General features: G+C 35.3%; 1 long non-coding RNA gene across 1 annotated transcript; it reads left to right on the top strand.

The window, feature by feature from the left end:
* Nucleotides 1-43887: 43887 nt before the first annotated feature.
* LOC142225575 (uncharacterized) lies at nucleotides 43888-44312 on the top strand. The gene is made up of 3 exons (XR_012719330.1): nucleotides 43888-43929; nucleotides 43989-44112; nucleotides 44175-44312. It is a non-coding gene; the product is annotated as an uncharacterized LOC142225575 (long non-coding RNA).
* The last annotated feature ends 27777 nt before the right edge of the window (nucleotides 44313-72089 follow it).

Genomic DNA, 72089 nt, shown 5'->3' with positions numbered 1-72089 from the left:
GCAATAACACAAGTTTACACTGAAAATGTACATTTGATGAGAAGTGACTTTTCTTATGTATTTTGATCTGCTGAATTCGAAAAAATGTTAAAAAATTTTGTATGGAACGGTTTTTGAGATATCCCGTTATTTTTAGTTTTTCGCTCTTTTTTTACTAAACAAATTACATCTCAAGTTAGAAATGTCCGATTATATCGTTGTTTGTACTTAAACGAAAGGTATTGAGATGACGAATAATCGTGTATAAGGATCTGTGACAAGTTATGTAGTAATAAGACCAACTAGAAGAAAAACGACCAAAAAATGCCAAAGTTATAAAAATGCATTTTTGTGTGGGTGAGTTGCTCATATTTGCATGATTTGACATCGGATTAGTTTACTCAATTGCTTATAAATTTGTCAGGGTATATAAGATTCGGCCTGGCCGAACCGACCTGGAGACAATGTTTTATACTTTTACAAAATCACTAGAATTAAAATTTAAATCGGCTTACGCGCTGGGACGAAACATAATGTTAGTAAAAATATGGGAAATACAGCATTTATGATTTATCGCGCGATTCATGGTATTGGATATATAAGACCAATTGAGTAATTTTTACAATTGTTTCTACTTAACAGTTACGATATTGGCTAGATCTCGCCAAGATATGTGGATTTGAGTTTTGATATGTTATTTGGCCAAGTCGGGCGTTATTTCCACAAGTGGGAGCCTTTTTAATTCTCACTGCTCTATGGAAAGTCTGGCATACAGTGTGTACGATATGACTACGATACGGGGAATTCATCACTGAATTTTGTATAAAATGTGGGTATTTTTGCCATACACAAAAAATAAGCAGTTTTATAACAAGAATGAAGTACCTTCTGCGAAAACTGAACTAAATTGTACTCCACATTTTGATATAACCACAAAGCGTTGTTAAAATTAGGAAATTTTGATGTCCTGTTGTGCTTTTTAACTGCATTTTACGAAATTACATAAAAGGAAAACTTATCTAAAAGTAAAAAAAGAAAATCATTGGCGCCAAATCATGACCATTATACCCATATAGTAGTTCATTCTTACTAATTATGGGAATCGTATGAAAATGTTCTTTTGCCTTAGTTCGTGACACGCGTGATTCACGTGTGAATTTCGAACTATATTCTATTCATGAATTTTGTTACCTTTGCTCATTCCCGGTTGTAAAATGTCGTGAGTCTCGTGAATTGTAGTGAATCGTGCGTGAACGTAAGTCTTTAAAAGTATTTCGGGCGTGAACGTGCGAGTTACATATGCAAACCCCCAGACCTACATAAAAAATGAGTTACCCGATAAAATTGATGAATTGCTTAAAGAAATTCAAAAGCCAGACAGTAACCCAATACCGTATCCGGTATTGGGCAAACCATAATATTTCCATTTAATTCAAATAATAAGCAGAATTTATATTTAAGTCAAACGTTAGCATAGTAAGCAAAATTGTAAAATTAAGAAGTAAGCTCATTTAATGAAAACAAATAAAGAATGAGTCTGATCTGGGCATTTGATCGAAACACAACGTATACCTTTATTTAATTTTTTAAAAAACCCCGGAACTCGGTAAAACACAAAATTGGCGCAGTCGGTAGGATCCTTAATAAAACGTATTTAAGGATCCAGTGATACGAATCGGGTTAATAAAAAAAAAATAAATAAGTGAAAAAAAAAAATATATAAAACTTTTTACAGTGAACTCTAAAAAATAATTAAAGTGGACACCACTCAAAAAGAAGTGCAGTGAACATTTATAATTAAGAGAACACTAAAAAGAAAATAAAGAAAGAAAGCTTTTTACAGTGAACTCTACTAAATAATTAAAGTGAACACCACTCGAAAAAGAAGTGCAGTGAACATTTATAATTAAAGAGAACGCTAAAAAGAAAATAAAATTGGTGAAATGAAAACTTAAGAATATCAACTGAAGCCACAGAAGAAAAAGATCTCTGTGCAGTACCACCAAAGAAACTAAAGTCACAGAAAACAAATTTTCTGTGCAGTGAACACTAAATTGTTAGAAAACAAACAAAATTTTCACAAAAAATAAAAGGCAACGAGCTTTCGATCAAAACAGGATGACCGAAGGACAGACTCAATTACCACCAGTAGAGCTAGTGGAGGAACTAGCCAGGAAGGATCAACAACTGGAGCAAATGCGACAGGCATATCTAGAACTTCGTAACAACGTAGATGGAGGCCAAAGGGAAAGCATCCTAAAAATGATAAATAGCCTTCCCACATTTACCGGAGTTGGAGAAATCACCATAAATTCATTCTTTAGCAACATAGAGTACTTGCTGTCAACAATCACCAACCATGAAACTAGAAAAGAGGCAGTCAGGACTATATTCTACAGAGTTATTCAAGGACCAGCAAAAAATGTAATAATCAACATCCCCGAACCGGATAACTGGTTGCTGATCAAGGAAACCCTGAAGCTGAGGTACCGACCAGATGTAGAGCCCCATCAACTTTACAAAAAAGTAGCAAATCTTAAAGTAAATACGATATTAATAATGATACTAATGATGATAATGACTCGACAGACTGAAACAGCAATGACATTGACAGAATTAGTGGACCAAACAGGATTTATTGACTTGGAATTGAAAAATCAGGATATAGTTTTGGACAGTGACATAGTACTACACATAATTGACGTTAAAGAAATAGAAAATATCATTAATGAAATGACAGACGATATTATATTAATGAAGGCTAGTAACAAAGACATATTACAATCAGAATTATTAGAAGCTCGTAATAAACTAATGACGCTTATACCTAGACAAATTAGACAAAAACGAGGACTAATAAATGCTATCGGAACATTATCAAAATGGACATTTGGTACAATGGACGATTACGACAGACAGACTATACAAAAACATTTTCTACAGACGGACGACACAGTAAATAAACAAATATCTATAAATAATCATTTTAATATAGCTATAGAACAAATTAAAAATATTGTAAAAAATGATCGAATGGAAATTGAAGAAAGTTTTAATGCAATAAATAAATTTGAAAATCAAGAATATCAAGAGCATATGTATTTACAACAAATTACAAAAATTCAATTGATAAAAAGTAAAATAGAACAAATACAAGATAATGTAGTTTCTGCTAAATACGGATTAATACACCCAAATATTTTAACAAATAATGAAATAACCAAATACAATATTGATTTTAATAAATTAAAATATTTACAACTCGGTATAGCAACTTTTAATAATACTTATTTAATTTTGGGTATAAAAATTCCAAAAATATTTATACAAGCTAAAATAAGAAAAATTATACCATTACCAAATAAAGAACAAAAAGAAATAGATGCTCAAATAGAAGAAGTTTTTACATATAAAAATAAAACTATGAGATTTGAAGAAAATAAACATTTTAGACAATTAAAACCGAGCACTCATTGTATAATAACACAAAATTGTAAACTTGTTACAAATAAAGACTTGGAAATTATACTTTTAGATGAAAAAACAATAATGGTTAAAAATTCAGTAAATTTATTTGTAAACAATACATGTAATAAAAATAATACTATTTTAAGTGGAAATTATATCATTCAATTTAATAATTGTTCAATAAAAATAAATGATTATTATTATTCAAACTTAATTGAAAATGTACAAGGAAATATTATGAGTTTGCGATACGATGATATACAAAATTTTACAGAAAAATTAACATTTGAACAAATAAACGAAGAAAATAAAATTAATTTTCAAAATATTTCAAACCTAAAAATTCATAATAAAATCATATACACATGTAATATTTTTCTCATAGTTATAATTGTCTTAATAATCATTTTGTGGAAAACAAAATTAAATAAAATTAAAATTAACTTGAATAATAGAATTCAGGAGAATTCTGGTCTAAAGGGGAGGGTAGTTACATATGCAAACCCCCAGACCTACATAAAAAATGAGTTACCTGATAAAATTGATGAATTGCTTAAAGAAATTCAAAAGCCAGACAGTAACCCAATACCGTATCCGGTATTGGGCAAACCATAATATTTCCATTTAATTCAAATAATAAGCAGAATTTATATTTAAGTCAAACGTTAGCATAGTAAGCAAAATTGTAAAATTAAGAAGTAAGCTCATTTAATGAAAACAAATAAAGAATGAGTCTGATCTGGGCATTTGATCGAAACACAACGTATACCTTTATTTAATTTTTTAAAAAACCCCGGAACTCGGTAAAACACAAAATTTGCGTGAGTACTGGTACTCATTTCGTGAATGTGCATGAGTGGTAGTGGCTACCACACGTATCGTGCGTGTGAATAAACATTTTGCTTCATGAAAGTGCGTGAGTGAAATTTCACTAACGCGCACACCTCTACTTTATACCCATGTTTAGTTCATAAAATGTTTGAGACATACTTAGAAAAAGGAAAATTTCATTTGGCTGTGGGAAATTTCGAAAAAAAAAACAAGTATATACGGCCGTAAGTTCGGCCAGGCCGAAGCTTATGTACCCTCCATCATGGATTGCGTAGAAACTTCATCTAAACACTGCCATCCACAATCGAATTACTTAAGTTGCGGTAACGCTTGCCAAGGTAACGCTTGGCAAGGTATCCTAAAACCTCCTAACACCATCTTCTAAATTGTATGTAAGTCCATACGTGGTATTTATTAAATCAAAAAAGATCGATCCAATACGTATATAATTCAGTTTGACAAAGTAGACATAAAATGTTGACAAAATTTTCTACAGAAATAAAATTTTAAGAAAATTTTCTATAGAAAAAAATGTTTACAAAATTTTCTATAGAAAGAAAATTTTGACAAAAATTTCTACAGAAATAAAATTTTAACAAAATTTTCTATAGAAATAAACTTTTGACAAAATTTTTTATAGAAATAAAATTTTGACAATGATGAAAATTTTATTATGAACCGAATAAAATTTTAACAAAATTTTCTCTAGAACTAAAATTTTGACAAAACTTTCTATAGAAATAAAATTTTGACAAAATTTTCTATAGAAATAAAATTTTTATAGATTATTTTTGGCTCTAGTGGCAACAATGATTATGAACCGATATGGACCAATTTTTGTGTGATTGGACCAATTTTGGTATGGTTGTTAGCGACCATATATTAACACCACATTCCTAGTTTGAACCGGATCGGGTGAATTTTGCTCCTCCAAGAGGCTCCGGAGGTCAAATCTGGAGAATGTTTTATATGGGGGCTATATATAATTATGGACCGATATGGACCAATTCTGGCACGGTTGTTACAGATCATATACTAACACCATGTTCCTAATTACAAAAGGGTTGGATGAAATTTGCTTCTCTTGGAGATTTCGTAAGCCAAATCTGGGGATCGGTTTATATGGGGGCTATATATAATTATGAACCGATGTGGACAAATTTTTGATTGGTTATTAGAGACCATATACCGATATCATGTACCAAATTTCAGGCGTATCGGATGAAATTTGCTTCTCTTTGAGACTCCGCAACCCAAATCTGGGGATCGGTTTATATGGGCGCTATTATAATTATGGACCGATGTGGACCAATTTTTGTACGGTTGTTAGAGACCATATACCAATACCATGTACCAAATTTCAGCCGGATCGGATGCAATTTGCTCCTCTTTGAGGCTTCGCAAGCCAAATCTGGAGATCGGTTATATGGGGTCTATATATAATTATGGACCGATGTGGACCAATTTTCGCATGGTTGTTTGAGACCATATACCAACATCATGTACCAAATTTCAGGCGGATCGGATGAAATTTGCTTCTCTTTGAGACTCCGCAACCCAAATCTGGGGATCGGTTCATATGGGCGCTATATATAATTATGGACCGATTTTGACCAATTTTTGCACGGTTGTTAGAGACCATATTATGAGTTTGCGATACGATGATATACAAAATTTTACAGAAAAATTAACATTTGAACAAATAAACGAAGAAAATAAAATTAATTTTCAAAATATTTCAAACCTAAAAATTCATAATAAAATCATATACACATGTAATATTTTTCTCATAGTTATAATTGTCTTAATAATCATTTTGTGGAAAACAAAATTAAATAAAATTAAAATTAACTTGAATAATAGAATTCAGGAGAATTCTGGTCTAAAGGGGAGGGTAGTTACATATGCAAACCCCCAGACCTACATAAAAAATGAGTTACCTGATAAAATTGATGAATTGCTTAAAGAAATTCAAAAGCCAGACAGTAACCCAATACCGTATCCGGTATTGGGCAAACCATAATATTTCCATTTAATTCAAATAATAAGCAGAATTTATATTTAAGTCAAACGTTAGCATAGTAAGCAAAATTGTAAAATTAAGAAGTAAGCTCATTTAATGAAAACAAATAAAGAATGAGTCTGATCTGGGCATTTGATCGAAACACAACGTATACCTTTATTTAATTTTTTAAAAAACCCCGGAACTCGGTAAAACACAAAATTTGCGTGAGTACTGGTACTCATTTCGTGAATGTGCATGAGTGGTAGTGGCTACCACACGTATCGTGCGTGTGAATAAACATTTTGCTTCATGAAAGTGCGTGAGTGAAATTTCACTAACGCGCACACCTCTACTTTATACCCATGTTTAGTTCATAAAATGTTTGAGACATACTTAGAAAAAGGAAAATTTCATTTGGCTGTGGGAAATTTCGAAAAAAAAAACAAGTATATACGGCCGTAAGTTCGGCCAGGCCGAAGCTTATGTACCCTCCATCATGGATTGCGTAGAAACTTCATCTAAACACTGCCATCCACAATCGAATTACTTAAGTTGCGGTAACGCTTGCCAAGGTAACGCTTGGCAAGGTATCCTAAAACCTCCTAACACCATCTTCTAAATTGTATGTAAGTCCATACGTGGTATTTATTAAATCAAAAAAGATCGATCCAATACGTATATAATTCAGTTTGACAAAGTAGACATAAAATGTTGACAAAATTTTCTACAGAAATAAAATTTTAAGAAAATTTTCTATAGAAAAAAATGTTTACAAAATTTTCTATAGAAAGAAAATTTTGACAAAAATTTCTACAGAAATAAAATTTTAACAAAATTTTCTATAGAAATAAACTTTTGACAAAATTTTTTATAGAAATAAAATTTTGACAATGATGAAAATTTTATTATGAACCGAATAAAATTTTAACAAAATTTTCTCTAGAACTAAAATTTTGACAAAACTTTCTATAGAAATAAAATTTTGACAAAATTTTCTATAGAAATAAAATTTTTATAGATTATTTTTGGCTCTAGTGGCAACAATGATTATGAACCGATATGGACCAATTTTTGTGTGATTGGACCAATTTTGGTATGGTTGTTAGCGACCATATATTAACACCACATTCCTAGTTTGAACCGGATCGGGTGAATTTTGCTCCTCCAAGAGGCTCCGGAGGTCAAATCTGGAGAATGTTTTATATGGGGGCTATATATAATTATGGACCGATATGGACCAATTCTGGCACGGTTGTTACAGATCATATACTAACACCATGTTCCTAATTACAAAAGGGTTGGATGAAATTTGCTTCTCTTGGAGATTTCGTAAGCCAAATCTGGGGATCGGTTTATATGGGGGCTATATATAATTATGAACCGATGTGGACAAATTTTTGATTGGTTATTAGAGACCATATACCGATATCATGTACCAAATTTCAGGCGTATCGGATGAAATTTGCTTCTCTTTGAGACTCCGCAACCCAAATCTGGGGATCGGTTTATATGGGCGCTATTATAATTATGGACCGATGTGGACCAATTTTTGTACGGTTGTTAGAGACCATATACCAATACCATGTACCAAATTTCAGCCGGATCGGATGCAATTTGCTCCTCTTTGAGGCTTCGCAAGCCAAATCTGGAGATCGGTTATATGGGGTCTATATATAATTATGGACCGATGTGGACCAATTTTCGCATGGTTGTTTGAGACCATATACCAACATCATGTACCAAATTTCAGGCGGATCGGATGAAATTTGCTTCTCTTTGAGACTCCGCAACCCAAATCTGGGGATCGGTTCATATGGGCGCTATATATAATTATGGACCGATTTTGACCAATTTTTGCACGGTTGTTAGAGACCATATACCAACATCATGTACCAAATTTCAGCCGGATCGGATGCAATTTTCTTCTCTTTGAGGTTCCGCAAGCCAAATCTGGGGATCGGTTTATATAGGGGCTATATATAATTATGGACCGATGTGTACCAATTTTTGCATGGTTGGTAGAGACCATATACCAACACCATGTACCAAATTTCAGCTGGATCGGATGAAACATGCTTCTCTTAGAGGCTCCACAAGCCAAATCTGGGGATCGGTTTATATGGGGGCTATATATAATTAAGGACCGATATGGACCAATTTTTGCGTGGTTGTTAGAGACCATATACCAACATCATGTACTAAATTTCAGCCGGATCGGATGCAATTTTCTTCTCTTTGAGGTTCCGCAAGCCAAATCTGGGGATCGGTTTATATAGGGGCTATATATAATTATGGACCGATGTGTACCAATTTTTGCATGGTTGTTAGAGACCATATACCAACACCATGTACCAAATTTCAGCCGGATCGGATGAAATTTGCTTCTCTTTTAGGCTCCGCAAGCCAAATCTGGGGATCGGTTTATATGGGGGCTATATATAATTATGGACCGATGTGGACCAATTTTTGCATGGTTGTTAGAGACCATATACCAACACCATATACCAAATTTCAGCCGGATCGGATGAAATATGCTTCTGTTAGAGGCTCCACAAGCCAAATCTGAGGGTCCCTTTATATGGGGGCTATACGTAAAAGTGGACCGATATGGCCCATTTTCAATACCATCCGACCTACATCGATAACAACTACTTGTGCCAAGTTTCAAGTCGATAGCTTGTTTCGTTCGGAAGTTAGCGTGATTTCAACAGACAGACGGACGGACATGCTTAGATCGACTCAGAATTTCACCACGACCCAGAATATATATAAAGGGTGATTTGTTAAGAGCTTGATAACTTTTTTTTTTTTTTAAAACGCATAAAATTTGCAAAATCTCATCGGTTCTTTATTTGAAACGTTAGATTGGTCCATGACATTTACTTATGAAGATAATTTCATTTAAATGTTGACCGCGGCTGCGTCTTAGGTGGTCCATTCGGAAAGTCCAATTTTGGGCAACTTTTTCGAGCATTTCGGCCGGAATAGGCCGAATTTCTTCGGAAATGTTGTCTTCCAAAGCTGGAATAGTTGCTGGCTTATTTCTGTAGACTTTAGACTTGACGTAGCCCCACAAAAAATAGTCTAAAGGCGTCAAATCGCATGATCTTGGTGGCCAACTTACCGGTCCATTTCTTGAGATGAATTGTTCTCCGAAGTTTTCCCTCAAAATGGCCATAGAATCGCGAGCTGTGTGGCATGTAGCGCCATCTTGTTGAAACCACATGTCAACCAAGTTCAGTTCTTCCATTTTTGGCAACAAAAAGTTTGTTAGCATCGAACGATAGCGATCGCCATTCACCGTAACGTTGCGTCCAACAGCATCTTTGAAAAAATACGGTCCAATGATTCCACCAGCGTACAAACCACACCAAACAGTGCATTTTTCGGGATGCATGGGCAGTTCTTGAACGGCTTCTGGTTGCTCTTCACTCCAAATGCGGCAATTTTGCTTATTTACGTAGCCATTCAACCAGAAATGAGCCTCATCGCTGAACAAAATTTGTCGATAAAAAAGCGGATTTTCTGCCACTGATTTTTTAATAAAATTCAATGATTTGCAAGCGTTGCTCGTTAGTAAGTCTATTCATTATGAAATGTCAAAGCATACTGAGCATCTTTCTCTTTGACACCATGTCTGAAATCCCACGTGATCTGTCAAATACTAATGCATGAAAATCCTAACCTCAAAAGAATCACCCTTTACTTTATGGGGTCCTAGAGCAATATTTCGATGTGTTACAAACGGAATGACAAAGTTAATATACCCCCATCCTATGATGGAGGGTTTAAAAAGATCGATCCAATACGTATATAATTCAGTTTAACAAAGTAGACATAAAATTTTGACAAAATTTTCTACAGAAATAAAATTTTAACAAAATTTTCTATAGAAATAAAATTTTCACAAAATTTTCTATAGAAATAAAAATTTTTACAAAATTTTCTATGGAAAGAAAATTTTGACAAAAAATTCTACAGAAATAAAATTTGAACAAAATTTTCTATAGAAATAAACTTTTGACAAAATTTTCTATAGAAATAAAATTTTGACAATGATGAAAATTTTATTATGAACCGAACAAAATTTTAACAAAATTTTCTCTACAACTAAAATTTTGACAAAACTTTCTATAGACATAAAATTTTGACAAAATTTTCTATAGAAATAAAATTTTTATAGATTATTTTTGACTCAAGTGGCAATAATGATTATGAACCGATATGGACCAATTTTTGTGTGATTGGACCAATTTTGGTATGGTTGTTAGCGACTATATACTAACACCACGTTCCTAATTTGAACCGGATCGGATGAATTTTGCTCCTCCAAGAGGCTCCGGAGGTCAAATCTGGAGAATGTTTTATATGGGGGCTATATATAATTATGGACCGATATGGACCAATTCTGGCACGGTTGTTACAGATCATATACTAACACCATGTTCCTAATTACAACCGGATTGGATGAAATTTGCTTCTCTTGGAGACTTCGCAAGCCAAATCTGGGGATCGGTTTATATGGGGGCTATATATAATTATGAACCGATATGGACCAATTTTTGATTGGTTGTTAGAAACCATATACCGATATCATGTACCAAATTTCAGGCGGATCGGATGAAATTTGCTTCTCTTTAAGACTCCGCATCCCAAATCTGGAGATCGTGAAAGACGATGCGATCAGAGAAGGAATATGATCAACCCGCACATGTTTCAAAAGCAAAATGTTACGGTAATTCTCGTTTTCCAAAAAGTAATTGACTCTCCTGACTGCGCAATATAATTGTGAATGGACATGAGACATCTGTACATTTCTTGGGCTAGGTTAGGTTAGGTGGCAGCCCGATGTATCAGGCTCACTTAGACTATTCAGTCCATTGTGATACCACATTGCTGAACTTCTCTCTTATGACAAGGGACCTCCTTTTTATAGCCGAGTCCGAACGGCGCTCCACATTGCACTGAAACCACTTAGAAAAGCTTTGAAACCTTCAGAAATGTCACAAGTATTACTGAGATGGAATAATCCACCGCTGAAAAACTTTTAGGTGTTCGGTCGAAGCAGGAATCGAACCCACGACCTTGTGCATGCAGGGCGGGTATGCTAACCATTGCACCACGTTGGCTCCCTCTTGGGCTATGATTTCTGTTTAAATTCAATGAAAAATATTGTAGGGTAATGTTGTCCGTAACTTCCAAATTGTCATTAATATAAATCTCAGATGTTATAATATATATAATAACATATATAATCCTGAATTTCGAAATTTTTTGCAGTGTACGGATATGCTGCTGCCAGTCATTTCAGTTTGCGATTTCAAATGCAGATTGCATAGCAAAAGTTGATATTCATGATTGTTTGCTTTTCAAATGCATGTTCTACGTGAGTTGCATAAATGATAAGTTAGCTTGTCGTTGCAATTCCCTTTCTAAGCTCTTTTCTGCCATGGTTGGCACTTCTATTACTTTACTAACTTTACATGTAAAACAAGAGTGTTACCAAGGGGAAACCAGAAGATAAAAAAATTGAACCAGGTAAAATATGAACAATGCATAAAGAGAATCTGCCCTAAGAAAAATCACATTCTTCCCAGGAACTCCTTTTTAGTTTGCTTAAATTTCCTTTTTATCCATTGGATTTTATGCAATTTTTTCTCATTCTATTTGTAGATCAATATTCAACAGATTGTCCATTGTACTTATATCGTCTGTCCATGGTACTAATCAACCGCCTGCTTGAATCCTATTCCACCTCACGTTTCGAACATCGTTTATCTATAGTTTAGAGTTTTGTGGCTCACATTTAAAATCATAACCACCATATGAAAATGTGACTTTTAAACTTTTATCGCCCGTACGTTGACTGCAAGAGCAAATGTTAGAAACGGTCAAAAGTTTAACGTTTGCTAGATTCCTTTCAAATTCATGAATACGTATGCTCTTGTCAGATGTATTTGTGTGGATTCCTTTGTGAAGAGTTTGATACGTGCCTGCGGTGTTTATGGATGAAGGAGCTCTTAAAGAACTGGATGCTTATACTAGGAAATCAATCACTTCAATGGTATATAGATTTGTAAAAATTTATAGTAGATAGTGATCATTTCATATTTCCGTTGGTGATGAGGGATGAGGGATGAGGTTTTGCTATAAATTTAAACATAAATTTATTGATATTGAGAAACAATTATTGTATGTACTTCAATGAATTGAAAAATCCTGAAAAATTGTTATATTATGATAAGTAATAAATTATTTCTATTATTGAAATATTTCTAGTAAGAATCAGAAGAGCGCTTCACACAAAAGAAAACATCTATTTGGGCCAACACTTGCCTTGGTCGCACTCACCACTAGTCGAACCGGCACTCGTCGATCGATATTAAATCTGGATTTTTGCCGCCGGGTTTGATCTAACAGCTTAACAAAAACTCCAGCAGCAGTATTCAAGACTCTAATTTTTGCTTCCGAAACTAATATAAAAATTAATAGCTTCAATGTTAATTCACTTTATTTACACTGTAAGTTTTATACTATTGTTAGCTTAGCTATTGTTAGCTTCTAATAAAATATTAGGATTTAATTCGGCTTCTTTCACAACCACGACAATTTTTCGAATGAGAACGAGAACAATAACTTCACTAGAGAAGTGAGAAGGTCAACAAGTCCACACGCCATAATCTATAACAAATTTTATCGACCAGAAATTAGCGGTCGACGTGACGTGTAGACAACATATATGTTAATGGAAAGAAACGGCTTCCATTTACGGCAAAAATAAAAGTGGTAATCATTTTTATAAACACCACCATTGAATGGTGATGGGGATATAATAAGTTTGTCATTCCGTTTGTAACACATCAATCCTCTACAACGAATACACAACTAATTATTTCAAGCACACGCCACAGAATTCGAGTAGTAACTTCATTGTCCATTTCTCAAACGAGTAAAAGATAAACCTTTCAAATGGTGAAACAGAACAAATAGAACCCAATAAAGCAAGCACCAAACAATTTTCTGAAGTATTCCAATGTAATCAGAATTTCAATTCCATTCGTATCATAATTTCCACTGCTGTGTAGATGAAGTTATTTCGTTCTCTCAAATATGAGAGTATGCAACACACACTCCATTCCTATTGTGTTTGTTTGTTGTATGCACATATAATAAAAAGCACAAACCCGCTCCCAGCCTGCATTCACTGACTTCTGCCAATCAACTGATCGACGATTGTGTTTGTTTTTTTTGGTTGATAGTTACTTCGTGTCGCATACGAAGTTTCTTCTTTGCTATTCTATCTTCACTAAAAAAGTTATGTTTTATTCGTACAACAAAACCAAAATAATGAAAAGAACTGCACAACGATTCCTTTTGAATGTGATGGCTCTGCAATACTTGACACTGTAATCGCTTTACAGTGTTTCTGTTCTATTCATTAATCGAACTATACGAAGTATTTGTGGAGTGTATTGCCTTCACTAGAACATCGATTACTTCCAATAGGCTTATGCCTATCGATTTCCGTATATATAAAGTATATACATTCTTGATCAGGGAGAAATTATAACACGATACAACCATGTCCGTCCGTCCTGTCTGTTGAAATCACGCTACAGCCTTCAATAATGACGCTATCGTTCTGAAATTTGGCAAAGGTTCGTTTTTTGTTTGCAGGCAGGTCAAGTTCGAAGATGGGCTATATCGGTCGGCAATATAAACCAACCTCCCGATTTTAAATCTTGAGCTCCTACAATCCGTAGTTTTTATCCGATTTTCCAGACATTGGAAATTTAGAGATACTTTAGGACCAAAAATAGTTGTGCCGAAAATGGTGTGTATCAGTCCATGTTTTGGTATAGCCCCCATAAGAACCCATATCCCGATATTACTCCTTGGGCTTCTGAAAACCGTAGTTATTATCCAATTTGACTGGAATTAGAAATGTATAGCTTTTTTAAGACCATAAATAGATCAGTTCCTCTTTAAATTTTAGTCTTCTCTAACTATTGTTGAACCTGATGCAAACGATGTACAATTTAAAATAGATAGACTATATAAATGTCTTAAATTTGTCGGAAGGCCAAAAATATGAAATGTCAAAAATATATGCACTTAGCAATATATGTTTCGCTGTTCCGGCAACACAGATAAATTCTATTTTATTCGATGTACTATAAAAATGTTGGAATTATAGGTAGCCATAGAACTGTAAAATTAATATTGACCGACTGACGTAACCGATTAAATCACGAAACCTCAGAAAATATTTTACTAATAAAACTTAATTCCTCATTTCTGGACAAAAGAATTAAGTCACTGCCTTTTCTAACAAATGTACGAAATTTAAATTAATTCTGTAACTTCATAAGCTTTTTGATTTATTTCTATTTTTATACTCTTCACCACTACTGTGGAACAGGGTATAATAAGTTTGTGCATCTGTATGTAACGCCAAGTAGGAAAAGTCAGAGACCAATCGTTTAGTATACCGATCGTCTTATAATTGAATTCTATGTCCGTCTGTCTGTTCTATGGATCTATAAATTGAAAATCGATTATTCGAATTTTGGTAAGAAAATGTAAAAACGTCGAAATTGATTATTAGCCTAAAACTAATCGCTAAATCGATTTTAGATTTTCAACGAACTTTTAATCGATTTAAATGTTTTATTCATTGAAATATACCTAGATGTAAGGAAGCGAGCACATATTTCTTTATTTCTATTACCAAAAATACATTTTCTATGAAATTTCTTCTAAAGAAAAAATTTCTATGAAATTTTTCTACAAAAAAAATTCTATGAAAATTTCTTTACAGAAAAAAAATCTATAAAAATTTCTCCAAAGAAAAAATTTCTGTGAAATTTTCACTAAAAATGTATTGAAATTTTCTCGAAAAAAATCTATGAAATTAGACAAAATTTCTATGAAATTAGACAAAATTTCTATGAAATTAGACAAAATTTCTATGAAATTAGAAAAAATTTCTATGAAATTTTCTCTACAGAAAAAAGTTCTATTAAATTTTCTCTAAAAAAAATCTATGCAATTTTTGCTAAAGAAAAACATTCTATGAAATTTTCTTTAAAGAACAAAATTCTATGAAATTTTCTCTAAAGAAAAAAATTCTATGAAATTTTCTCTAAAGAAAAAATTTCTATGAAATTTTCTCTAAGGACGAAGTTTCTACGAAATATTCTCTAATGACCAAATTGTAATGACGACAAAATTCCTTTGAAATTTTCTCAAACGATAAAATTTCTATGAAATTTCTTTAAAAAAAATTCTATGAAATTTCCTCTATTCTATGACATTTTTCTACAAAGAAATTCCATGAAATTTTCTCTAGAGAAAAAAAATCTATGAAAATTTCTCCAAAGAAGAAATTTCTGTGAAATTTTTTCTTTGGAACGACAAAATTCCTTTCAAGTTTTACTCAAACAATACTATTTCTATGAAATTTCCTCTAAAGAAAAAATGTCTATGAAATTTCCTCTAAAGAAAAAATCATAAAATTGATTAAATAAAGTATCAAATTGGTGGAAGTGAATCATTTGTGTTTTCAATTTCCTTGAATTTATACACGCAAAAAAATAATTCTTTCCTCCCAAACGAAATTTTAGACAAACAAAGTTCGTTTCTCATTTGCTTTTCGCTGTAAGGAAGTGTATTTGGAAGAAAAGTATATACTTTTTGTGATAAACGTTTATTCTTTTCCAGGATGTAAAAACAATTTCATAAAGACTAACTCAAAAAAAATTTTTTTCTGGCTAATTGCATTTTCCCTCACATCTTTCTCACTTCCACGAAGATTTTTAGTTCTTAGCACCTTTTTCTGTAATACAAACAATGTAGAAGAAATTATACGATTTTATAAATTTTTAAAATTTTTTTACCTTTCGCCTGGACGGAGAATCGAACCGCGGACCATGCACTTTGTAAGCCAACACACTAACCACTGAGCTATGTACCTGTTATGGTCATCAAGAGATAAATATCCATATAAGTTATATTTATATAGCATAGCTTGCGGCGCCCACGAACCGAATAAACAAAGTTTATTTAACAGAAACAAACATTTGGTTTGGCACCGTGGAGCAGTGGTTGCTACGTCTGACTCTCACGCCAAGGGTCGTGGGTTCGATCCCTGCTTCGACCAAAGTTTTTTTTTTTTTTTTTTTTCATACATTCTACATATGTTCGGAAGATTCCGAAAAAAAAATGTTCAACATTACATTGTACTATATTAAATTTTGAACTGTAAAATGTGTTTTATTAAAGACCAAAAGTCAGAAAAGAAGAGTGTTTGATATAAACGAAATGGAATCTGTTGTTGTTTCAAAAATAACTTTTTTTATTGAAAAAATAAAAACTTTGTAACAAACGAATTTTTTTGGTGATAAAAGTTTAAAATTTTCGAAGCAATTCAAAAAACTCTAACAAAAGAAAAACGTTTTCGGTACACGTTTTCCAAACGTTTTTTTTCTTTGCGTGTACGGACAATTATTAGGGGAAATAATGATAAATGATTCGTAAATGTTAAAATTTTTATATTGGACATTTTAAGATTATATTAAGCAAATTAAAAAAAAAAATAACATGTTTGACTGGAACAGTAATTTTTGGCATTTCTTACCAACTATTGTTGATAACACTTACAAAAATACAAATAGATTTCATAAAACATTAAGATTGAGGACAATGAAACAATGATTTCGTTCGACGTAATATCTCTTTTTCCAAACATTCCGGTAAATTTGGCAATTAAGATTAATAAAGAAAAATGGGATAAAATAAATGACTACACAAAGATACCGATCGATGTTTTCATAGAAATGTTAACTTTTTGTATCAAGGACTCAAGATATTTTGTGTATAATGACAGGGTGTATGAACAACGTAAAGGAATGCCAATGGGATCACCAGCTTCACCGATTGTCGCCGATATTGTAATGAAAGTACTCTTAGACTCAGTGATGGAAAAATTGACTATCAAAACAAAAATAATGACAAAATATGTACACGCAGAGAAGGAATATGATCTCCTCAAACATGTTTCAAGAGCAAAATGTTATTTTTGTATGGTGACCATGTAACATGTTTGTCACTAAAATGTTATTTTCTCGTCAACAATAACATGTTTGCGAAAACCATGTTATATGGTCACCTCCCAAAAATAGCATTTTGCTCTTAAAACATGTTTGAGGAGATCATATTCCTTCTCTGGGTGTAGACGATCTGTTCTGTATTTTGAATAAAAATGACGTTCAGGCTACTTTATCAGCTTTAAATGCATTTGATAGAAAAATTTAATTTACGATGGAAACAGAAGAGGACAACACGTTACCATACTTAGATACTATAATTCTAAGGCACAAAAATGGGATAAAAATTAACTGGTATCAAAAACCAACAGCCACAGGACGATTGATAAATTTCAACTCCAAACATCCTAGAAGAAGAGTACACGATATTAGCGATGAAATATTTCATATTAGCGATGAAATATTTCATAAGGACAACGAGGATAAGATAAGGACTATATTAAGATTAAATGATTTCCCGAATAAAACGATTGACGACCTAATTCGACATGTAAAAGAACGAAAACACACCAAACATGACGAAATTGAACCCAACCCGGATTCACGGAAAGATTCAAATCAACAAATATGTTTAATAAGGACAAATTTCAAATTGCACAAAGGACTCATAATAATGTAAATAATTTCTTCGGTAAGACAAAATCCAAAATCAAGAAAGATGATATGTCGAACGTGTGACGACCGCAAGTCGTCCCCTCGTTTGCGGTCACACAAATTTTAATTTTATGTAAATGAATTCCTTTATAATTATTTTTTTTTATGAATTCCTTTTAATTTTTGTTGTAAATGTTTTTTTTTATAATAATAATATAATATAAAAACCATATATACTTTTCCCATAAATTTTGAGTAGGCTGGTTATTTCCCTAAATCATATTGCGACCCTCATACCTGTTTTCAACATTTGAAAATATTCAAAACAACTCGCCGTTAGTTATCACCAACAATAACCATTGTGACAGGTGTTAAACTTTGCAAAGTAGAATATTTCCAACTTTGCAAAATAAATCGCCTTTATTTAACACTAACAATGCCCATTGCAGCGTGTGTTAAACTTCGCCAAAATAAAATGTTCTCAATTTTACAAAATAACTCGCCGTTATACAGCACCAACAACTATCACAACAGGCTGTGGTGATGATCACCAACAACAACAACGAGCCATGGCAATGGAATGTGAGTAAAGGCAAACATCGTTCGGTGGTGATGTACATACAAAACAACCGTACAGAAGCATCACTGCTGAGATCTCTGCTACTACCAAGCCAGAGAGAAGCTGCGCTGCTGTGGTGAATATCACAGCCACAGATGACAATAAAAGGAGTTGCAAAACTTGAATCTGGGTCAGTCAGTGAAGTGCGTGCCTACCATCGAGTTGAAGCGAAGTTCGAGTGGACATTGATTACCATCGGCAACAAACGAAAGAAACCATCGACCCATTTTTTTATTTCTTCCCCATCAAGAGTGCTAGACACAGCGGGTAAGTACAGTGATATTCATAACCAAAGCATATTTAGACCAGACGGATTTCGGTAATAGTGCGGAAGTGGATATAGTAACAGCTGGTAAAGTGATTACGTGAAAAAATTGTCTAAAAACCAAGTGTGTTGTCGTATGCCACTTGCATTTATCGCGTTCAAGTGTGTTGTCGTATGCCACTTGCACTAAACGCGTGACATAACCTCGTTTGATAATCAAGTGTGTTGTCGCATCCCACTTGACACGTTCAAAACCCGTGACTCAGTACCATCACCCGTGACTAAATATAATCCTAATCAAGTGTGTTGTCGTATGGCACTTGCATTTATCGCGTTCAAGTGTGTTGTCATATGCCACTTGCACTAAACGCGGGACATAACCTCGTTTGATAATCAAGTGTGTTGTCGCATGCCACTTGACACATTCAAACCCGTGACTCAGTACCACCACCCGTGACTAAATGTAATCTTGATCAAGTGTGTTGTCGCATGCCACTTGACACGTTCAAAACCCGTGACTCAGTACCATCACCCGTGACTAAATATAATCCTAATCAAGTGTGTTGTCGTATGCCACTTGCATTTATCGCGTTCAAGTGTGTTGTCATATGCCACTTGCACTAAACGCGGGACATAACCTCGTTTGATAATCAAGTGTGTTGTCGCATACCACTGGACACATTCAAACACGTGACTCAGTACCATCACCCGTGACTACATATAATCCTGATCAAGTGTGTTGTCGTATGCCACTTGCATTTACCGCGTTACATAACCTCTTTAAGAACCAAGTGTGTTGTCGCAAGCCACTTGCCGTGATTCCATTTTTCCAAGTGTGTTGTCGCAAGCCACTTGCCGTGATTCCCTTGCCACGCTCGAAACCAATCACCCGTGACCAAAGATTCTTCCCAAGTGGGTTGTCGCAAACCACTCGCCACGCTCAAAACCAATCCCCGTGCCCAAAGATTCTTTCCAAGTGTGTTGTCGCAAGCCACTTGCCGTGATTCCCTTGCCACGCTCGAAACCAATCACCCGTGACCAAAGATTCTTCCCAAGTGGGTTGTCGCAAACCACTCGCCACGCTCAAAATCAATCCCCGTGACCAAAGATTCTTTCCAAGTGTGTTGTCGCAAGCCACTTGTCGTGATTCCATTCTGCCAAGTGTGTTGTCGTATGCCACTTGCCGTAAGCCACTTGCCACGCGCAAAACCAATTACCCGTGACTAGAGATTCTTCCAAGTGTGTTGTCGTATGCCACTTGCCGTGACCCCCTTCTATACGATTAGTCACCAAGTGTGTTGTCTCAAGCCACTTGTCGCGGTTCTATTCTGACCAGGTGTGTTGTCGCATGCCACCTACCGCTACCGATATTCTTAAGCCATCGCCCGAATTCTAGGAAGTGTGGTACCATAGGCCACTCGCGTGAGACGTAAGTTTTGATAACCCGTGAACAATCTGCGGAGTGTGTTGTCGTAAGCCACTTCGTCACGACACGTGTTACGACATCATACGAAACAAATAATAAAGCGCCTTTGTCGCGACCGCCCTAGCCTTTACACATTCCGTATGATCGAGAACCGCGGAAGTCCACGTTACCCACACCACCACGTTGTCGAAATCCCACCGTCACTTATACTACGCGCTGTGCCACGCCTATAGACCCCGACCCAAGACCCGACAGCTAAACATCACACTAACAGACGAAGTGTCGTACCAGGCCACATCTCGGCGAAGATTGTTATTCCCGAGGACTAAGTAGGATACTGCAGACGTAGCGTCGTTCCAGGCCACGTCAATACATCACCGCCAGTCAATATTGAGGGATCGAGCTGTCCCCACGAAGCCGTGTTGCCAACGACGAAGTGCCGGTCCAGGTCACGTCGAGAACTGGAAAGACTATTAGATAAGAAACAATTACATTAAATTGTATTTTAGGTGTAGCTATTCTAACAATAAAACCCGATTGTTAACTTTCCAATCGAAATAAGGTCTTTTCTCTACTCGGGTCACTACAAATATAAATTTCTGTGACGAACCCTTCCCCCGCGAGTTATACCCTAGCATACGAGGGAAAACCCGTCGTTACAGTGGCGCCCGAGCAGGGACCTTGAGTAGAGAATTGTACAAAACCAGTCATATATATAACACCAATCGGTTTCAGGTTTAATACAGTTATAGAATTTGCTGGTAACCACTGGTCCATCTAGACAACTACCAGGAACGTATAAGACGACAGAAATGACCAACGTATTGCGCGCCTCGTGGGCATATAGCCTACGTAAAGAAGAATTAGGAAGCTATCTGAACGAGTTTGGGAAGTATTACGCGTGAGATCTCTAATATGGTACCGGAACAATAACCGCTCGTGGAACAGCTGGACGAATTTCCGAGAAGATTTCCTACAGTTTTTCTTGCCAGCATGATTCTTCGAGCAGCTGGAAGACGAAATTCGCAGACGACGTCAGAAGCCTAAAGAATCGTTCAGAAACTACACCCTCAACATGCAGGAACTAATGAGACATTCGACCTACTCCGAGCAACAAAAAGTGGAACGAATTTTCCGAAATGCTTTACCGGAATACCAATGGTATATCCGCAGGAGAGATTTCCAGACTCTCACAGATCTGCTGACTATGGCAGAGGATTTGGAAAGTCTGCCACCCCTGACCTCACACCCGCGAGAGCAGCATAGACGAATAGAGCCAGAAGAAGTAACCGGAACCACTCAGCCACGGATTGACCCCCGGACGGCGTGTCGAAACTGTGGGGAAGACGGACACTACGCCAATAGATGCCGAAATGAGCAAGTACTTTTCTGCTGGGAGTGTGGTCGAAGAGGTATTCGCACGATCCGATGCTGCCGTAGGAACTCGGGAAACGGGGGACGGGCCCGCCAACATCAGGGGCAAACGGGCCCGCAGAAGAACTGAGCGCCCCGCCACTAAGTCCAGTCCTACACGTCGAACCTAAGAAGTTGGTAGCCACTATTGTCATCGGCAACCAACGCACACAAGCTGTCGTTGATACAGGTGCTACAGGCAGCTTTCTCAGCGAGGAGTTTGCACAAACACTAGAGGAATCGGGCCTTTGGACACCATACCAAGCAAATGTCACGCTAGCTGATCAATCTCAACTGCGAATAACCCACGCACTGGACGTCGACGTCGAGCTAGGCTCCCGCTCGATTCTTGGTCATGCCAGGGGCTTCGGAGAATGTCCTCCTTGGACTAGACTTCCTGACAAAAATTGGAGCTCGAATGACGATGGGTGGTTTCTCCTGTGTGTTTGCGGCGAATGAAGGTTTTAATAATGAAGTCAGCGGCATACAACACTACAGTCACCGCAGCATAACATGCCCGTGTCAGAGTATAGGACTGCTATGTCTTAGATCAACCGCGGAAACCAACAACGGCCAGGGACACAGGCCGTTAACGATTCATTCCCCGCCCGAACAAGAGCGAATTAAAAATTTTCTTACCGAGGAGCTTGCCAAGTTCCAGGAAGTACGGGGTCCATCCACTGCAGCAACACATCGGATCGTGATGACGGACGATCGTCCGTTTAAACTGCGGTATGCAGCCCGTATTCCCGCAATGCAAGCCATTATTGACACAAAAATCGATGAACTCCTAGCCAACGGATATATCGAACCCTCACGCAGCGCATATAGTTCTCCGATCACTCTAGCGCAAAAGAAGAATGGCCAGTGGCGATTGTGCATGGATTTTCGACACTTGAACAGCAAATCCGACCCCGACGCGTATCCTTTACCCCGCATCAATTCAATCCTGGATCGCCTGCGCGAAGCAACGTATGTAAGCAGTCTTGATTTGAAGGACGGGTACTGGCAAATTCCGTTGGACCACGCAAGTAGGAAATACACCGCTTTTTGGATTGCACTCTGCTCCCGCGACATTTCAGCGAGCCCTAGACAGCGTCATCGGACCCGAATTTGAGCCTTTTGCATTCGCTTATCTGGATGACATCATCGTGATAGGTAAAACATTGGACGAGCATCTGAGCAACCTACAAGAGGTTTTCCGTCGTCTTCGAATGGCCAAGCTACGCATTAATCCAGACAAGTGCGAATTCTTCAAACAGGAGACTAAATACCTCGGTCATGTTGTTAGCGGGCAAGGAATTCATACGGACCCCGATAAGATATCGGCCATACAGGAGATGAAGGCGCCCTCCAATGTCAAAGAGCTGCGCCGCTTTCTGGGTGTCGTGTCTTGGTATTGACGGTTTGTGCCAGATTTTGCTACCTTACCCCATTCCCTCACCAGCATGTTGAAAAAGGGCAGACACTGGAAGTGGACGGAGGAGCAACAGACGGTCTTCGAAATTCTTAAAGCAAGGTTGACACAAGCATCTGTATTGGCATGTCCCGACTTTGGGCGTATGTTTATTCTCCAGACGGATGCCAGTGATTATGGACTCGGGGCAGTGTTGACCCAGGAATTCGAAGAGGGCGAGCGAGTCATCGCATATGCCAGTCGGACCCTAAATGGTGCTGAAAGAAACTACTCGGCCACCGAGAAGGAATGCTTGGCTGTCATGTGGGGAATACGGAAAATGAGACCGTACCTCGAGGGATATCAATTCCAAGTTCTTACAGATCACCTCGCCCTGAAATGGTTGAACTCAATAGATAACCCGACGGGGCGATTGGCAAGATGGGCCCTCGAAAGGAGGACTGAACATCGTGGCAGATGCCCTATCCCGCCAGCCAACGGAGAACCTAAATCGGGCCGTTACCATGACACCGGAGGACTGCCCGTGGATTCGGAAAAAGATCGAAGAGATTAACAAGGACCCTGAGAAGTTTCGAGATTATGCAATTATCGGAGATCAGCTGTATAGACACATAACGCGACACCCAACTGACACCGATTGTACGCCATGGAAGTTGTGCGTTCCCACAACCCAGCGTCTGAGAGTGCTGCACGAAAATCATAGCCTACCATCAGCCGGTCATCTAGGCGTGAAGAAAACTATAAACCGAGTATGTAGCCGGTACTTCTGGCCAGGGATGTCGCGGGATATCGCTAAGTTTGTGAGAGCTTGTGAATCGTGTCAACGGTACAAGGTGAGCCAACCGGCACCAGCAGGACAGATGTTGCTGTCTATCCCGGAGGAACCTTGGTCCACGATCTGCGCAGACTATGTTGGACCTCTGCCACGTACAAAACATGGAAACACTATGATGCTGGTACTCATCGATCGGTTCTCGAAGTGGGTAGAGTTAGTTCCACAATGGAAAGCAACTGCTGGCGGAGTAGTTAAAACTTTCCGAGAACGAATAATCTCGAGGTTCGGAACGCCCAAAGTTATCATTACCGACAACGGCAGTCAGTTTACCAGCCGGGAGCTGGAAAGGTATCTAAAACAGATAGGCGTTCGACACCAACTGACAGCACCGTACTGTCCACAGGAAAATCCCACAGAGCGAGCGAATAGGACCGTTAAGACAATGATCTCTCAAATATGCCAGAATCAACACAACAAGTGGGATGAACATCTCCCGGAGATCAGCCTCGCCATCAATACTAGTATCTCGGAGTCCATAGGGCATTCGCCAGCCTTTATTGTTCAGGGGCGAGAACCCCGTCTACCCAATGCGTTATACGACGAGGTCACCATAGGTACCGGGCAAACGAAGCAAAGTCCGGCGAACAAAGCAGCGGAGCTACGGGACGTGTTTACGATGGTCAGGACACGCTTGGCAAGAGCTGGAGAAGACCAACGGAGATACTACAATCTGAGACGCAGGAAGTGGAAACCCGCGATTGGAGAATTAGTACTGGTGCGCCAGCACCCGCTATCAAGAGCAATCGATCAATTCACTGCTAAACTTGCCCCAAAATACGATGGACCATACGAAGTTGTGAGTTTTCCGTCACCCGTGATAGCCAAGCTTCGTGGACGTGATAAAGCAGACATTCGTACCGCACATCTAAGCGAACTGAAATCGTTTACTACAGACGACGAAATGCTACGGACTTAAAAATGATACTAAACGGATAGAAACAGTTGATAACTCTACTAATCTTCCAACTCTTTCTGTCCTTCTAGCGAAAACGACTGATATGTACCCCGGGAAAACTCCACCAAAAACAAAGGCCTATTTCAAGGCGCAGTGGCAGGAGCGGCACCTTAACCGCCGGCCAGAGATACCCGATTCCTTACCGACCACCAACAACGGACCGACGACAGAGGCTCTACCACAGGCAGTAATACGGCCCTGCGTCGTACAGATATCGAGACTTGGAGCTTCCCATCGCCCTCGAACACTGCCACACCGTGTGATTCGCCAGCGCATACGGCCATTGCCGTACCCCGAGATACCAGGCCCTCATATCGCTCCCGTGCGACCCATCTCACCGGTCATAGTGGCAACGGTCGAATTGTCATCAGATTCTGATGAACCCGTGACACCACCACGGAGACCGCCGCCAACACCTCCAACGCCCTCGCCGACAGTCTCCATCATAGAGATCGGGGATGACATCGAGGATGCAAATCCGCCACCGACTCAGCAGGAAGTCCCAGCAGGCCCGTCAACAGCCCCGCCGGAATCGGAACCCGTACAGCGACATGACACCACGGCATCCGAGTCCGAGGATTCACAACCCCGGGTCACTACCTCCTCGGGTGATCCAACAACCTCCTCGGAGTCCGAGGACACCTACCGGCGAGAGAACGCCCGTTTCTCGACCACCCGCACCTTGCCTAGCGCGGTCGTGGTTCCGGAACAACAGAATCTCGAGGCGGAATACGTGTTCCAGTGTGAACGGGAGCTACCAGCAGAGGTTCGCCGCGGACTCCAGCGGCACTTCCGCATAGCCATGGCCTTCCACCACGTACACCGTCGACGGAAGCAGGTGGTAACCGTTTGCGGACAGCGGCTCCGCATAATAATAAATCGCCAGGGGCACATTATCGTGCAACCAAAGGAAGACCCGTAACTCGAACGGGGGGAAGCCGTGTGACGACCGCAAGTCGTCCCCTCGTTTGCGGTCACACAAATTTTAATTTTATGTAAATGAATTCCTTTATAATTAATTTTTTTTATGAATTCCTTTTAATTTTTGTTGTAAATGTTTTTTTTTTTTATAATATTAATATAATATAAAAACCATATATACTTTTCCCATAAATTTTGAGTAGGCTGGTTATTTCCCTAAATCATATTGCGACCCTCATACCTGTTTTCAACATTTGAAAATATTCAAAACAACTCGCCGTTAGTTATCACCAACAATAACCATTGTGACAGGTGTTAAACTTTGCAAAGTAGAATATTTCCAACTTTGCAAAATAAATCGCCGTTATTTAACACTAACAATGCCCATTGCAGCGTGTGTTAAACTTCGCCAAAATAAAATGTTCTCAATTTTACAAAATAACTCGCCGTTATACAGTACCAACAACTATCACAACAGGCTGTGGTGATGATCACCAACAACAACAACGAGCCATTGGCAATGGAATGTGAGTAAAGGCAAACATCGTTCGGTGGTGATGTACATACAAAACAACCGTACAGAAGCATCACTGCTGAGATCTCTGCTACTACCAAGCCAGAGAGAAGCTGCGCTGCTGTGGTGAATATCACAGCCACAGATGACAATAAAAGGAGTTGCAAAACTTGAATCTGGGTCAGTCAGTGAAGTGCGTGCCTACCATCGAGTTGAAGCGAAGTTCGAGTGGACATTGATTACCATCGGCAACAAACGAAAGAAACCAGCGACCCATTTTTTTATTTCTTCCCCATCAAGAGTGCTAGACACAGCGGGTAAGTACAGTGATATTCATAACCAAAGCATATTTAGACCAGACGGATTTCGGTAATAGTGCGGAAGTGGATATAGTAACAGCTGGTAAAGTGATTACGTGAAAAAATTGTCTAAAAACCAAGTGTGTTGTCGTATGCCACTTGCATTTATCGCGTTCAAGTGTGTTGTCGTATGCCACTTGCACTAAACGCGTGACATAACCTCGTTTGATAATCAAGTGTGTTGTCGCATCCCACTTGACACGTTCAAAACCCGTGACTCAGTACCATCACCCGTGACTAAATATAATCCTAATCAAGTGTGTTGTCGTATACCACTTGCATTTATCGCGTTCAAGTGTGTTGTCATATGCCACTTGCACTAAACGCGGGACATAACCTCGTTTGATAATCAAGTGTGTTGTCGCATGCCACTTGACACATTCAAACCCGTGACTCAGTACCACCACCCGTGACTAAATGTAATCTTGATCAAGTGTGTTGTCGCATGCCACTTGACACGTTCAAAACCCGTGACTCAGTACCATCACCCGTGACTAAATATAATCCTAATCAAGTGTGTTGTCGTATGCCACTTGCATTTATCGCGTTCAAGTGTGTTGTCATATGCCACTTGCACTAAACGCGGGACATAACCTCGTTTGATAATCAAGTGTGTTGTCGCATGCCACTTGACACATTCAAACCCGTGACTCAGTACCATCACCCGTGACTAAATATAATCCTGATCAAGTGTGTTGTCGTATGCCACTTGCATTTACCGCGTTACATAACCTCTTTAAGAACCAAGTGTGTTGTCGCAAGCCACTTGCCGTGATTTCATTTTTCCAAGTGTGTTGTCGCAAGCCACTTGCCGTGATTCCCTTGCCACGCTCGAAACCAATCACCCGTGACCAAAGATTCTTCCCAAGTGGGTTGTCGCAAACCACTCGACACGCTCAAAACCAATCCCCGTGCCCAAAGAATCTTTCCAAGTGTGTTGTCGCAAGCCACTTGCTGTGATTCCATTCTGCCAAGTGTGTTGTCGTATGCCACTTGCCGTAAGCCACTTGCCACGCGCAAAACCAATTACCCGTGACTAGAGATTCTTCCAAGTGTGTTGTCGTATGCCACTTGCCGTGACCCCCTTCTATACGATTAGTCACCAAGTGTGTTGTCTCAAGCCACTTGTCGCGGTTCTATTCTGACCAGGTGTGTTGTCGCATGCCACCTAACGCTACCGATATTCTTAAGCCATCGCCCGAATTCTAGGAAGTGTGGTACCATAGGCCACTCGCGTGAAACGTAAGTTTTGATAACCCGTGAACAATCTGCGGAGTGTGTTGTCGTAAGCCACTTCGTCACGACACGTGTTACGACATCATACGAAACAAATAATAAAGCGCCTTTGTCGCGACCGCCCTAGCCTTTACACATTCCGTATGATCGAGAACCGCGGAAGTCCACGTTACCCACACCACCACGTTGTCGAAATCCCACCGTCACTTATACTACGCGCTGTGCCACGCCTATAGACCCCGACCCAAGACCCGACAGCTAAACATCACACTAACAGACGAAGTGTCGTTCCAGGCCACGTCAATACATCACCGCCAGTCAATATTGAGGGATCGAGCTGTCCCCACGAAGCCGTGTTGCCAACGACGAAGTGCCGGTCCAGGTCACGTCGAGAACTGGAAAGACTATTAGATAAGAAACAATTACATTAAATTGTATTTAAGGTGTAGCTATTCCAACAATAAAAACCGATTGTTAACTTTCCAATCGAAATAAGGTCTTTTCTCTACTCGGGTCACTACAAATATAAATTTCTGTGACGAACACTTCCCCCGCGAGTTATACCCTAGCATACGAGGGAAAACCCGTCGTTACAAACGTAGTACATAGGATAAAATGCGATGGGAAAAAATCTGATACTTTCCGAAAAGTATATATTGGAACAACAAAAACCAACTTGAAAACTAGAATCTCAGGGCATAAGTCTGATCAGAAAGCCACTGACAAGCCCTTGGAGCAAAAGACGGCACTTGCAGCACATTGCACTCTAACAGGATATAAGCCAAATCTTAAGGACGTAGATATTTTGACGCAAGAAACCAACTCTAAGAGGAGATTTACACAGGAAATGTTACATATTATAAATGTACCTACAGAAAGACGGATGAATTTTAAGACTGATACAGACCATTGTGCACATATTTATAGAAATATTGTTCAAAAATTTAGAAAATCAAATTAGCCTTTAGTTGTAAATTTACTATGAAAAATATAAAGCTAGAACTATTTTAATGCAATTTTTACATACGTTGATAAAAACGTCAATTATAACCAGATTGTTGATAAATCTACATGAACCGATTTTTTCAAAATCAATAGCGATTGTCTTTGAGCCAAAGTAGAACTCTTTACACAATTTGTGGACGATCGGACTTAAACTGCGAGCTGTACTTTGCACACAAAATTACATATACTCACATACAGACGGGCATCGCTAAATCGACTCAGAATTTCATTCTAAGACGATCGGTATACTAAACGATGGGTCTCAGGCTTTTCCTTCTTTGCATACAAATGCACAAACTTATTATACTGTGTACAACAGTAGTGGTGAAGGGTATAAATATTATTGTAGAATCGTTATTTCTATGAAATTCGATTATGAAAAATCGAATATTCGAATTTTGATTGGTAAAAATAATCGAAAATTGATTTTTGGTTAAAAGTCAATAATCGAAAAGTTGAAAATTCGATTATTGGTTTGTACTATAGCTCCCTTGTAGGGTTGTGCACGTGACACGAAAATTTCAGTGACTCACGCGTGAGTCACGCTGATGGTAACGGCGTGAGTGTGCGTGATTAACCAAACAAATGTCGTGCGTGAGTGTGAGTCACGAAAATAATATCTTCGTGAGTGTCTGTGAGTAACGAATTTCGGAAAAACACGCTCACGAAAATAATCCCGCGTATGAACATAAAATGCTTACGAGTTCAATTCATATATAATTTTAGTGACATCCTAAGTGTAAAAGTTTTATAACGCTCTCGATTTTAATCATACTCATATTTTCAGTCAGGTTCTATAGGTAAATTACTCATAAAATTATTCGTGAGTCACGACATTTTTCGTGAGTCACAACATTTTTCGCGAGTCACGATATTTTTCGTGAGTCACGACATTAAAAGATTTTCGTGCGTGAGTACAAATTTTCTTTTCGTGAGTGAGCGTGATTCCTACCAACAAATATCGATCTGGCGTGTTTATCAACCGATCTTCTTTAAATTCCGTACATCCGAATATTTTATGAATCTCGAAAAACTTGCAAAATATCAGCCAAATCGGTTCAGATTTAGATATAGTTCCCATATATATCTTTCGCCCGATATGTACTTATATGGTCCCAGAAGCCAGAGTTTTACCCTGATTGGCTCTCAATTTTGAACAAGGAGTACAATTAACAGTGTCGTCAATTGTGACAAATTTAGGTGAAATTGGTTCAGATTTAGATATAGCTCCCATATATATCTTTCGCCCGATTTATACTCATATGACAACAGAGGCCAAAGTTTAACACCGATTTACGTGAAATGTTGCACAAGGAATAGAATTGACATTCCACCAATGCATGTTGAATTTGAAATCGGTTCAGTTTTAGATATAGCTACCATATATATCTTTCGTCCGATTTAGACTCATATAACAACAGAGACCAAAGTTTAGAATTGACTACTATCTATCCTCGCTAAATTTGGTTGAAATGATTTTATGTGAGCATAGCCTCACATAAATCGCCTCACAGGGAGTAGAATTATTATTATAGCTACACCCTCAAAAAATCGCTTCTATAACATATGCTCCAAACACATTATGCTTCAAACATATATATTTTCAGGATTGGTCCAAACAAAATATTGTTTGTATTGTTCAAACATATTATGTTTCACCTTAGGGCACATACTGGTAGTAAAAATTTTAACGAAATTTTCCTTGTGTGGATATATTTTTAAGGCGCCAATTGGTTACTTCCATTATTTTACTTGCAGCATACTCTCTAGGTCTCTCTTTCTAAACACATATATGTTTATAGGCTATTTCCAAATTTATATATGTTTGCATCTAAGCATGTTATATTTACAAACATTTTATGTCCCAAACATAATATGTTCTAACATATTAACATATAAAGGGTGATTCTTTTGAGGTTAGGATTTTCATGCATTAGTATTTGACAGATCACGTGGGATTTCAGACATGGTGTCAAAGAGAAAGATGCTCAGTATGCTTTGACATTTCATCATGAATAGACTTACTAACGAGCCACAACGTCGAATTTTCAGTGAATGGGCCCTAGAAAAGTTGGCAGAAAATCCGCTTTTTTATCGACAAATTTTGTTCAGCGATGAGGCTCATTTCTGGTTGAATGGCTACGTAAATAAGCAAAATTGCCGCATTTGGAGTGAAGAGCAACCAGAAGCCGTTCAAGAACTGCCCATGCATCCCGAAAAATGCACTGTTTGGTGTGGTTTGTACGCTGGTGGAATCATTGGACCGTATTTTTTCAAAGATGCTGTTGGACGCAACGTTACGGTGAATGGCGATCGCTATCGTTCGATGCTAACAAACTTTTTGTTGCCAAAAATGGAAGAACTGAACTTGGTTGACATGTGGTTTCAACAAGATGGCGCTACATGCCACACAGCTCGCGATTCTATGGCCATTTTGAGGGAAAACTTCGGAGAACAATTCATCTCAAGAAATGGACCGGTAAGTTGGCCACCAAGATCATGCGATTTGACGCCTTTAGACTATTTTTTGTGGGGCTACGTCAAGTCTAAAGTCTACAGAAATAAGCCAGCAACTATTCCAGCTTTGGAAGACAACATTTCCGAAGAAATTCGGGCTATTCCGGCCGAAATGCTCGAAAAAGTTGCCCAAAATTGGACTTTCCGAATGGACCACCTAAGACGCAGCCGCGGTCAACATTTAAATGAAATTATCTTCAAAAAGTAAATGTCATGGACCAATCTAACGTTTCAAATAAAGAACCGATGAGATTTTGCAAATTTTATGCGTTTTTTTTTTTTTTAAAGTTATCAAGCTCTTAACAAATCACCCTTTATGTCCCACACATGTTATGAACATTACACTTTACACTGCTAAGGAGCAAAAATAAAAATTCCTCATATTGTCCTATGGTTAGGTTACGTTATGTGGCAGCCCGATGTATCAGGCTCACTTAGACTATTCAGTCCATTGTGATACCACAGTGGTGAACTTCTCTCTTATCACTGAGTGCTGCCCGATTCCATGTTAAGCTCAATGACAAGGTACCTCCTTTTTATAGCCGAGTCCGAACGGCGTTCCACATTCCAGTGAAACCACTTAGAGAAGCTTTGAAACCCTCAGAAATGTCACCAGCATTACTGAGGTGGGATAATCCACCGCTGAAAAACTTTTTGGTATTCGGTCGTAGCAGGAATCGAACCCACGACCTTGTGTATGCAAGGCGGGCATGCCAACCATTGCACCACAGTGGCTCCCTCGTATACATGTGTGTCGTGGGATAAATCATAAATGCACTTTTGTGCAATAAAAGGGCTTTAGCTTTACATTTCCCATATTTATACCCTAAACCACATAGTGGTTAGGGTATAATAGCTTTGATCTGCCAAAATATGTGCCTACCAGAAATATTGATTTAGACCCCATAAAATATATACCGATCGACTCAGAATCACCTCCTGAGTCGATCTAGGACTTGTTGTCCGTCCGTCTGTCCATATATTTGTTGTTCACAGAATTCCGGTCGCAATTATTAACTGATGAACTTATGAAATGTGGTATAGGGTGTTTTCTCGGCACAAGGACGAACGCTATTGAATTTGATAAAAGTTAGATATAGCTCCCATACACAGTGGCGTGTAGAAATGAGTACATTTCAGCAATGAAGAAACTCAAAATAATTTTATTTTTCCTTTATGCCTTCTTCAATTCTAAATAAAACAACAGAAAACTCAAAACAAAAAGTAAAGAATTCAGAGAGATAAATAAACATAACAAAAACAAAAAAAAAACTCACATGTACTCAAATTTGCACTTTTCTATACCGTTGTCAACCATATTTATACGTTTTGACATACTTTCAACCAATTCCTGTATAATTTCATCTGGTATATTCTGCCACTCAAGCTGTACTCGTTCCCACAGGTCGTCTAATTTTGATGGATCTGATTTGTACAATCCCAGCCGTCTTCCCACGATTGACCATAAATTCTCAATCTAATAACCTTATTTTTTACCATAGAGGCCTAATTTAATAACTTATCGCACTTAAATTTTGCACAAGGTAACCTTCTGTAGTATCAATCATACCTGCAAAATGTTATACACATTGGATCAGATTTAGATATAGCACCCATATATATGAATCGCTCGATTTTCCCAAATTTGGCTATAATACTCTTATTTATTAACCAATGTTACTCAAATTTCATATTTTGATGTACTATCCCATCGTATTTAGTCTTACATGTACCTCTTACATAATGATATTGCCCTGTTTTTGCAAATTTGGATTTATTACCTACAACCAGGGATCCGGAGCGGTCCATTTTTTTCGCTCCGCTCCGCTCCCGCTCCGGAGAAAAAAAACCGCTCCGCTCCGAGAAAAAAAAAAAATAGCTCCGCTCCTCTTCGAGAAAATTATAGTACAAACTTTGTATTATTTGTTCAATTGAGTTTTATTTTATTTAGAAAAATCGGGCGGTACATATATGGGAGCTATAGCTAAATCTGAACCGATTTCGATGATTTTTTGCACATATAGTTAGTGCTATAGAAGATTACATTTCGCCAACTTTGAGTAAGATCGGTTGATAAATAAGGGTTTTATGACCTAATTTGACAAAATCGGGCGATACATATATATGGGACCTATATCTAAATCTGAACCGATTTCGATGAAATTTTCAGACTTAAAGGGTGATACAGAAGATTATTTTGTGCTAAATTTGACGACGATCGGTTAGTAAAAAAAGTGCAACGTGACCCCATTTGTCGAAATCGGGCAATACATATATATGGGAGCTATATCTAAATTTGATCCGATTTCTTCCAAATTCAATAACGTTCATCAAAATCGGTTAATAATTGCGACCGAAATCCTGTGAACAACAAATACATGGACAGACGGACGGATGGACGGACGGACGCCAAGCGCTAGATCGACTCAGGAGGTGATTCTGAGTCGATCGGTATATATTTTATGGGGTCTAAAATCAATATTTCTTGTAGGCACATTTTTTGACAGATCAAACTTATTATACCCTAACCAATATGTGGTTTAGGGTATAATGACTTTAAAACAATGTGTTGAAATATTTTATTAATTTTGAAGATTTTTTCAGAAATATTAAATCCATTTTGACTTCATTAAAACGAAATTTGCATTCATGTTAGGATACACATTTTTATGTCGAATCACTTAGCTATAAGGACAAACAGACTTCATTGAAAAGTTTAGAGACTTTTAGACAAGGAAAAACTTTCTTTCAGAGAAATACGTCTTCTATTCTAAACAAAATTCGTATTCGTATTTTAAGCATGTGAAATATTTGGCCTCCCGACAATATTCTTTGCGGTGCACCATCTACTATTTAATATGTGATAGAAACCAAATTTATGAAAATGGACCAAAATGGACCAAATTCTGTTTGGTCTGACCATCGGACTAAATTTAAAAATTAGAAATCTTTTGGACCAATTTTGGTCCGATCGGACCAAAACGGCAACGCTGATTGGAATTGAAAGTCTATACACAGAGTATAAGTAACTACTCTCCGAAAGTTTTTTTTTGTTTTGCAACAGACGTAGAGAAGAGGTTTTGTTATATTTGTAATGGTGTGTGTGTGTATGTTTATATTTGCAACAACCTCCATCGACATCAGTCCGTGGTATACCTACGAATATTCTTACTCAGATCTAGTGTTACCTAATTTCGCTTTTTTCCCCTTTATTGTATAATAAATGTATATGCGCACATTTTTCAACCAAAATTGAAACTATCCATAATTTTAATTAAATTTTCGAGAACTAATATCAGAAATAAGAGAATGCTAGGTATAGTACAATAGTAAAGCAAATGTGAATGAAAAAAAGCATGCCCGGTTCCAAAGATTTTGTCTTTACTTTAACAGTTTGGGTATTAATTCCGAGCCAAAGAAGCGGAGAATACAAGTAAGGATACTTTAAAGACGTAATTATCTTTTAAATTTGGGGGTTATGTACTTGCTTCTAGGAAGCAAATGTTAATTTTTAATTTTTTAGATTTTTTTTCGTCAGTTGTTATCAAAATCCTTTAAAAAGGAGTTAACGAGTTATTTTTTTCCATGTTAAGACTCGACTTCCAGTAGAAATTATGCTATGTTTCAAGTAAAAAGCGTCTTTAAAATAAAGTGTTGAAAAACATGTCTTATTTTTTAACGATTTTTTGCTTTGTACGCAAGATGCAAAAAGGAAACAAATTTAAAGACAATTTTATTAATTTTAAAGAATTTTTCTTAATTATTAAAGTCACGTTGACCTTACATCAAAAATTATATCTTTCATGTTATGATACACATTTTTAAGTAAAATCACTTAATTATAAGGACATTACAACTTCATTCAAAAGTTTATTGCCTTTTGGACAAGAAAAAAAACTTTATTTTAGAGAAATGTGTCTTCCATGTTAAGCAAAATTTGCATTCTTATTCTAAGGACATGGAATCTTTGACTTCACGACAATATTTTTTCAGTGTAGAAAACTAAAAATTAAATATAAATAAGATCGTTTAATTGCATTTATTTGACGTTCATTACAAACATCTTTGTAGTAATACGGGGTGAAATTGATCGAAAGTACTGTTGTTACTTTTACAACACATACTAGATATATATTTTGACATTTGCCGTTTTTGAAAACAATTACTAAAAAACACGTTGTGTTTTCCCCAATGTACGTACGTACAAAAATACATATCGCACATTTTAAACGTTTACTCACACTACGCTAAGTACTAGCTAAATTTGAAATTACCTACACAGTGGAATTTCAAAGTTACACATTTCATTCAAGTAATATTTTATTCGGAGCGGAGCGGTTTTTCATTTGGAAACCGCTCCGCTCCGGATTTTAAAAATACCGCTCCCGCTCCGGCAAAAAAGGGCTTGCTCCGCTCCGCTCCGGATCCCTGCCTACAACTAATTGATTTCGATTCGAATCGATTTCCTCTTTGTTAATAATGGACTCAATATTAGTGGCATACTATCTCTACACGCAGAGAAGAAACATGATTGTCACAATCATATTCGAAGAGCAAAATAATATGATAAGAGCTATTTTGCAGCGACCATGTAACATTTTCACCTGCAACCATGTTTGCTCAGTGAACATGGTTCTAAGAAAAATAAAATTGACCTCATCTAAAATGTTATTATATTCATAAAAATAATTTAGTTTGAATCAAAAGACAATGGTCACGAACTAAAATGTTATCGTATTCGTCAATAATGTTTTTCTTCCAGTTAAAAGAACATGGTCACAACCTAAAATGTTTTGATCTTTATGAAAAAAACTTTTTTCGTCGTCGAAAAAAGGACGCCACTTGAGAAAAGAAAACACAAAATTAACTTTATTTATTTGGTTTTTATTTATAACTAATTCTTTATTTATTTCTATTTATAATGTCGTGCAAGCAAATATCACATATTTTTACACACTCTATTTTGGTTCAATTTAAACAATATGTAATCATTCCATATTTACGTCGTCCCCATCAAATATACAAACGCAGGATCATGTAACTGCAAATAAAAATAAATTATACCATAAGCAAAATGCAGAACAAAAACCAGGTATTTTTTTTTTTTTCAATTACACTTTCCTTTTTTGTGTTCACATAAAACCACGTGCTTCTTCTGAATAAATAAATTAACACAAAACGCAGTAATTCCGTATTCTCCGTCCATTCCAAGCAATAATCAACACGCGATTGACGCGAAAAATGAAAATCGTGTGTACCTACAGAATGTTTATACCCTGCGCCACACTGTGGAACAGGGTATTATAAGTTAGTGCATATGTTTGCAACACCCAGAATGAGACGAGATATACACATGGTGTCTTTGGCAATATTGCTCAGGGTGGGTCCCTGAGTCGATCTAATCCGTCCGTCTGTCTGTGAACACATTTTTGTGATCAAAGTCTAGGTCGCAGATTGAGTCCAATCGCCTTCAAATTTGGCACAAGTTCTTGTTTTGGGCCAGAATAGAACCCTATTGATTTTGGATGAAATCGGTTCAGATTTAGTATAGCAGCCATATATATCTTTCGCCCGATATGCACTTATATGAACCCAAAAGCCAGAGTTTTTACCCTGATTTGCTGAACATTTTGCACAAACATAACACTTGGTTGTATAGTGCACCAAATTTTATTGAAATCGGTTCAGATTTAGATATATGTTAGCTACCATATATATCTTTCGCCCGATATAGTCTTATATGGCCCCAGAAGCCAGAGTTTTAGCCCAATTTGGTTGAAATTTTGCACTGGGAGTACAATTAGTAGTGTAGTCAAGTGTGCAAAATTTTATTGAAATCGGTTCAGATTTAGATATATGTTAGCTCCCATATATATCTTTCGCCCGATTTTCCGTCATATGACCGTCCGATTTACGTGAAATATCGCACAGGGAGTAGAATTAAAATACTAAGTATGCATGTCAAATTTGGTTGAAATCGGTTCAAATTTCTATATAGCTTCCATGTATATGTTTTTCCGATTTGGGCAAAAATGGCCAAAATAAAATTGCCACTGCTGAGTCGAAAACTTGTAAAAGTGACTCAAATTTTCCTTTATTTCTAATACATATTTATCGACCGATAAATCATAAATACACTTTTGCGAAGTTGCCTCAAAATTGGTTCAAATTAAAATGTTTTCCATATTTTTTTACTAACATAGTGTACCATCCCAGGGCAATAGCCGACTTAAATTTTAAGTCTATAGATTATAAATTCTGTTCAGATGGAGTCAGATTTAAATGTATGTATTTGGGACAAAAACCTTTATATATAGCACCCAACACATTTGGCGGATTTGATATAGTATCGACAATATGGATTTACAAAGTGGTCCGACCGACTTTAAACTTTCCTTACTTGTTTTATAAAATTCTTTTCGCTGCAAAAAAGTAAAAAAAAATAATAAATGGCCACAAAAAAATGTACATGGTCTTTATGGCCATGTAATGGTTCTAGACATGTCTATACCTAACCTATAAAAATACTTTTTTCCTTGCTAAAAAAGTCGAAAATTTGAATTCTATCATTTAACTAATAGAACATGTTTGCGGCATTTGAGAACCATTTAAATGCTTATTTGCGAGCATACATTTTTCTCCACTCGAAAATTATTTTTACAAAGACAAAATACATGGTTTTCGCGACAATAACATGCTCTAGATAAGTATTAAATGGATGCGGCAACCATGTCCAAACATGTTTTTTTCTGTGCGTGTATAGGGGCAAAATCAACTATAGCTCCTAATATCAGACATTTCTTCCCAAACATATACTATTGATACCCCACAAACAATGTTTACTAATTCAATAGGGGTGGTTTAGGGTATGATATAGTCGGCCCCGCCCGACTTTCTACTCTACTCACTTGTTTTTTACTTAATTGTGTTTCGTTTCAGGACGTTAGCCAATTTAAATTTAAAGTCTAGATAATTTACCAAAATTTTAAGAAAATTTTACAAAAAATCTACCAAATTTAAAAACTCTTATTTTGAAGGAAGTTTTTTTATCTCCATAAGAAATTTTATTTCATTCGTTTTGTTATTGTTGGTTTTGTTCTTTAAGAATTGTTGTTGTTTTTTTTATTTCAGCTTAAAACCATGCATTAACTAAACTACAAGTGTAGCTTAACCAACAGAGGAAAATAATGTTTGTCAAATTTATTTGGACAAAGCCCTATAGACTGCAAGATGGTTGGATGGACGCACGTTTCGGAATTACCACATTCCTCATCAGCATCCTCTACTTGCAGCAAAACTATCAACCAATTATCAGAATAAATTCAGGCAGTTCAATAAACCCAAGGTGAACCACACTTGAACCTTCCGAAAAAAGGTTTATGATAGCCGGCTTATGCCGAAATAAATTCATACAAACATTTCTCTTTTTCCTTTGCCACCATCAAATCATCGATTTGAGTGCAGTTGGCTGGGTTTATTTTGAGCGTGCTTCCTCTTTTTTTCATTCGTTTTGGTTTGTTATTGTTGGTTTTGTTATTTAAGCATTGTTGTTGTTTTGTATTTCAGCTTAAAACCATGCATTGACTAAACTACAAGTGTAGCTTAACCAACAGAGGACACGAATGTTTGTCAAATTTATTTAGGAAGCCCTATAGACTGCAAGATGGTTGGATGTACAGCTGTTTCGGAATTACCACATTCCTCTAGTTGCAGCAAAACTATCAACCAATTATCAGAATAAATTCGGGTAATTCACTCAACCCAAAGTGAACTACACTTGAACCTTCCGAAAAAAGGTTTGATAGTCGGCTACTGCCTAAACAAATTTGCAAGCATATCTCTTTTCCTTTGCTCAACTCAAATCATCGATTTGAATGTAGTTGACTGGGTTTGTTTTTGAGCGTGCTTCCTCTATCTTCATTCGTTTTGTTTTGTTATTGTTGGTTCTATTTTTTTTTTCTTTAATCAATGTTGTTTCAGCTTAAAGCCATGCATTGACTAAACTACAAGTGTAGGTTAACCAATACATATAACAAAAAAAAACGAATATTTTATTTCTTTAGAAAATGTTGCAAAAATTTTATTTCTTTTAAAAATGTTATAAAAATTTTATTTCTATATGAAATTTTATAAACATTTTACGTCAAAATATAAATTCTATAAAATTGAGTACCTCTTAGTTGGAGATGAATATTTTACAAAATCTATCAAAATATGAACAATTCAATCTAATCTACCAAACAGTAAAAAATCTACCATTTTTTGTAGAATTTGATTTTCTTTTTCCTCCTTACACTTCTAGATTGAGGCTGATTCATTTACCTACTCTTAGGAGCCGACGGACGATGTTGAGCTCTATGATGATGTATAGGTTTAGTGAGTGCTGATATTCCACGCTCGGAATTGATATCTAGGATTAGGATAAATATTCCTTATAAGGCATATAGGAATTACAACGTTCGAATTATGCTTCTGTGGAGCCTATTTGTAGGACGTGCATTAAATTTAATTCAATCTATCGTCAAATTGACACTAACTTAAGTATTGATGTGAAGAAATACAGAAGTTTATCATATTTGGATAACTAATACATTTTTTGTTGAATATGCTAGTATTTAGTCTTGTAATGTAATACATTCGGCTGGTGAGTCATTTTCTGTAGTTGGTTACATACCTCTGCCTCCACCCCGCCATGGTCCGGATGATGGTGTGTACGCTGTCCCTACGTTATGGGGTCGAGGCCCCCTTCTTTAGTTTTCCATTTATTAATGCAATGCTTTTGGGACCTTTCCTTCTCTACTAAAGGGTGATTTGTTAAGAGCTTGATAACTTTTTTAAAAAAAAAACGCATAAAATTTGCAAAATCTCATCGGTTCTTTATTTGAAACGTTAGATTGGTCCATGACATTTACTTTTTGAAGATAATTTCATTTAAATGTTGACCGCGGCTGCGTCTTAGGTGGTCCATTCGGAAAGTCCAATTTTGGGCAACTTTTTCGAGCATTTCGGCCGGAATAGCCCGAATTTCTTCGGAAATGTTGTCTTCCAAAGCTGGAATAGTTGCTGGCTTATTTCTGTAGACTTTAGACTTGACGTAGCCCCACAAAAAATAGTCTAAAGGCGTCAAATCGCATGATCTTGGTGGCCAACTTACCGGTCCATTTCTTGAGATGAATTGTTCTCCGAAGTTTTCCCTCAAAATGGCCATAGAATCGCGAGCTGTGTGGCATGTAGCGCCATCTTGTTGAAACCACATGTCAACCAAGTTCAGTTCTTCCATTTTTGGCAACAAAAAGTTTGTTAGCATCGAACGATAGCGATCGCCATTCACCGTAACGTTGCGTCCAACAGCATCTTTGAAAAAATACGGTCCAATGATTCCACCAGCGTACAAACCACACCAAACAGTGCATTTTTCGGGATGCATGGGCAGTTCTTGAACGGCTTCTGGTTGCTCTTCACTCCAAATGCGGCAATTTTGCTTATTTACGTAGCCATTCAACCAGAAATGAGCCTCATCGCTGAACAAAATTTGTCGATAAAAAAGCGGATTTTCTGCCAACTTTTCTAGGGCCCATTCACTGAAAATTCGACGTTGTGGCAGATCGTAAGTCTATTCATGATGAAATGTCAAAGCATACTGAGCATCTTTCTCTTTGACACCATGTCTGAAATCCCACGTGATCTGTCAAATACTAATGCATGAAAATCCTAACCTCAAAAGAATCACCCTTTAGAAAGAGCAATTGGATTATCATATTTATTGAATATAGACGAAATACTTTTGGAGCAATTGAAATAAAATCTAAAAACAAAAAACTTATATATGTACTAACACGTAAGTTTGAATGTATTCGTAATTTAATACCAGGGAACATTACAAATCACTCCACTGCCACATATATTAATATGAAAATATTTCCTGCTCACCCAAATCATCAACATTTTAGCATATCTATTTAATTTGTCCAAGTTTAACTTTTCCGGATCATACAATAAAAGGAAGTGCTACGGAAATTACCATTTGCTATATTTGTTGTAGAGGAATGTAACCAAAAACATCCAAACGAATGATAGATATCGTACTGGTATGATTAACAATATGAAATATATAAACCATGTATATAGTACATGCATATATGTTTGTTCCGTGGCAGACATAACCAAACCGGAAGTTATTATGCTACAGCCACAGAAAGGGAGATATTATGATGATAGCCAAACAAAGGAAATGGTTTAGTAATGTTGAAGTACATGTAAAATCTCATACGTAGATATATGGAACGCTTGGAGCGTATAACCGAGTATATGATACCCTACAGAGCCATCGTGGTGCAATACCTAGTAAGTTCGACTTGCATACACGACGTCTGTAACGGATAGAAATACATTTTGTAACCACTGTCCAATGTGTATTTATGAATTACACACTATGTGGAACACAATGTATTGGCCTTCTCATTGAAATTTCGAGTAAACATATATATATAAACATATATATATATATATATATATATATATATATATATATATATATATATATATATATATATATATATATATATATATATATATATATATATATATATATATATATATATATATATATATATATATATATATATATATATATATATATATATATATATATATATATATATATATATATATATATATATATATATATATATATATATATATATATATATATATATATATATATATATATATATATATATATATATATATATATATATATATATATATATGTTGCGATATCTTTTACATAGAGCGTGAGAGAGAAAAGAGAGGGAATTAAATTGAAGCAGGACAGCCACTAAAATTTTAAGAAAAAATCGGCACCAAACAGTAAAAAAATCGTTAAAAATCGTCAAAAAAAACGGTAATTTAAATAATATTAAAATAAAACATATGTTTTGGTTACGCATTCTGAGCATAGAAAAGTACGCGAACGTCATCCAGCAACTATTTGCATATTCTAAATTCCAGCTTCTATACATTAAAAACAATAAATGCATCCAGATTTTATATCCCAACCCACATAGTAGTTAGGGTATAATAACTTTGTTCCGAACAAAAATGTGCCTACCACAAATATTGATTTTAGACTCTATAAAACATACTGATCGACTCAGAATCATCTTATGAGTCGATCTATTCGTATTCTTCCGTTCATCGGTCGGTCTGTCTATGTATTGTGCGCAGGATACCTCTCCAATTCTTTTGATGAAACTTACTTCAGTGCTTTTTTGGCACAAGGACGAGCGCTATTGAATTTGGAGAAAAATCGGATCAAATTTAGATATGGCTCCCATATATATGTATCGCCCGATTTCAACCAATGGGGTCGTGTTGAGCCTAATTAATAACCGTCCGTCTTCAAATTTAATTCAAGCTAATTTGGAACTCTTAAAGTAAGCAACATTTAATCAAATCGGTTCAGATTTCGAATTTGCTTGATTTTCCCAAATCTTTGAACGGGGTAAATACCGTAATTTTCGAGGCAAAAATCGGAAACTGCGATTTTTTTTAATTCCGAGAGAGTAGACGAAAAATATCAAAACAACACTGCAAGAGAATAAAATGAGGACATTTGTTTGTTGTTGTGAAACTGCTTGTATGTTGTTTCGGAAAATTGTGCTCGTATGAGTACTTTCTGTTTTGCTATGCGCTTGCCATGTTAATGAGGGCTCCCCAAAAATTTGATATGCTTAAGTTTAAATATTATTAAATTTGAATATTAAAATGTGTATACGGAGAAAAGAACGAGAGAGAGACAAAGTGAATAGACATATTTCTTGTGGCGTTAAAACAACACCCAGAAAAAAGTGCCTTCGAAACTAAAGGAAAATTTTTTCATCAATATAGTTTATCCATTTTATTTCCATTAAGGTAAATTTTTGTGAGAAATAATAAAATTTACTCGTTTCAGTAAAAAAAATCCTAAACTGTAAGCAGTTAGGAATAGTTCATTAACTAGAATAAGGCATGGAATTTTACTCATACTATTTTCTTCGCTGGGTATAAGAATTTACTACTGAACAAGAAAATTTTATTCACCGATAACAAAGCATTCGTAAAAATAAACAAAAACCGAACTAAAACCAAGTTTCCTCAAAATTAGTAAAATTTCTTATAAAATGATAATTGCGACTTCCTTTATAATAGAAAGTTTTTCATACATACGAACAACACTTGGCATAGAAAAATATTTTAGTTCATTCGTACTAAGAAGTATGCAATCCTTTCAAAACTTAAGGAAATACACTTGTTAGAATATAGGAAATTTTCCTATATTTCTATTGTCTACCTGTAATCGATACCTGTCATCGCAATCGATGTGTTTGCGCGTGGGTGTAATCGATATGTTTGCGCGTGGGTTGTTTTTTAGTTGGAATCGCGTTGTTGTGGTATACGGAAAGATTGTTAAAAAATAATATGGTAAAATAATATAATAAATAACAAATAAAATATATAAAATATTTATTATTTTAAATTAGTGAGAAAAATTTTCTTTTTTTGAAAATAAATCTATCAATGTTCGTGATGGTATATAAAGAAAGAAAACACCAGCAGAATAACAACCCTTTCATTTGTCTTCATTTTGGAATCTTCAATTATCAGGTAATATTCAGTGACGCTAACCTTTTGTAACAAAAATGGTTTATGATTTTTTATATTTGTAGGTATTGAAATTGTAAAAGGAGGACAAAATCGTTAGGCAGCAACTTATTAAAAGTGAAAATTACAAGAAGAAGAAAAAGTGCGTTTTACAGTTGATAATATCACATGGAAATTGGAAACAGCGGAATAATAAACTAATAATTCAAGGAGATTCGATGCTGTTGATTCTTAATAAATATATTCAATATATTAATAAAACATGTCTTTTATTGAATATAAAATTGCTTATATAAATAAATAAAATTGTATTTAATAACGAAGGTAAGCAGTTCTAATTATGAAGTAAAAGTTTTACCACAAATGTGTAAGCTTTGTCCATGTGAATGAAAAAATTTCAATAAAATCATTCCATATATGAATTCAAATCAGTTAAATTTTTTCATTCTGTAGTATAGTGGTACATAAATATAGGAAAATGTTAACTAATATATGGAATGCATTATACCTAATTTCTACGAAAATCACATCGTTCAAACAAATAAAAATGTCTTTGGCGCTATACGAAGTTCAACTTTCTTCACAATGAGTTCATTTTAACTTAAAGAAGGGGTCACTTTTTTCTGGGTGAAACCGAGCGGTCCGACTAGTAAGTCCAAACGTTCACATAAAGGAAATAAAAAAAACAGTGAAAAATTCATAATTTTCAAACAGATTTTAATAACAACTAAGAAAAGGCGCTCTACGTTTTTTGGATGTTACACCAATAGTGAAGAGTAATTCATTTTATTGTATATTTGCATTTTATGTTGGTCTTTTTTATGTACGCCGGTGTCAAACCAAGACGAGGCAGTAAAATGAACATAAATTAAAACGTTGAAAATTAAACTATCTAATGAAAGTAAACAAAGTTTATTTCCTCTTTATTAATAGGGAGAACAAGGCGTTTGGCAGACGCTCTAAAAAATAAAGCTAACAAGTATATACGGCCGTAAGTTCGGCCAGGCCGAATCTTATGTACCCTTCACAATGGATTGCGTAGAAACTTCTACGAAAGACTGCCATCCACAATCGAATTAATTGGGTTGTGGTATCTTAAAACTTCTTAACATCGTTTTCTAAATTGTTAGTTAGTTCACACGCACTCAAAAAAAGTGAACTCTCTATTTCACTAAAGCCAATTTAACTTTGCTTTATTTCATGGAATTATTATTTTTGGAGAAAGTTTCTTTTACTCTAATAATTTTTTGTGTACGTTAGTTAAATTAACTAAAACCGAGGAAAAAAATATTCTCAAATGAAGCATAAAGATTAACTAAATTCGTGTCTTCAACAAAATAGTTTAGAATTTCTTTAAATTTGTAAATTTTACCAAAAATGCATCCATCATGAACTTCGTATGTCACTAAAGACATTCTTGCAATTTTGAACTCCAAGTTTTTCCTTCAAACTACAAAATTTTCTTTAACAAGTGAAAAAACTTAGTTATGTCTAATAAATTTTCTTGAATTTGTCGAAAAATATTTACTTATTTTAATGACATCGGCGTGATGCCAACGTTTGTAATACTGTTTAGTTAAAATTTTCTACAAATATTCAAAATTTTCTAAAATTAACCGAAAGTTTTCTTCCTGGTGGGTTCACTGTTTTTTCAGTGTGTGGTATATATTAGACAAAAAGGGTATGTATAGGAAAGTCTACAAATAATTACGAATCGATATGGACTTTATCACGATACGTAGAGAGCCAGAATTGAAACATGGGGTCGATTATATGTGCTTGATATGAACTTGATATGGACCAATTTATGTGTGATTGGGGATCGATTTATCTGAGGGCTATATATAACTATAGACCGATATGGACCTAGTTAGTTATGGTTATTAACGGCCATATACTAGCACAATGTACCAAATTTCAACTGACTCGGATGAAATTTGCTCCTCCAAGAGGCTCCAAAACCAAATCTCGGGATCGGTTTATATGTGGGCTATATATGATTATGGACTGATATGGACCACTTTTGGCATGGTTGTTAAATATCATATACTACCACCACGTACCAAATTTCACCCAGATCGGATGAATTTTGCTTCTCCAAAAGGCACAGGAGGTCAAATCTGGGGATCAGTTTATATGGGGACTATATATAATTATTGCCCGATTTCGACCAATTTTTGCATGGGTGTTTGAAGTCGTATATGAACACCATGTACCAAATTTCGGCCGGAGCGGATGAAATTTACTTCTCTTAGAGGCTCCGCAAGCCAAATCGGGGGATCGGTCTATATGGGGGCTATATATAATTATTGACCGATGTGGACCAATTTTTGCATAGTTATTAGAGACAATATAGCAGCACCATGTACCAAATTTCAGCCGGATCGGATGAAATTTGCTTCTCTTAGAGGCTCCGCAAGCCAAATCGGGGGATCGGTTTATATGGGGGCTACATATAATTATTGACTGATGTGGACTACTTTTTGCATGGTTGTTAGAGATCACATCCTGACACCATGTACCAAATTTCAACCGGATCGGATGAAATATGCTTCTCTTAGAGGCTGCGCAAGCCAAATCTGGGGATCGGTTTATATGGGGGCTATATATAATTATGGACCGATGTGGACCAATTTTTGCATAGTTGCTAGAGACCATATACCAACACCATGTACTAAATTTCAGCCGGATCGGATGAAATTTGCTTCTCTTAGAGGCCTTGCAAGCCAAATCGGCGGATCGGTCTATATGGGGACTATATATAATTATTGACCGATATGGACCAATTTTTGCATAGTTGTTAGAGACCATATTTCAACACCATGTACCAAATTTCAGGCGGATCGATTGAAATTTGCTTCTCTTAGAGGATCGGCAAGCCAAATTTGGGGGTGCGTTTATATGGGGGCTATACGTAAAAGTGGACCGATATGGCCCATTTGCAATACCATCCGACCTACATCAATAGCAACTACTTGTGCCAAGTTTCAAGTCGATAGCTTGTTTCGTTCGAAAGTTGGCGTGACTTCAACAGACGGACGGACGGACGGACATGCTCAGATCGACTCAGAATTTCACCACCCAGAATGTACAAACGGAATGACAAAGTTAATATACCCCCATCCTATGGTGGAGGGTATAAAAATGATTTTAAGTGTAAAATCATTCAGTAAACAATTTCATATTCATTTGTGTTTACGATAAATTTTGAACTACTAAATAAACTTATGTGTGGTTTGAAAAATTATTGTTTGGGGTTTATAAATAGTGTAATGTTGAATATTTATTTTAAAAAACTACACCCAGAAAAAAGTGATCCCTTCCTTAAGTTAAAATGAACTCATTGTGAAGAAAGTTGAACTTCGTATAGAGCCAAAGACATTTTTATTTGTTTGAATGATGTGATTTTCGTAGAAATTAGGTAGAATGCATTCCATATATTAGTTAACATTTTTCTATATTTATGTACCACTATACTACAGAATGAAAAAATTTAACTGAATTGAATTCATATATGGAATGATTTTATTGAACTTTTTTCATTCATTTGGACAATCTTACATATTTGTGGTAAACCTTTTACTTCAAATTTAGATCTGCTTACCTTCGTTTTTAAATACAATTTAAATACATAAAATAATATAAGCAATTTTTTCTTCAATAAAAGACATATTTTATTAATATATTAAATACATTTATATAGAATCAACAGCATCGACTGGCCTTGAAATATTAAAACATATTTTTTTCTTCTTCTAGTACTTTTCACATTGAATAGTTTGCTGCCTAGCAATTTTGTCCACCTTTTACAATTTCAATACCTACAAATATAAACAAAAAATCCAAAACCAATTTTTTCACAAAAGGTTAGCGTCGCTGAATATTACCTGATAATTGAAGATTCCAAAATGAAGTCGAATGAAGGGGTTGTTATTCTGCTGGTGGTTTCTTTTTTATAAATAAACGAATATTTTTCTCACTAATTTAAAATAACAAATATTTTATATATTGTATTTGTTTTATAATATTATTTTACTACATTATTTTTTAACAATCTCTCCGTATACCATAACAACGCGATTCCAACTAAAAATACAACCCACGCGCAAACACATCGATTACATCGATGACAGGTATCGATTACAGGTAGATAAAAGAAATGTAGGATATTTTTCTATATTCTAACAAGTGTGAACTAAAATATTTTTTTATGCGAACTGTTATTCGTATGTATGATAAGCTTTCTATAATAAAGGTAGTCAGAATTATCATTTTATAAGAAATCTTACTAAATTTGAGGAAACTTGGTTTTAGTTCGGGTTTTGTTTATCTTTACGAATGCTTTGTTATCAGTGAACAAAATTTTCTTTTCCAGTAGTAAATTCTTATACCCAGCGAAGAAAACAGTATTAGTAAAATACCATGCTTTATTCTAGTTAATGAACTATTCCTAACTGCTTTCAGTTTAGGATTTTTTTTACTGAAACAAGTAAATTTTATTATTTCACACAAAAATTTAACTGAATGGAAATAAAATGGCTAAACTAAATTTTCCTTTAGTTTCGAAGACACTTTTTTCTGGGTGTACATAATATTACAATATTTATCAGAGATTATTGGGCAAAAGATTAAGGGAATTGATGCTACTAAGTTTCTGAAAAGAAAATACCAGATACCAATCTCCCAAGCCTGATATACATATGTTTCAGTTTTGGCTAATATATATTTCCAGAGTCTTTGTGAAATCTGGTCTGGTGAGATAATTCAATTTGGATCTTTTATGTTAATTCCTTATAAAAATTACATACGAGAATTATTCTTCCCAAATCCAAATACATTACTAATATTGCCGATAGAATTGTTGTTGTGTCCTTGAAACCAGTTTCATATAGTTATCACATTAATTGTTGTTGAATAGAACAAGGCATTCTGTGATCGTTCGATAATCAGGTGAATTCAGCAATGTCAGTACAAATAGATTTCGATTTGTTGTTGCGTTAGTGTTATAAAAAAAACGAAATCAAACAAATAAATAAAGCCTAAAATCGGGCGGGGCCGACTATATTATACCCTTCACCATCGTTTAGACTAAAATTTTGGTGTCATCTCAAATCCATCAAATTTATAGAGACCCCTATAAAGGTCTAAAATATAAAATACATGTGTTTAAATTTGAACCGATTTGCACAAAATTTATTTATACTTCTAAAAATTCTCTACAATTTAAATTTAAATCGCCTAAAGCCTTGGAAAGAAACCTAAAGCTATTTTTATGCAATTTGCCAAAAGTGCATTTATGATTTATCGGACGATGAATATACATTAGGGGTATAGGACAATGTGAGATATTTTTACAATTTTGGCAGTGGAACTTTTACAAGGATATTGGATAGATCTCGCTACGATATGTCGATTGTCTGTTGTTAGATATTATTTGGCCAAATCGGGCTACATTTGCACAAGTCGAAGCCTTATCTAAACTTAACCGTTCCGTGGAAATTCTGGCAGTGTGATGGATATAGCTAGAATATAAGGAAATTACCACAGAATTTTGTGTTAAATATGGATATTTGGGCCATATTTGCCTGAACCGGAAGAACAGATGTATGGTGGCTTTTTTATACAATCCACCATAGGATGGGGGTATATTAACTTTGTCATTCCGTTTGTAACACATCGAAATATTGCTCTCAGACCCCATAAAGTATATATATTCTGGGTCGTGGTGAAATTCTGAGTCGATCTGAGCATGTCCGTCCGTTCGTCCGTCTGTTGAAATCACGCTAACTTCCGAACGAAACAAGCTATCGACTTGAAACTTGGCACAAGTAGTTGTTATTGATGTAGATCGGATGGTATTGCAAATGGGCCATATCGGTCCACTTTTACGTATAGCCCCCATATAAACGGACCCCCAAATTTAGCTTGCAGATCTTCTAAGAGAAGCAAAGTTCATCCGATCCGGCTGAAATTTGGCACATGATGTTAGTATATTGTCTCTAATGACCATGCAAAAATTGGTCCACATCGGTGCATAATTATATATAGCCCCCATATAAACCGATCACCAGATTTGACCTCCGGAGCCTTTTGGAAGACCAAAATTCATCTGATTCAGTTGATATTTGGTATGTAGTGTTAATATATGGCCTCAAACACCCATGAAAAAATTGGTTGAAATCGGGCCATAATTATATATAGCCCCCATATAAAGCGATCCCCAGATTAGACCTCCGGAGCCCCTTGGAAGAGCAAAATGCATCCGATTCGGTTGAAATTTGGTACGTGATGTTAGTATATGATATCCAACAATCATGCAGGAATTGGTTCATATCAGTCCATAATTATATATAACCCCCATATAAACCGATCCCCAGATTTGACCTCCGGTGCCTTTTGGAGAAGCAACATTCATCCGATCTGGTTGAAATTTGGTACGTGGTGGTAGTATATGATATTTAACAACCGTGCCAAAAGTGTTCCATATCAGTCCATAATTATATATAGCTCCAATATAAACCGATCCCGAGATTTGGTTTTTGAGCCTCTTGGAGGGGCAAATTTCATCCGAGTCAGTTGAAATTTGGTACATTGTGCTAGTATATGGCCGTTAACAACCATGCTTAACTAGGGCCATATCGGTCTATAGTTATATATAGCTCTCAGATAAATCGAGCCCCAATCACACAAAAATTGGTCCATATCAAATTCGTAATTGTATATAGCCCCCATATAAGCGACCCCCACATTTCAATTCTGGCTCCCTACGTACCGTGCAAAATTCCATATCGATTCGTAATTATTTGTGGACTTACCTACACATACCTTTTTTGTCTAATATATGCCACGTATGGACTAACTGACAATTTAGAAAACGATTTAAGAAATCACAACCCATGTAATTCGATTGTGGATGACAGTCTTTCTAAAATATCAAGTAAATTCAAGTAAAATCTTATTGAAAATGTGGATAAAATATGAAATATTCTACCAAATTTCCCCAAATCAGACTTGCATATCTAAATCTGAAGCGATTTAAACCAAATTTGGCACATATCGCTAAAATATTTTTTCTACCCTCAGTACAAGATTTCAATCAAATCGAAATGAAACTTTGGTCTCCGGTGGTGATATGAATCAATATCAATATATCTAAATCTGAACCGATTTCAATCATATTTATCATACTTGATGATACCATCAAATGTACTTTTTGTGCAAAATTTGAAGCAAATTAACGTGAAACTCTGGCCTCTAGGGCCATATAAGTGTTTATCGGTCGGAAGATATATATGAGAGCTATATCTAAATGTGAAACGATTTGGACCAAATTTGGCACGCATAGTTAGCATGTTTGTTATGCTATCTGTTCATAATATCACGTAAATCTGAGTAAACCTTTGGCCTCCGTGGTCATTAGAGTGTAAATCGGTCGAAATATATATGGGAGCTGTATTAAAATCTAAACAGATTTCAACCAAATTTCATTTTCAATTCAAATTTGGTACAAGTATGTATTTTGGGTCAGAATAGAACCCTATTTATTTTGGAAGAAATCGTTTTAACTTTAGGTAAAGCTCCTAAATATATCTTTCGGCCGATATGCATTTATAAGGAACAGTTTTACACTGATTTATGTAAATATTGCGCAGGGCGTAGAATTAACATTCATAGTATACATGCCAAAAGTGGTAAAGATTGGTTCAGATTTAGATATAGCTCCCATATATCTCTTTCGCCCGATTTACACTCTTTTGCCCATTTACACTCGGCTAAGTATAGGTTTGCCAGATGGCCGGGATTCACCTGGATTGTCCCGGAATTTCTTTCGATGAAGTGTCTCGAATCCTTCACAAATTTTGCCAAAAATCCCGGAATTTCAATTACTCAAAGCATATATTTTAACTTTACGAATTTTCAAGAAAAGAAAACAATTTGAAATAAAATCGATATGCACTTATATGCACGGACGAAAAAGACAGTTTTTCATATGTTTGGGTGTAAAAATTATATGTTTGGAACTCAATTTTTTAACACAAAATTTGTAAGTGCAAGCATATAATGTTCATAAACTAGCATTACATGTTTGGGACATATATGTTAATATGTTAGAACATATTATGGTTGGGACGTACAATTTTTGTAAATATAATATTCTTGGATGAAAACATATATTAATTTAGAAATAGCCTATAGATATATATTTGTTTAGAAAGAGAGACCTTGAGAGTATGCTGCAAATAAAAGAAGGGAAGTAACCAATTGGCGCGTTAAAAATATGTATACTCAAAGAAAATTTCAAACAATACAAAAAATTTTTGTTTGGACCAATCCTGAAAAAATATATTCTTGAATCAGAATGAGTTTGGGGTATATGTTACAGAAGCGATTTTTTGAGGGTGTGTCTATAGAAGCTAGAATTTTAATTTTGCACTGGGAGTAAACTGAATATTCTTACTATGCACGCCAATTTTAGTAAAGGTCGGTTCAGATTTAGATATAGCTCTCATATATTAGCTTTCGCCCTGTATGTACACTAAGTCCAAAGCATTACTTCGATTTGAGTATTAAGGAGTAAAATAACGTTCCAAATTTGGATAAAATCAGTTCAGATTTAGATATAGCTCCCATATATGTTTTTTCCGATGTGGGCAAAAATCGCCGTTCATCCAAACAAAAAACTTAATATATATAACACCCAACACATTTGACGGATTTGATATGGTACCGATAATGTGGATCTAAAAAGTGGTGCAGCGTATAATATAGTAGCCTGACTTTAGACTTTCCTTACTTGTTTTTACTAAAATTGTGTTCCACCACAGGGCATTAGCCGATTTATATTATAAGTCTAGAGATTTTGTAGAAATTTTTTTTTTTACAAATTTTGTCCAAGTCACGTTTCATTTAAATATATGTTCATGGGAACATAGACATTTATATATAGCACTCAACAAAATAAAAGGATTTGAGATGATGTAGATCTGGTGCAGGGTATATTATAGTCGGCCCCGCCCGACTTTATACATGTTTTTGCTGGTGTTGTTGCAAACAAAAGCAATGAAATATACATTCAATTTTAACACGTAGACGCCTTTAATTCAAAGATGACATGTGGACTATTTTTTAATTATCTCCTTCGGTTATTGCGAAAAAGAAGTCAGCTTATGTTTCCGATTTAATGTTTTTGTTTATTGATGATATTAATCTACAATATAATATTATATCAACTGTCATCTGTCTCTCGAAGCAATATTGGCCACAAAATGAAATTGATTGAGTTTTTCATTTTACCAAAGAATTGTGGGCGAGTTGCATTCTACTTTTTGACATGCTTGTGGCTTCTCTCACTCACTCAGATATTTCATCCGCGAATACTGTATATCACTTCATTTCATTTGACCAACCAGTCGATACATGATTACTTTACATTTTCATTAAATTTGAGCGAATTATCGGATGCAATGGTACTTTGCCACTGCTACGGAAGCCATGATAAAGTGACACAGAAAAAAATTAAATAACCCACAATAATTGCTTTAAAAATACAATTAACTGAATTACAGGTGGTAGACTCGAAACCATAATTCCACAGGCAACAACAAAAAAGAGCAATTATTGAGCATTTAAAATATTATATTAACAATGTTATTAACAATAAATTAATTATGTTATATACAAAAAGGATATTCATGCGAAAGTAATAAATACAGCGCAGGAGAACAATGAAAAAATCGAATTTTTTTATGCTGTAAAAATGTTAGAGTACAAAAGAAAGTATAATTATAAAGTATTTGTGTATACGCTGTACAATAACCTGTAATGTATAATTGGCTAAATTGAATACTTTAGAAAAAGGCATAGATTTGGAAGAATTTTAACCTTTTTATTCCGCTTGTAACGCGTGCTCTTACATTCCATACATTATATATGGGCAAATTACGTCCGCTAGGAGAACCCCTGTCGTCCAATTTTAATGATTTAATGCGAAATTTTATCTAACCCGGTTGAAATTTGACATGTGATATCAGTATATTTGTCTGTCTTAAACTATATCTATATACACAGAAAAAAAGTTCACGAACATATTTCCAATTAAAATTTTAATTGTGTTTACTCAATTCAACAAATTTTTTAGTTGACACAAAAAACCATTAAAAAATTAATAGTATCAATTAATTTTTTAATTGACATTCAATTAATTTTTAATTGATACTATCATTTCTGTGACTGAAAACATTCCAATTAAAAAATTAATTGGATCAATTAATTTCGTGATTGAATCAGATTTTTTTTTGTGTACCTATACCTATATAATTGGGCAGTAATTTGAGAGTCAGAAGTGAAATATGGGGGTTGGTTTATATGGATAGTACAATTTTTTAGCAGGATCAGAAGAAATTTGCTTTCCAGGAGGCACAAGAAGCAAAATCTAGGGATCGGTTTATTTGGCGACTATATAATTATGGAGCAATATAGACCAATTTTTGCATGGTTGTCAGAGGTCACACACATAGACGATTTCATAAACGATTGCCACAGTTGGTAGAATTCTACAATAAATAATAGATTTTTTACAATTCGGTAGATTTTCCAAAATATTTGTCTACAACTGGGAGGTACTTAAATTTTCTACAAAAAATAAAATTTTGACAACATTTTCCCTGGAAAGAAAATTTTGACAAAATTTTCGATAGAAATAACATTTTGATAAAATTTGCTATAGAAATAAAATTTTGATAACATTTTCTAAAGAAATATAGTTTTGACAAAATTTTCTACAGAAATAAAAATTTCTAAAGAAATATAGTTTTGACAAAATTGTCTATACAAATAAAATGTTGATAAAAATTTCTATAGAATTTTCACAAAATTTTCTAGAGAAATGAAATTTTGACAAAATTTATAAATTTTTCTATATTTTTTTTTTTTACAAAATTTTCTAAAGAAATTAAAATTTTACAAAATTTCCTATAGAAATAAAATTTTGACAAAATATTCTATCAAAATAAAATTTTTACACAATTTCTATAAAAAAAAAATTTATAAATTCCATAACTTTAAAAGTTTTTATCTATCTTATTCTATTGTATAAGTTCTCTCTCTTTGTGGAAGTACCAACATTCCTTTGCAAGCTAAAATCGTAAACACACTTAAAATTCGACACATTTATAATTAAAGAGATAGTTATGCACCCAAAAAATTGTCGCTAATAATGCAACATTTCTTTCGAAAAAAAAAAACATTTTTTCATACTAACCACAAAAATGGGACAAGTATTTTCTAAACAGTTGAAATTTTCCTCTTGTTCTTCATTTTTTTGTTTTTGGATTTGATGCTTCGTTTTCCCAATCTATTGCATTCTAAATTGTCATAGCACTCTACAAGAAGGACGAACATTTTTTCAGGTATTGGAGGTACCTCAATAGTTTCAAAATCCTGATTATTAGAAATAATAGAATCATATGGGCAGGTTCTAAATCCGGCTTTTCTAAAGCAGTTATTGACAACTTTAGGGGTTACAAGCCACCAGGCTCTTTTTACTATTGTCAGGGCTTGAAAAACATTTATGGATTTACCAAACTCATCAATTGACATCCCTGCCTCCAGGGCCAATGATTGTAATAAGGGATTGGTACCGTCTTTCCTCTGAAACAGTGTGGCTGTTTTGCTTTTCCAATGCCATAAACGCGCTTGTCGGACCCATCACAATTGCACAAAAATAGTAATGTTATCCTTAGTTTTGACATTTTTCCACCAAAGACTCCATCGCCTTTTGAAATATTCCTGTAGGCAAAACTTTATAAAACTTGATCAGGAGGCAAGTCTTTAATTATATTTGGGAGGGTTGACTTTACCCACCCTTTGCCAGCACCATAATCAGCATCAGCATTTTTACCGCAGACTTTACGAAAATCAATGTTTTGATTTTTTCCAGCGGTGCAACAACCTGTCGTTTGCCTCAAAACCATTTACGTCCATTGAAACAGCGAACTGTTCAGCCTTTTCGCAAATCATAGGACCATTTTAAGAACGGGAGCCACCGTGGTGCAATGGTTAGCATGCCCGCCTTGCATACACAAGGTCGTGGGTTCGATTCCTGCTTCGACCGAACACCAAAAAGTTTTTCAGCGGTGGATTATCCCACCTCAGTAATGCTGGTGACATTTCTGAGGGTTTCAAAACTTCTCAAAGTGGTTTCACTGCAATGTGGAACGCCGTTCGGACTCGGCGATAAAAAGGAGGTCCCTTGTCATTGAGCTTAACATGGAATCGGGCAGCACTCAGTGATAAGAGAGAAGTTCACCAATGTGGTATCACAATGGACTGAATAGTCTAAGTGAGCCTGATACATCGGGCTGCCACCTAACCTAACCTAACCTAAGAACTCATATCCTTAAACCACAATGTAACGCCATTGTTAATCTGCTAATATTGTCGTGGTCTAAAACGTTTCCGGGTAATGTTTTTTTGACTGATCCTTATTGCTTCATATTTCTCTTTATTTTTTAAGATTAGCGAAACTGTAGAAAAACTGATCTTAAACTTTTCAGCAACTCCCAACCGACTGGATACGTTGTTAAAAAATCAATTAATTGTATCTTTTCTTTTACGCTTAGTGTGATTTTTTTAGGTCATGGTTGTTAAATACAAACAAGTATATACGGCCGTAAGTTCGGCCAGGCCGAAGCTTATGTACCCTCCACCATGGATTGCGTAGAAACTTCTACTGAAGACTGTCATCCACAATCGAATTACATGGGTTGCGGTAGCTTTTGCCGATGGCAAGGTATCTTAAAACTTCCTAATACCGTAATATATACCACGTAGTCCATACGTGGTATATATTAAACTTAAAATGGCCCATTAAATATATAGAAATAAAATTTTGACAAAATAAAACTTTGGCAACATTTTCTATAGAAGTAAAATTTGGACAACATTTTCTATAGAAATACGATTTTAACAAAATTTTCTATAGAAATAACATTGTGACAAAATTTTCTCTAGAAATAAAATTTTTACAAAATTTTCAAAAGATTTAAAATTTTGACAACATTCTCTATAGAATTAAAATTTTGACAACATTTTCTATAGAAATAAAATTTTGCCAAAATTTTCTATAGAAATAAAATTTGACAAAATTTTCTATAGGGATAAAATTTCGACAAAATTTTCTATAGAAATAAAATTTTGACAAAACTTTCTATAGAAATAAAATTTTGCTAGATTATTTTTGCTCGAGTGGCAAGCATGACTATGAACCGATATGGACCAATTTTTGTGTGATTGGGGATCGGCTGTATATAACTATAGACCGATATAGACTAATTTTGGCATGGTTATTAGCGGCCATATATTAACACCACGTTGCAAATTTCAACCGGATCGGATGAATTTTGCTCGTCCAAGTGACTCCGGAGTTCAAATCTGGGGATCGGTTTATATAGGGGCTATATATAATTATGGACTGATATGGACCAATTTTTGAATGGTTCTTAGAGACTATATACTACACCATGTACCAAATTTCAGCCGGATCGGATGAAATTTTCTTCTCTTAGAGGCTTCGCAAGCCAAATCGGGGGATCGGTTTATATGGGGGCTATATATAATTATTGACCGATGTGGACAAGTTTTTGCATGGTTGTTAGAGATCATATACTAACACCTTGTACCAAATTTCAGCCGGATAGGATAAAATTTGCAACTCTTAGAGGGCCTGCAAGCCAAATTTGAGGGTCCTTTTATATGGGGGCTATACGTAAAAGTGGACCGATATGGCCCATTTTCAATACCATCCGACCTACATCAATAACAACTACTTGTGCCAAGTTTCAAGTCGATAGCTTGTTTCGTTCGGAAGTTAGCGTGATTTCAACAGACGGACGGACGGACATGCTCAGATCGACTCAGAATTTCACCGCGACCCAGAATATATATAAAGGGTGATTTGTTAAGAGCTTGATAACTTTTTAAAAAAAAAAAACGCATAAAATTTGCAAAATCTCATCGGTTCTTTATTTGAAACGTTAGATTGGTCCATGACATTTACTTTTTGAAGATAATTTCATTTAAATGTTGACCGCGGCTGCGTCTTAGGTGGTCCATTCGGAAAGTCCAATTTTGGGCAACTTTTTCGAGCATTTCGGCCGGAATAGCCCGAATTTCTTCGGAAATGTTGTCTTCCAAAGCTGGAATAGTTGCTGGCTTATTTCTGTAGACTTTAGACTTGACGTAGCCCCACAAAAAATAGTCTAAAGGCGTCAAATCGCATGATCTTGGTGGCCAACTTACCGGTCCATTTCTTGAGATGAATTGTTCTCCGAAGTTTTCCCTCAAAATGGCCATAGAATCGCGAGCTGTGTGGCATGTAGCGCCATCTTGTTGAAACCACATGTCAATAAAGTTCAGTTCTTCCATTTTTGGCAACAAAAAGTTTGTTAGCATCGAACGATAGCGATCGCCATTCACCGTAACGTTGCGTCCAACAGCATCTTTGAAAAAATACGGTCCAATGATTCCACCAGCGTACAAACCACACCAAACAGTGCATTTTTCGGGATGCATGGGCAGTTCTTGAACGGCTTCTGGATGCTCTTCACTCCAAATGCGGCAATTTTGCTTATTTACGTAGCCATTCAACCAGAAATGAGCCTCATTGCTGAACAAAATTTGTCGATAAAAAAACGGATTTTCTGCCAACTTTTCTAGGGCCCATTCACTGAAAATTCGACGTTATGGCAGATCGTTCGGCTATTCATGATGAAATGTCAAAGCATACTGAGCATCTTTCTCTTTGACACCATGTCTGAAATCCCACTTGATCTGTCAAATACTAATGCATGAAAATCCTAACCTCAAAAGAATCACCCTTTACTTTATGGGGTCTTAGAGCAATATTTCGATGTGTTACAAACGGAATGACAAAGTTAATATACCCCCCATCCTATGGTGGAGGGTATAAAAACATTATAATATCAAAAGAAAATTAAAAACAAATAAGTAAAGTAGAAAGTCGGGCGGGGACGACTATATCATACCCTAAACCACCCTTACGGAATTAGTAATCATAAGCATTTGTGGGGTAACATTGATATAGGTCGGGGAGATAAACCGCAGTTGCATATTTAAGAAAATTAAGGGGTACAGCTTATGGGTGCTTTGTCTCAATCTGACTATAGCTCATAGTGAGGGTAACTTCAAGGACAAAAAAAAGTTCCCTACTTTCCCATACATTCCCAAACAATTTTCTCTACAATATTTTCGTTAAATTTAAACAAATTTTGCAAAACACAAATGGTTCTAAGTACTTTATTATTAAAAAAATAAATTTGTATTACCACCACGGTTGCCACAGTTGGTAGAATTCTACCAAAAATAGTATTTTTTTTTTGTTAAATCTCTATAGAATTAAAATTTGGAAAAAGTTTCTATAAACAATTTTTTTTTGAGAAATTTTTCTATAGAAATAAAATTTTGATAATAAATTCTACAGAAATAAAATTTAAAAAAAAAAATCTATAGAAATAAAATTTTGAGAAAATTTTTTTTATATAAATAATATTTAAAAAAAAAATTATAGAAATACAATTTTGACAAAATTTTCTATATAAATAAAATGTTGACAAAATTTTCTACAGGAATAAAGTTTTGACAAAAATTTTTATAGAAATATTTGTTTGGTAGATTTGTGGTAATCTTCAAATTTTGTTAGATTTTTTTTTTGGCACGAGTGGTAACTGTTGTTACCACACATTGTTAAAGATCAAGCATTGCCTTGTTGAGTGAAAATGTCCCTACATTGTGGCCCTATGTCCTACAAGACGCTAAATATTAGAAAAGACCTACATATTGGGAATTTCCCCTACTTCTAGCAACACTGGCTGTAGTTGATATTGCACCTACGGAGTTAGTATGCCACTAATATTGAGCCCATTATTAAAAAAGAGAAAATAGCTCAATTAGTGTGGGTAATAAATCAAAATTTGTAAAAATCGAGCAATATTTTTATGTAAGAGCTACAAGTACGTATAAATACGATCGGCTAGTACATCAAAATTTGAAATTTGAGTAACATTGGTTAATAAATAAGAGTATTATGGTCAAATTTGGGAAAATCGAGTGATGCATATACATGGATGCTATATGTAAATCTGAACCAATTTGCATAATATTTTGCGGGTTTGATTAATACCACAAAATGTTATCTTGTGCAAAATTTGAGTAAGATCAGTTAAGTAATGAGGCCTTTATGGTCAAACATAAGGTTATTAGGGGCAAATTTTTCAAAATCGGGCGATACATATTTGAGAGCTATATCTACATCTGTACCGATTTCGATGAAATTTGGCACATACCGTTAGTACTATAGAGGACTGAATCTAGCCAACTTTGAGTAAGATAGGTGAATAAATAAGGGTTCTATGGCCAAATTTGGGAAAATCGGGCTATACATATATATGTGAGCTATATCTCAATCTGAACCGAGTTCGATGAAATTTTGCACATATAGTTAGTGCTATAGAAGAATACATTTGGCCAACTTTTAGTACTATCGGTTGATAAATAAGGGTTTTATAGCCAAATTTAGAAGAATCGGCCGGTACATATATATGGGAGCTATAGCTAAATCTGAACCGATTTCGATGATTTTTTGCACATATAGTTAGTGCTATAGAAGATTACATTTAGCCAAATTTGAGTAAGATCGGTTGATAAGTAAGGATTTTGTGGCCAAATTTGGGAAAATCGGGCGATACATATATATGAGAGCTATATCTAAATTTGAACCGATTTCGATGAAATTTTGCAGACTTGAAGGGAGACGAAATAGATTATTTTTTGCCAAATTTGGTGACGATCCGTTTGTAAAAAAGCGCAACGTAACCCTATTTGTCGAAATCGGGCGATACATATATATGGGAGCTATATCTACATTTGATCCGATTTCTTCCAAATTCAATAGCGTTCGTCCCTGCGCCCAAAAAACTCCCTGTACCAAATTTCATCAAAATCGGTTAATAATTGCGACTGGAATCCTGTGAACAACAAATACATGGACAGACGGACAGACACCAAGCGCTAGATCGACTCAGGAGGTGATTCTGAGTCGATCGGTATATATTTGATGGGGTATAAAATCAATATTTCTGGTAAGCACTCTTTTTGGCAGATCAAAGTTATTATACCCTGACCACCGTGTGGTTTAGGGTATAATATAGAATATAACATTTTAGAATCGAATCATGTTTGTTCGAATTGGCTACCTTTCGCACGAATAAGAGCTTTCAAACATTCGACCCATTATCATCACACGCTTCACGAAAGTGGCTCTTTACGGTATATTCCCGCGAAGCGCCGTATTAAGATGAACGCCAGTTTTGTATATTTTTCTACCAACCTCACTCTCAAAAATTCCCTAGGAATTCAACGAATAGATATATTCAGTTCACAAGTAAGATTTCTACCACTAGGGCAGAATTTCGATCAAAATTGGCCTTTACTTTTCGGATCATTTCTGGTGTTATTACTTTTTTCTACGTGCACATTTTCTTTTTCCTTTACTTTGAGGAGATTGTGCTTTACATCAAAGAAATTTCTTTATTCTATATAAACTTGTCCTTAATATTATGCAAATTACGCATAATAAAGTTTAAGTTACATAACCTTTCATATTAGGTCAACATTTTTTATTTTTGCAGTGTAGAGTCGTTAACTTTATTCCTATGAAATGCAGCATATGGCCTTTGTGCCCATTAGAGTGACCGCAAGTTATATGGGGCAAAAAAAATGTCAGAATCTTGTTCGCCTTAACTTTTTGGCCAAAAAAAATCGTTTTTTATACCCTAAACCACATAGTGGTCAGGGTATAATAAGTTTGATCGGCCAAAAAATGTGCCTACCAGAAATATTGATTTTAGACCCCATAAAATATATACCGATCGACTCAGAATCACCTCCTGAGTCGATCTAGCGCTTGGTGTCCGTCCGTCCGTCTGTCCATGTATTTGTTGTTCACAGGATTCCGGTCGCAATTATTAACCGATTTTGATAAAATTTGGTACAGCGAGTTTTTTGGGCACAAGGACGAACGCCATTGAATTTGGAAGAAATCGGATCAAATTTAGATATAGCTCCCATATATATGTATCGCCCGATTTCGACAAATGGGGTCACGTTGCGCGTTTTTTTTTTCAAACGGATCGTCACCAAATTTGGCAAAAGGTAATCATTTCCATCGCCCTTCAAGTCTGCAAAATTTCATCGAAATCGGTTCAGATTTAGATATAGCTCTCATATATATGTATCGCCCGATTTTCCCAAATTTGGCCACAAAACCTTTATTTATCAACCGATCTTACTCAAAGTTGGCTAAATATAATCTTCTATAGCACTAACTATATGTGCAAAAAATCATCGAAATCGGTTCAGATTTAGCTACAGCTCCCATATATATGTACCGCCCGATTTTTCTAAATTTGGCCATAAAACCCTTATTTATCAACCAATCTTACCCAAATTTGGCTAAATGTATCTACTATAGCACTAACTATATGTGATTGGTTTAGATATAGCTCCCATATATATGTACACCCTCAAAAAAAATCGCTTCTTTAACATATGTTCCAAACATATTTTGCAGGAAACACATAAATTATTGGATACTGCCGAAACATTAATATGTTTGTTTTATGTGAACATATTATATGTTTGGAAGCATTTTGAGCCCAAAAATATTATATGCTTGGAAGAATTTTTCCCAAAGACGATTGTGCTCATTGTCTCACATTATTTTCACTTCCACGAAATTTTTTAGTTCTTGCTACCTTTTTCTGTAATACAAATAATGTTGAAGAAATTATTCACTTTTATAAATTTTTTAAATTTTACCTTACGCCTGCACGGAGAATCGAACCGAGGACCATACAGTTTGTAAGCCAACACACTATCCACTGGGCTACGTAGCTGTTATGGTCACCAGCAGATAATTATCGTTATAAGTTACATTTATATAGCATAGTTTGCAGCGCCCACGAGTCCATGCAAACATAACATTATTTAACAGAAACATACATTTGTTTGCCACGTGGAGCAGTGGTTAGCATGTCTGCCTTGCATGCAAAGGGTCGTGGGTTCAATCCCTGCTCCGACCGAACACTTTTTTTTTTTTAATTTACACATTTATATTTATACTATATTAAATTTTTATAATGAAACTTCGAAATAAGGTTATTAAAGATTTATAGTCAGTAACAGTGCTTGATATAAACGAAATTGACTGATTTTTGGATAAAATATTATTTTTTTATTGCAAAAATAACAATTTTGTAACAAAAAACTGTTTTTGGTACAAAACTTTAAAATTTGGAAGGAATTTAAAAACTCTAACAAAAGAAGAACGTGGAGTCGAGTATAAACATACATAAATAATTTTATGATATAAACATAAATTTATTTAGGGGTGAACATTTTACTAGCATTTAACACCATCGCTGTAAAATACCTTTTATTTTTCTTTAATAATTCATTTTAAAGCAAATAATCTTTTTAAATTTTTGTAGCTGCAAAACTCGAACTTAATGCCCGCTTTTATATTTGATGGTGTCCGTCAACTCCTCGTGGACTACTTATTAATAAAGAGGAACTAAACTTTGTTTTTATACATTTTACTGAAAGAAAAAAAATGTGCCCATAATGCCAAAATGATAAACAAAACACATGTCCACACATACATAAAATGCTGCTCTCAAGGCGAAAACATATGCTGTTTGTTTTTCAAATGACTATTCTCTTGGTTCCGAATGTCCATTCTCTTTATTCAAATTAAATGATATTTAGACTTAAGCATATCAAATTTTTGGCCTTATCATAAAACAGTTTTCCGAAACAACATACAAGCGGTTTCACAGAAATTGTTCTCTTTTGATTCTTTCGTTGTGTTATGTTGATATCCTTTGTCAACTCTCCCGGTTTCCATCTCTATTTCTTTCTCTATACTCTCTCTGTCGCTTTGAATAAAATATCACAACATATGTATGTTTAGTCGAAATTTGTAAATTTATATATGTTTGCATTCACACATATCATTTTTATGAAACATTCATGCCCCAAACATAATATATTCTAACATATTAACATAGATGTCCCAAACATTTAGTGTTAGTTTAGGAACATTACATGTTTGCACTTAAATATATTGTGTTTTAAAATTGTGCCCGAAACACATTTTGTTTATATCGGAACATATGAAAAACATATTTTTCTAAGAGTGTATAGCCCGATTTTCCAAAATTTGGCCATAGAACCCTTATTTATTAACCGATCTTACTAAAAGTTGGCTAGATCCAGTCCTCTACAGTACTAACTATATGTGCAAAATTTCATCGAAATCGGTTCAGATGTAGATATAGCTCCCATATATGTATCACCCGATTTTGAAAAATTCGCCCCTAATAACCTTATGTTTGACCATACAGGCCTCATTACTTAACTGATCTTACTCAAATTTTGCACAAGATAACCTTTTGTGGTATTAATCAAACCCGCAAAATATTATGCAAATTGGTTCAGATTTAGATATAGCTTCCATATATATGCATCGCTCGATTTTCCCAAATTTGGCCATAGTACTCTTATATATGAACCAATGTTACTCAAATTTCAAATTTTGATGTACTAGCCGATCGTACTTATACGTACTTACAGCTCTTACATAAGAATATTGCTCGATTTTTACAAATTTGTATTTATTAGCCACACTAGTCTAACAATTTTCTCTTTTTTAATAATGGGCTCAATATTAGTGGCATACTAACTCCGTAGGCGCAATATCAAGCCAATAGCCAGTGTTGCTAGAAGTAGGGGAAACTCCCTATATGTAGGGCTTTTCTAATATTTAGCGTCTTGTAGGGACGTAGGGCCACAATGTAGGACATTTTCACTCAACACATTTTGTAGTAATATTTACATTTTGGTGGCTCTAGGGGAGGAAATTAGAAGCCGGCAAGGCTTGATCTTTATCAATGTGTGGTAAACTTTATTCCTGTAGAGAATTTGGCAACATTTTATTTCTATAGAACATTTTGTCAAAATTGTATTTCTATAGAATTTTTTTTCAAAATATTATTTCTATAAAAAATGTTCTCAAAATTTTATTTCTGTGGAAATTTTTCTCAAAATTTTATTTCTATAGAATTTTATATTCTAAGTTATATACGTTGAATATTCATGTTTTAAGATAATAAAGTACTTAGAACCATTTTTGTTTTGTAAAATTTTTTTAAATTTAACGAAAAATATAGTAGGGAAAATTGTTTGGGAATGTATGGGAAAGTAGGGAACTTTTTTTTGTCCTTGTAGGGTAAACCGAACATTTTCCGTGAAAACATTGACTATGAGCTATAGTCAAATTGACACAAAGCACCCATAGACATGCACCCCTTAATTTTCTTAAATATGCAACTGCGGTTTATCTCCCAGACCTATATGTTACCCCGCAAATGCTTTTTATTACTAATTCTGTAATGGTGGTTTAGGGTATGATATAATCGGCCCCGCCCGACTTTCTACTTTACTTACTTGTTTTTTTTTTTTTAATTTTGAGCGACGAGCGGTGCCCATGCTGCATCATCAGTGTAATATATGTGCCATAACATGGACACATTATTAGATTTAGCCTTCGTTAAAACCGTTCTTCAGAAACCATCTCCAAAGCAATTGCGAAAATCACGAAAGACTGGCTCTTTTCAGTGTATAATAGACACATCCACTGATAAATAAATCTCTAAATTCAAATTATTTAGCGTACCTTTTTACAATCACAAGGAAATATCGTTCCATAAGTAGATGAAGTAATGCAATTTCTATCGACCTTCTTTTTTGTTCGGAATTCGTGGCGATAGGTGCAAAACTCGGCTCAGCCGAAATTTCTTTCCCATAAACTTATTTTTTAAGTCTTTAACATATGTCGCCGCTTCGCAACGAGAATTTTACCGTCAATTGTCCTAAATTTTAACTTTTTGTATTGCATCTTGTCAAAATGACAATATTTTACTACGGGCAATGTACCCAATTTCCTGCATCGAACAACTCATGTTAGCTCTGTCGGCAACATACTGACACAACTACAAATTGTATCCAACAAATTCAAACACGGAATTTTCAAACTTTTAATCCAGAGACATGCAACAATTTGATGTTGTGGAGGTGACAAAACTTAAGCATGAGACGGCAACAGAAGTAACACCAAAGTTTTGAAGGGGGAAAAGTTTGTATAAAAATTTTAAGATCCTTGGAGAAATTCTGTGTTTTAGATAATGACAATTTCCAATCGAAGTGTTAGCGTAAAATATTTGTAGAATAATTCACTTTTTACACGCAGAAAAATAGTTCTGTTCTCCCAAATGAAATTTTAGACAAACAAATATTTTTTTTTGATAAACGTTGATTCTTGTACAGTTAAATTCTGATTCTTTTACAATTTCATAAAAACTAACTAAAACAAATAAGTAAAGTCTAAAGTCGGGGCCAACTATATTATACCCTTCACCACTATATACACCAAAATTTGTGTTACCATCTCAACTCCTTCAAATTTGTTGAGTGTTATTATGAAGGTTTATATTTCCATATTCAAATATTTATATCTTAACCGATTTGGAGACAATTTTTTGTACTTCTACAAAATCTCTAGAATTAAAATTTAAATCGGCTAACGCCCCGGGATAAACACAATGTTAGTAAAAAATAAGGGAAATATAAAGCTAGAGCAATTTTAATGAAATTGTACAAAAGAGTATTTGTGATTTATCGGGCGATACATACGCATTCGAGATATATGAAAATTTGAGTAATATTTACAATATTTGCTACTTAGAAGTGGCAATTTTACAAGGATATTGGTTAGATCTCGCAAGATATGTGGTCAATTGTGGGTTGTGATATATTATTTGACCAATTTATTTATTTAAAATTCGACCGTTCTGTGGAAAGTCTAGTATTACAGTGTGTAGGATATGAGTACGATATGGGGAAATCATTACAGAACTTTGTTTAAATGTGGGTATTTTGGTCATATTTGTATAAACCGGAAGTACAAATATATGGAGGCTTTATCTAAATCTGAACCAATTAGATCGAGATGACACATCATATTAAATATATTCTCTGTGGAAAGAATAGAGTCAATTATAGGAAACTCCCATTGAAAATGAGTTTAAAATTTGAAACATTCTACAATATTTCCCCAACTCTGGCGTGCATATATAAGGGAGTTACGAGGGCAGTTCGGAAACTTCTTAGCCTAGCACAAAAAACGCGGTATCTGTTATGAACACATGTCAAATTTTGTTTCAATCTGGCAACTCCTTCATATAGAAACAGGTGTTCAAAAAAGATGCATCCGAAATTTTTTTACAATGGAAAAATTAGAAATGCGTGCTGTCATTAAAAGTTTATCGGGACAAGAAATTCATAATGAAATGGTGAATGTGTTAGGTGAAAGTGCTCCTTCATATGCAACAGTAAAAAATTGGGTTGCTGAATTTAAACGTGGTCGTACAAGCATTGAAGATGAACCAGTGGACGTCCAAAAACAGCAACAACAACAGAAATTATACCCAAAGTGCATGATATGGTATTAAATGATCGACGAATAAAAGTGCGTGAAATTGCTGTATCATGGGCATCTCAAATGATTGAGTCCATTTAATTTTGCATGAAGAACTACAGATGAAAAAGCTTTCTGCAAGATGGGTGCCGCATTTGTTAACAGTCGATAAAAACGCATAAGAATGAACATTTCTCAAGCTTGTTTGGATCGTTTTAAGCGAATTAAAATGGATTTTAGGCGTCGTTTCATAACTGTTGATGAGACATGGCTCCATCACTATACTCCAGAAACAAAAGAACAATCCAAACAATGGACTGAAGCTGGAGGAAGTGTCCTAAAGAAAGCAAAAACAATTCAATCGGCTGGTAAGGTTATGGCAACGTTTTTTTTTTGGGTCTTCAAAGGTATTTTATTGATTGACTATCTGCAAAAGAGTAAAACAATAAATTCAGAGTACTATTGCAACCTTTTGGATCAATTAAATGTTACAATACAAAAAAAAAATCATTTTTCATCAAGACAACGCACCAGCGCACAAGAGTGTTTTAACAATGGCTAAAATCAACGAATTAAAGTACGAGTTGCTTGACCACCCACCTTATTCTCCTGATTTAGCTCCCAGTGACTTTTACTTGTTCCCAAATCTAAAAAAAATCCTTGCTGGCAAGCGTTTTACCTCAAATGAAGATGCAATTACAGTTGTAAACCACTATTTTGAATACCTTGAGGAAAAATATTTTAATCAATTGATAGAATTGCTAGAAAAGCGTTGGGCTAAGTGTATTGAAGTTTCAGGAGATTATATTGAAAAATAAAAATATTTTTGATAAACTAACTATTCTCTTTCATTAATAGGCTAAGAAGTATACGAACCGCCCTCGTAATCTGAACCGATTTTGACCAAATTTGACATGCGTAGTTAGAATAATAATTCTGATATTTCTGCAAAATTCCACGTAAATGGGAAAATAAGTTTGGCCTCCGTGGTCATATGAGTATAAATGGGAGTTATATCTAAATCTGATCCGATTTCAACCAAATTTGGCACACTTAACGACACTATTAAACGTACTCCTTGTGCAAAATTTGATGCAAATCAGAGGAAAACTCTGCACCCTCAAAAAAAATCGCTTCTTTAACATATGTTCCAAACATATTTTGCAGGAAGCACATATATTATTGCATACTGCCGAAACATTAATATGTTTGTTTTATGTGAACATATTATATGTTTGGAAGCATTTTGAGCCAAAAATATTATATGCTTGGAAGAATTTTTCCCAAACACGATTGTGCTCATTCCCTAACATACTCGTTATTTTCACTTCCACGAAATATTTTAATTCTTGGCACCTTTTTCTGTAATACAAATAATGTTGAAGAAATTATTCACTTTTATAAATTTTTTAAATTTTACCTTTCGCCTGCACGGAGAATCGAACCGAGGACCATACAGTTTGTAAGCCAACACACTATCCACTGGGCTACGTAGCTGTTATAGTCACCAGTAGATAATTATCGTTTTAAGTTACATTTATATAGCATAGTTTGCAGCGCCCACGAGCCCATGCAAACATAACATTATTTAACAGAAACATACATTTGTTTGCCACGTGGAGCAGTGGTTAGCATGTCTGCCTTGCATACAAAGGATCGTGGGTTCAATCCCTGCTCCGACAGAACATTTTTTTTTTTTTTTTTTTTAATTTACACATTTATATTTATACTAAATTAAATTTTTTTAAATGAAACTTCGAAATGTGTGTAATTAAAGATTTATAGTCAGTAACAGTGCTTGATATAAACGAAATTGACTGATTTTTGGATAAAATATTATTTTTTATTGCAAAAATAACAATTTTTTAATAAAAAACTGTTTTTGTACAAAACTTTAAAATTTGGAAGGAATTCAAAAACTAACAAAAGAAGAATGTGGAGTCGAGTATAAACATTTATACATAATTTTATAATATAAACATAAATTTATTTAGGAGTGAACAGTTTTTTACTAGCATTTAACACCATCGCTCTAAAATTCCTTTTATTTTTCTTTAATAATTCATTTTAAAGAAAATAAACTTTTTAAATTGTTTTAGCTGTAAAAGTCGAACTTAATGCCCGCTTTTGTATTTGATGGTGTCCGTCAACTCCTCGTGGACTACTTTTTAATAAAGAGGAACTAAAGTTTGTTTTTTTACATTTTAATTTGTAATTTTTCACTATTTCCTCCTTATTTCATTTTACTGTCCATACTCTACAAAGAGTATAGTGCCCTTTCGTTATTTTTATGAAGACCCTTAATTTATTTTAACGAAAAATTGTGCCCATAATGCCAAAATGATAAACAAAACACATGTTCACACATGCATAAAATGCTGCTCTCAAGGCGGAAACATATGCAGTTTGTTTTTCAAATGTCTATTCTCTTTGTTCCGAATGTCTATTCTCTTTATTCAAATTAAATAATATTTAGACTTAAGCATATCAAATATTTAGCCTTATCATAAAACAGTTTTCCGAAACAACATACAAGCGGTTTCACAGAAATTGTTCTTTTTTCATTCTCTCGCTTTGTTCTGTTGATATCTTTCGTCAACCCTCCCGGTTTCCATCTCTATTTCTTTCTCTATACTCTCTTTTTGTCGCTCTCTGAATAAAATATCACAACATATATATGTTTACTCGAAATTTGTTAATTTATATATGTTTACATTCACACATATTATTTTTATGAAACATTCATGCCCCAAACATAATATATTCTAACATATTAACATAGATGTCCCAAACATTTAGTGTTAGTTTAGGAACATTACATGTTCGCACTTAAATATATTGTGGTTTAAAATCGTGCCCGAAACACATTTTGTTTATATCGGAACATATGAAAAACATATTTTTCTAACAGTGTGGCTTTTGAGGCCATATAAGTGCAAATCGGACGAAGGATATATACGAGAGCTATATCTAAATATGGGCCGATTTGGCTAATGTTTTGCATATTTTACGAGAACCTGTCCGAAATTTGGCTGTCCGAAATTTTTTGAAAATACGTTGATAAATACGTCAATTATGACCAGATCGGTGATAAATATATATGGCAAATATATCTAAATCTGATATAGCAAAATGAATAGCGATTGTCTTTGTCCCGAAAAAACCTTATGCCACACAAAAATACATGAACAAACAGACAAACGTACACAGCTAAATCGACTCATAATTCAATTCTAAGACGACCGGTATACTAAAAGATGGGTCTCTGACTTTTCCTTCTTGGCGTCACATACAAATGCACAAACTTATTATACCCTGTACCACAGTAGTGGTGAAGAGTATAAACATTCTATTCTAATTGCATCTTCGCTCACATCATTCTCACTTCTACGAGGTTTTTTATACCCTCCACCATAGGCTGGGGGGGTATATTTACTTTGTCATTCCGTTTGTAACACATCGAAATATTGTTGTAAGACCCCATAAAGTATACATATTGTGGGTCGTGGTGAAATTCTGAGTCGATCTAACCATGTCCGTCCGTTCGTCCGTCAGTTGAAATCACGCTAACTTCCGAACGAGATAAGCTATCGACTTGAAACTTGGCATAAGTAGTTGCTATTGATTTAGGTCGGATGGTATTGCAAATGGATCATATTGGACCACTTTTACGTGTAGCCCCCATATAAACCGGCTCCCAGATTTGGCTTGTTGAACCTCTTAGAGAAGCGAATTGCATCCGATCCGGTTGAAATTTGGTACGTGGTGTTAATTGATGCATACAAGAATTGATGCATATCGGTCAATAATTATATATAGGCCCCATATAAACCGATCCCCAGATTTGACCTCCGGGGCCTCTTGAAGGAGCAAAATTCATCCGATCGAGTTGGAATTTGGTACGTGGTGTACGTATATAGTATCTAATAACCATGCAAAAATTGGTCCATATCGGTCCATAATTATATATAGCCCCCATATAAACCGATCCCCAGATGTGACCTCCGGAGCCTCTTGAAGGAGAACAATTCAGCCGATCCGAATTTGGTACGTGGTGTAAGAATATGGTCCCAAACAACCATGCAAAAATTGGTCCATATCAGTCCATAATCATATATAGATTTGGTTTTGGAGCCTCTTGGAGGAGCAAATTTCATCCGAGTCATTTGAAATTTGGTACATTGTGCTAGTATATGGCCGTTAACAACCATGCCTAACTATGTCCATATCGGTCTATAGTTATATACAGCCCTCAGATAAACCGATCCCCAATCACACAAAAATATCAGTTCATAATTGTATATAGCCCCCATATAAAGCGTCCACCATATTTCAATTCTGGCTCTCTAATTACCACGCAAAAGTCCAT

The sequence above is a fragment of the Haematobia irritans genome, chromosome 2 (genome assembly GCF_050003625.1).
Source record: "Haematobia irritans isolate KBUSLIRL chromosome 2, ASM5000362v1, whole genome shotgun sequence".
Taxonomy (NCBI): Eukaryota; Metazoa; Arthropoda; class Insecta; order Diptera; family Muscidae; genus Haematobia; species Haematobia irritans.
The sequence above is the reverse complement of the archived record's forward strand: the minus strand, read 5'-3'. Positions and strand labels throughout refer to the sequence as shown.